The sequence below is a fragment of the Saccostrea echinata genome, unplaced genomic scaffold (assembly GCF_033153115.1).
Source record: "Saccostrea echinata isolate AGI-Se365-2 ecotype Australia unplaced genomic scaffold, CSIRO_AGI_Sech_v1 ptg000025l, whole genome shotgun sequence".
NCBI classification, from domain to species: Eukaryota; Metazoa; Mollusca; class Bivalvia; order Ostreida; family Ostreidae; genus Saccostrea; species Saccostrea echinata.
In genome coordinates, this window is record NW_026889774.1 from 13,362,958 (window position 1) to 13,423,905 (window position 60,948).

The window sequence follows — 60,948 nt, forward strand, 5'->3', positions numbered from 1 at the left end:
ATTTTGTCCAGAATTTTTCTCGACAACGGCTAAAGATATGAAGTTGAAACTAAATGAATAAATAGAACATCAAATTCCAATATGGGGAACGACCTTTATTTTTCGTCGTCGCCACTTCCGGTCGCAAACGGAAGTGAATTCAAAAAGTCCAATTTTCCAACTTTTTTGTTTTTCAATATTTTTCTTTAGGATTTACAGGGTTTATAGAGTGTTTTACAAAAATTCTAAATATGTATTCAATATTTTGATGCGTGCATTTATTGCAAAGATATGACCGATCCAAACTTTGTCCCACTGTCTGGGGTTCGAATCCTGCTGGAGGTAGTTAATTTTTTTTTCTTTGTTTTTCTCTTTTTTTTCAGTTGCTAATGACTTCTCTCTCTTTAAAAACATGTATGGTAGTTTTTGCTGATTTTTAAAAGCTTTTTTGTCAGAGATTCTGTAGAAAACCTTTCGACATATACTGAATATCTTTGCATCTATAATATTGTCCTTCTGAAACTATTTTAAGGATTTCATTCTTGTCCCCAAAGCTTGACCCATTCAAAAGTTGTCACCCCTTTTGCAATAAAACCTTGTTATCGCTACTCCTCCGAAACCGTAAAACGTAGAGATTCCAAGCCTTCAGCAGTGTCTTCGACTCATTTAATACTCTCTTCATTCTATCATTGCAAAAGCATTCTTTGGTCCCTTGTATGAGTTACTGCCCCTGAAAGTTTATGCTGCTTACATTTAATGAACTTTTTTTAAAACGGTGTATCCTAGAGACATGGGACCAACTGCATCGGCATGTTTGACTTTGACCTTAAAATATAGGTCAAGGTCAAAGTCATTTAAAAACATAAGAAATTCCTTATATATTTGTAAAATATAGCAATTCACCAAATGACCTTGAACTTTGACCTTGACCTTTGGCCTTGACATTGGGTCAAATGAAAAGTAAGGACATGCATCCAGCTCCAGTATCAGGTAAAAACATAGAAAGTAAAGATTTCCTTGTTTTGTTTTGTTTTGTTTTGTTTTGTTTTGTTTTTTTTTTTGGAAATGATCTTGACCCAAAGGTCACAATCAGGCTTAAAGTTGTGAAAGTAGTTACAATTCTTAGTTTATAAGAGGCATAAAATAAATAATTCATTCCCCCCCCCCTTCTTAAAAAAATCACATCAACAACCACGTAGAATATTTCTGTAAAATTCAAACCAGACCTCGGATCGACAACATATTTGGTACATATGTAGCATAGACCTCAGAGAAACTTTCTTGAGAGTTTTACGGTGAGTCTTATAAGTTTATAGAAGTCATGAAGTTTCACGGCAAGAACTACAAGTTCTGTTGTGTTTGAAATTAAAGTGCAGGTGGACGAAGAAATGATCTAAACCTTTTATCGGCTATTTCTTCAGATGTCGTTAGTAGCATTCGATTTTCCTGATATGATACGACATTTTAATACCAAGCATTCTCTCTTTCTTTTACATTTGGAATTTATTTGATTTTTATTTAGAATTAATCAGTTTCCAGAAATAGCGATTTTCTGTATGTTAAAAACAATTTTCGCTTTCATTGTCGTGTTTCCCTTCTAAAAATGCATGTTGGGAGTTTAATTTGTGCTACACATATTTAATTTAACCCAAAGAAATGCTTATTTAAATGTTTCATATTTATTTCAGGATATTCAGTCAGAAATGTTAAAATCCGAACCCGATCTTTTAAGCTTACAACAAAGCTATTTTCAAAAAATTCAGCATGCTCACAATATCGATGAATCGGGCTACAGTTCATTAATACATTTTCATTAGGGAACAGTGTTAACGTTTTCTCACGCAGCCCGTCCCTTTTTATTAAGGTCTTCCGACTTCCTTCGGAAGACCTTATTGTTTTCCGTCTGTTTTCTATTATTATTATTATTATTATTCTTTTTTCATAGTTATGGCGATATCTCAGCTGTGAGTGAGCAGATTTCAGAGATTTGTTCGCGGAAGATGCATCATGTAAATATCTCCAGACGTGTTTTTCATTTTTTCAAAATTCACTTCCATTCGCGATTTTTGGGGAAATTTGTATTTTTTAAATGGCATTTTGTCCAGAATTTTTCTCGACAACGGCTAAAGATATGAAGTTGAAACTAAATGAATAAATAGAACATCAAATTCCAATATGGGGAACGACCTTTATTTTTCGTCGTCGCCACTTCCGGTCGCAAACGGAAGTGAATTCAAAAAGTCCAATTTTCCAACTTTTTTGTTTTTCAATATTTTTCTTTAGGATTTACAGGGTTTATAGAGTGTTTTACAAAAATTCTAAATATGTATTCAATATTTTGATGCGTGCATTTATTGCAAAGATATGACCGATCCAAACTTTGTCCCACTGTCTGGGGTTCGAATCCTGCTGGAGGTAGTTAATTTTTTTTTCTTTGTTTTTCTCTTTTTTTTCAGTTGCTAATGACTTCTCTCTCTTTAAAAACATGTATGGTAGTTTTTGCTGATTTTTAAAAGCTTTTTTGTCAGAGATTCTGTAGAAAACCTTTCGACATATACTGAATATCTTTGCATCTATAATATTGTCCTTCTGAAACTATTTTAAGGATTTCATTCTTGTCCCCAAAGCTTGACCCATTCAAAAGTTGTCACCCCTTTTGCAATAAAACCTTGTTATCGCTACTCCTCCGAAACCGTAAAACGTAGAGATTCCAAGCCTTCAGCAGTGTCTTCGACTCATTTAATACTCTCTTCATTCTATCATTGCAAAAGCATTCTTTGGTCCCTTGTATGAGTTACTGCCCCTGAAAGTTTATGCTGCTTACATTTAATGAACTTTTTTTAAAACGGTGTATCCTAGAGACATGGGACCAACTGCATCGGCATGTTTGACTTTGACCTTAAAATATAGGTCAAGGTCAAAGTCATTTAAAAACATAAGAAATTCCTTATATATTTGTAAAATATAGCAATTCACCAAATGACCTTGAACTTTGACCTTGACCTTTGGCCTTGACATTGGGTCAAATGAAAAGTAAGGACATGCATCCAGCTCCAGTATCAGGTAAAAACATAGAAAGTAAAGATTTCCTTGTTTTGTTTTGTTTTGTTTTGTTTTGTTTTGTTTTTTTTTTTGGAAATGATCTTGACCCAAAGGTCACAATCAGGCTTAAAGTTGTGAAAGTAGTTACAATTCTTAGTTTATAAGAGGCATAAAATAAATAATTCATTCCCCCCCCCTTCTTAAAAAAATCACATCAACAACCACGTAGAATATTTCTGTAAAATTCAAACCAGACCTCGGATCGACAACATATTTGGTACATATGTAGCATAGACCTCAGAGAAACTTTCTTGAGAGTTTTACGGTGAGTCTTATAAGTTTATAGAAGTCATGAAGTTTCACGGCAAGAACTACAAGTTCTGTTGTGTTTGAAATTAAAGTGCAGGTGGACGAAGAAATGATCTAAACCTTTTATCGGCTATTTCTTCAGATGTCGTTAGTAGCATTCGATTTTCCTGATATGATACGACATTTTAATACCAAGCATTCTCTCTTTCTTTTACATTTGGAATTTATTTGATTTTTATTTAGAATTAATCAGTTTCCAGAAATAGCGATTTTCTGTATGTTAAAAACAATTTTCGCTTTCATTGTCGTGTTTCCCTTCTAAAAATGCATGTTGGGAGTTTAATTTGTGCTACACATATTTAATTTAACCCAAAGAAATGCTTATTTAAATGTTTCATATTTATTTCAGGATATTCAGTCAGAAATGTTAAAATCCGAACCCGATCTTTTAAGCTTACAACAAAGCTATTTTCAAAAAATTCAGCATGCTCACAATATCGATGAATCGGGCTACAGTTCATTAATACATTTTCATTAGGGAACAGTGTTAACGTTTTCTCACGCAGCCCGTCCCTTTTTATTAAGGTCTTCCGACTTCCTTCGGAAGACCTTATTGTTTTCCGTCTGTTTTCTATTATTATTATTATTATTATTCTTTTTTCATAGTTATGGCGATATCTCAGCTGTGAGTGAGCAGATTTCAGAGATTTGTTCGCGGAAGATGCATCATGTAAATATCTCCAGACGTGTTTTTCATTTTTTCAAAATTCACTTCCATTCGCGATTTTTGGGGAAATTTGTATTTTTTAAATGGCATTTTGTCCAGAATTTTTCTCGACAACGGCTAAAGATATGAAGTTGAAACTAAATGAATAAATAGAACATCAAATTCCAATATGGGGAACGACCTTTATTTTTCGTCGTCGCCACTTCCGGTCGCAAACGGAAGTGAATTCAAAAAGTCCAATTTTCCAACTTTTTTGTTTTTCAATATTTTTCTTTAGGATTTACAGGGTTTATAGAGTGTTTTACAAAAATTCTAAATATGTATTCAATATTTTGATGCGTGCATTTATTGCAAAGATATGACCGATCCAAACTTTGTCCCACTGTCTGGGGTTCGAATCCTGCTGGAGGTAGTTAATTTTTTTTTCTTTGTTTTTCTCTTTTTTTTCAGTTGCTAATGACTTCTCTCTCTTTAAAAACATGTATGGTAGTTTTTGCTGATTTTTAAAAGCTTTTTTGTCAGAGATTCTGTAGAAAACCTTTCGACATATACTGAATATCTTTGCATCTATAATATTGTCCTTCTGAAACTATTTTAAGGATTTCATTCTTGTCCCCAAAGCTTGACCCATTCAAAAGTTGTCACCCCTTTTGCAATAAAACCTTGTTATCGCTACTCCTCCGAAACCGTAAAACGTAGAGATTCCAAGCCTTCAGCAGTGTCTTCGACTCATTTAATACTCTCTTCATTCTATCATTGCAAAAGCATTCTTTGGTCCCTTGTATGAGTTACTGCCCCTGAAAGTTTATGCTGCTTACATTTAATGAACTTTTTTTAAAACGGTGTATCCTAGAGACATGGGACCAACTGCATCGGCATGTTTGACTTTGACCTTAAAATATAGGTCAAGGTCAAAGTCATTTAAAAACATAAGAAATTCCTTATATATTTGTAAAATATAGCAATTCACCAAATGACCTTGAACTTTGACCTTGACCTTTGGCCTTGACATTGGGTCAAATGAAAAGTAAGGACATGCATCCAGCTCCAGTATCAGGTAAAAACATAGAAAGTAAAGATTTCCTTGTTTTGTTTTGTTTTGTTTTGTTTTTTTTTTGGAAATGATCTTGACCCAAAGGTCACAATCAGGCTTAAAGTTGTGAAAGTAGTTACAATTCTTAGTTTATAAGAGGCATAAAATAAATAATTCATTCCCCCCCCCCTTCTTAAAAAAATCACATCAACAACCACGTAGAATATTTCTGTAAAATTCAAACCAGACCTCGGATCGACAACATATTTGGTACATATGTAGCATAGACCTCAGAGAAACTTTCTTGAGAGTTTTACGGTGAGTCTTATAAGTTTATAGAAGTCATGAAGTTTCACGGCAAGAACTACAAGTTCTGTTGTGTTTGAAATTAAAGTGCAGGTGGACGAAGAAATGATCTAAACCTTTTATCGGCTATTTCTTCAGATGTCGTTAGTAGCATTCGATTTTCCTGATATGATACGACATTTTAATACCAAGCATTCTCTCTTTCTTTTACATTTGGAATTTATTTGATTTTTATTTAGAATTAATCAGTTTCCAGAAATAGCGATTTTCTGTATGTTAAAAACAATTTTCGCTTTCATTGTCGTGTTTCCCTTCTAAAAATGCATGTTGGGAGTTTAATTTGTGCTACACATATTTAATTTAACCCAAAGAAATGCTTATTTAAATGTTTCATATTTATTTCAGGATATTCAGTCAGAAATGTTAAAATCCGAACCCGATCTTTTAAGCTTACAACAAAGCTATTTTCAAAAAATTCAGCATGCTCACAATATCGATGAATCGGGCTAGAGTTCATTAATACATTTTCATTAGGGAACAGTGTTAACGTTTTCTCACGCAGCCCGTCCCTTTTTATAAAGGTCTTCCGACTTCCTTCGGAAGACCTTATTGTTTTCCGTCTGTTTTCTATTATTATTATTATTATTATTCTTTTTTTCATAGTTATGGCGATATCTCAGCTGTGAGTGAGCAGATTTCAGAGATTTGTTCGCGGAAGATGCATCATGTAAATATCTCCAGACGTGTTTTTCATTTTTTCAAAATTCACTTCCATTCGCGATTTTTGGGGAAATTTGTATTTTTTAAATGGCATTTTGTCCAGAATTTTTCTCGACAACGGCTAAAGATATGAAGTTGAAACTAAATGAATAAATAGAACATCAAATTCCAATATGGGGAACGACCTTTATTTTTCGTCGTCGCCACTTCCGGTCGCAAACGGAAGTGAATTCAAAAAGTCCAATTTTCCAACTTTTTTGTTTTTCAATATTTTTCTTTAGGATTTACAGGGTTTATAGAGTGTTTTACAAAAATTCTAAATATGTATTCAATATTTTGATGCGTGCATTTATTGCAAAGATATGACCGATCCAAACTTTGTCCCACTGTCTGGGGTTCGAATCCTGCTGGAGGTAGTTAATTTTTTTTTCTTTGTTTTTCTCTTTTTTTTCAGTTGCTAATGACTTCTCTCTCTTTAAAAACATGTATGGTAGTTTTTGCTGATTTTTAAAAGCTTTTTTGTCAGAGATTCTGTAGAAAACCTTTCGACATATACTGAATATCTTTGCATCTATAATATTGTCCTTCTGAAACTATTTTAAGGATTTCATTCTTGTCCCCAAAGCTTGACCCATTCAAAAGTTGTCACCCCTTTTGCAATAAAACCTTGTTATCGCTACTCCTCCGAAACCGTAAAACGTAGAGATTCCAAGCCTTCAGCAGTGTCTTCGACTCATTTAATACTCTCTTCATTCTATCATTGCAAAAGCATTCTTTGGTCCCTTGTATGAGTTACTGCCCCTGAAAGTTTATGCTGCTTACATTTAATGAACTTTTTTTAAAACGGTGTATCCTAGAGACATGGGACCAACTGCATCGGCATGTTTGACTTTGACCTTAAAATATAGGTCAAGGTCAAAGTCATTTAAAAACATAAGAAATTCCTTATATATTTGTAAAATATAGCAATTCACCAAATGACCTTGAACTTTGACCTTGACCTTTGGCCTTGACATTGGGTCAAATGAAAAGTAAGGACATGCATCCAGCTCCAGTATCAGGTAAAAACATAGAAAGTAAAGATTTCCTTGTTTTGTTTTGTTTTGTTTTGTTTTGTTTTTTTTTTTTTTTTTTTGGAAATGATCTTGACCCAAAGGTCACAATCAGGCTTAAAGTTGTGAAAGTAGTTACAATTCTTAGTTTATAAGAGGCATAAAATAAATAATTCATTCCCCCCCCCCCCTTCTTAAAAAAATCACATCAACAACCACGTAGAATATTTCTGTAAAATTCAAACCAGACCTCGGATCGACAACATATTTGGTACATATGTAGCATAGACCTCAGAGAAACTTTCTTGAGAGTTTTACGGTGAGTCTTATAAGTTTATAGAAGTCATGAAGTTTCACGGCAAGAACTACAAGTTCTGTTGTGTTTGAAATTAAAGTGCAGGTGGACGAAGAAATGATCTAAACCTTTTATCGGCTATTTCTTCAGATGTCGTTAGTAGCATTCGATTTTCCTGATATGATACGACATTTTAATACCAAGCATTCTCTCTTTCTTTTACATTTGGAATTTATTTGATTTTTATTTAGAATTAATCAGTTTCCAGAAATAGCGATTTTCTGTATGTTAAAAACAATTTTCGCTTTCATTGTCGTGTTTCCCTTCTAAAAATGCATGTTGGGAGTTTAATTTGTGCTACACATATTTAATTTAACCCAAAGAAATGCTTATTTAAATGTTTCATATTTATTTCAGGATATTCAGTCAGAAATGTTAAAATCCGAACCCGATCTTTTAAGCTTACAACAAAGCTATTTTCAAAAAATTCAGCATGCTCACAATATCGATGAATCGGGCTACAGTTCATTAATACATTTTCATTAGGGAACAGTGTTAACGTTTTCTCACGCAGCCCGTCCCTTTTTATTAAGGTCTTCCGACTTCCTTCGGAAGACGTTATTGTTTTCCGTCTGTTTTCTATTATTATTATTATTATTATTATTCTTTTTTTCATAGTTATGGCGATATCTCAGCTGTGAGTGAGCAGATTTCAGAGATTTGTTCGCGGAAGATGCATCATGTAAATATCTCCAGACGTGTTTTTCATTTTTTCAAAATTCACTTCCATTCGCGATTTTTGGGGAAATTTGTATTTTTTAAATGGCATTTTGTCCAGAATTTTTCTCGACAACGGCTAAAGATATGAAGTTGAAACTAAATGAATAAATAGAACATCAAATTCCAATATGGGGAACGACCTTTATTTTTCGTCGTCGCCACTTCCGGTCGCAAACGGAAGTGAATTCAAAAAGTCCAATTTTCCAACTTTTTTGTTTTTCAATATTTTTCTTTAGGATTTACAGGGTTTATAGAGTGTTTTACAAAAATTCTAAATATGTATTCAATATTTTGATGCGTGCATTTATTGCAAAGATATGACCGATCCAAACTTTGTCCCACTGTCTGGGGTTCGAATCCTGCTGGAGGTAGTTAATTTTTTTTTCTTTGTTTTTCTCTTTTTTTTCAGTTGCTAATGACTTCTCTCTCTTTAAAAACATGTATGGTAGTTTTTGCTGATTTTTAAAAGCTTTTTTGTCAGAGATTCTGTAGAAAACCTTTCGACATATACTGAATATCTTTGCATCTATAATATTGTCCTTCTGAAACTATTTTAAGGATTTCATTCTTGTCCCCAAAGCTTGACCCATTCAAAAGTTGTCACCCCTTTTGCAATAAAACCTTGTTATCGCTACTCCTCCGAAACCGTAAAACGTAGAGATTCCAAGCCTTCAGCAGTGTCTTCGACTCATTTAATACTCTCTTCATTCTATCATTGCAAAAGCATTCTTTGGTCCCTTGTATGAGTTACTGCCCCTGAAAGTTTATGCTGCTTACATTTAATGAACTTTTTTTTAAAACGGTGTATCCTAGAGACATGGGACCAACTGCATCGGCATGTTTGACTTTGACCTTAAAATATAGGTCAAGGTCAAAGTCATTTAAAAACATAAGAAATTCCTTATATATTTGTAAAATATAGCAATTCACCAAATGACCTTGAACTTTGACCTTGACCTTTGGCCTTGACATTGGGTCAAATGAAAAGTAAGGACATGCATCCAGCTCCAGTATCAGGTAAAAACATAGAAAGTAAAGATTTCCTTGTTTTGTTTTGTTTTGTTTTGTTTTGTTTTTTTTTTTTTTTTGGAAATGATCTTGACCCAAAGGTCACAATCAGGCTTAAAGTTGTGAAAGTAGTTACAATTCTTAGTTTATAAGAGGCATAAAATAAATAATTCATTCCCCCCCCCCTTCTTAAAAAAATCACATCAACAACCACGTAGAATATTTCTGTAAAATTCAAACCAGACCTCGGATCGACAACATATTTGGTACATATGTAGCATAGACCTCAGAAAAACTTTCTTGAGAGTTTTACGGTGAGTCTTATAAGTTTATAGAAGTCATGAAGTTTCACGGCAAGAACTACAAGTTCTGTTGTGTTTGAAATTAAAGTGCAGGTGGACGAAGAAATGATCTAAACCTTTTATCGGCTATTTCTTCAGATGTCGTTAGTAGCATTCGATTTTCCTGATATGATACGACATTTTAATACCAAGCATTCTCTCTTTCTTTTACATTTGGAATTTATTTGATTTTTATTTAGAATTAATCAGTTTCCAGAAATAGCGATTTTCTGTATGTTAAAAACAATTTTCGCTTTCATTGTCGTGTTTCCCTTCTAAAAATGCATGTTGGGAGTTTAATTTGTGCTACACATATTTAATTTAACCCAAAGAAATGCTTATTTAAATGTTTCATATTTATTTCAGGATATTCAGTCAGAAATGTTAAAATCCGAACCCGATCTTTTAAGCTTACAACAAAGCTATTTTCAAAAAATTCAGCATGCTCACAATATCGATGAATCGGGCTACAGTTCATTAATACATTTTCATTAGGGAACAGTGTTAACGTTTTCTCACGCAGCCCGTCCCTTTTTATTAAGGTCTTCCGACTTCCTTCGGAAGACCTTATTGTTTTCCGTCTGTTTTCTATTATTATTATTATTATTATTCTTTTTTTCATAGTTATGGCGATATCTCAGCTGTGAGTGAGCAGATTTCAGAGATTTGTTCGCGGAAGATGCATCATGTAAATATCTCCAGACGTGTTTTTCATTTTTTCAAAATTCACTTCCATTCGCGATTTTTGGGGAAATTTGTATTTTTTAAATGGCATTTTGTCCAGAATTTTTCTCGACAACGGCTAAAGATATGAAGTTGAAACTAAATGAATAAATAGAACATCAAATTCCAATATGGGGAACGACCTTTATTTTTCGTCGTCGCCACTTCCGGTCGCAAACGGAAGTGAATTCAAAAAGTCCAATTTTCCAACTTTTTTGTTTTTCAATATTTTTCTTTAGGATTTACAGGGTTTATAGAGTGTTTTACAAAAATTCTAAATATGTATTCAATATTTTGATGCGTGCATTTATTGCAAAGATATGACCGATCCAAACTTTGTCCCACTGTCTGGGGTTCGAATCCTGCTGGAGGTAGTTAATTTTTTTTTCTTTGTTTTTCTCTTTTTTTTCAGTTGCTAATGACTTCTCTCTCTTTAAAAACATGTATGGTAGTTTTTGCTGATTTTTAAAAGCTTTTTTGTCAGAGATTCTGTAGAAAACCTTTCGACATATACTGAATATCTTTGCATCTATAATATTGTCCTTCTGAAACTATTTTAAGGATTTCATTCTTGTCCCCAAAGCTTGACCCATTCAAAAGTTGTCACCCCTTTTGCAATAAAACCTTGTTATCGCTACTCCTCCGAAACCGTAAAACGTAGAGATTCCAAGCCTTCAGCAGTGTCTTCGACTCATTTAATACTCTCTTCATTCTATCATTGCAAAAGCATTCTTTGGTCCCTTGTATGAGTTACTGCCCCTGAAAGTTTATGCTGCTTACATTTAATGAACTTTTTTTAAAACGGTGTATCCTAGAGACATGGGACCAACTGCATCGGCATGTTTGACTTTGACCTTAAAATATAGGTCAAGGTCAAAGTCATTTAAAAACATAAGAAATTCCTTATATATTTGTAAAATATAGCAATTCACCAAATGACCTTGAACTTTGACCTTGACCTTTGGCCTTGACATTGGGTCAAATGAAAAGTAAGGACATGCATCCAGCTCCAGTATCAGGTAAAAACATAGAAAGTAAAGATTTCCTTGTTTTGTTTTGTTTTGTTTTGTTTTGTTTTTTTTTTTTTTGGAAATGATCTTGACCCAAAGGTCACAATCAGGCTTAAAGTTGTGAAAGTAGTTACAATTCTTAGTTTATAAGAGGCATAAAATAAATAATTCATTCCCCCCCCCCCTTCTTAAAAAAATCACATCAACAACCACGTAGAATATTTCTGTAAAATTCAAACCAGACCTCGGATCGACAACATATTTGGTACATATGTAGCATAGACCTCAGAGAAACTTTCTTGAGAGTTTTACGGTGAGTCTTATAAGTTTATAGAAGTCATGAAGTTTCACGGCAAGAACTACAAGTTCTGTTGTGTTTGAAATTAAAGTGCAGGTGGACGAAGAAATGATCTAAACCTTTTATCGGCTATTTCTTCAGATGTCGTTAGTAGCATTCGATTTTCCTGATATGATACGACATTTTAATACCAAGCATTCTCTCTTTCTTTTACATTTGGAATTTATTTGATTTTTATTTAGAATTAATCAGTTTCCAGAAATAGCGATTTTCTGTATGTTAAAAACAATTTTCGCTTTCATTGTCGTGTTTCCCTTCTAAAAATGCATGTTGGGAATTTAATTTGTGCTACACATATTTAATTTAACCCAAAGAAATGCTTATTTAAATGTTTCATATTTATTTCAGGATATTCAGTCAGAAATGTTAAAATCCGAACCCGATCTTTTAAGCTTACAACAAAGCTATTTTCAAAAAATTCAGCATGCTCACAATATCGATGAATCGGGCTACAGTCCATTAATACATTTTCATTAGGGAACAAGGGAACAGTGTTAACGTTTTCTCACGCACACCCGTCCCTTGTTATTTTATATAATGCTTGCAAGTTCAGGAACTATTTCCTTTTACGGAACTTCTTTCTTCCCCTACCGATTCTAAAAATACGCTTGTATTTATTCTATAGTCTTAAACAATTAACTTACTCAATTTTATCGGAATGTGTAGCGCAGTGGTTAGAACACCTGCCTTTCAAACCAAGGGTTTTGATTTCGATCCCAGGTGGAGGAGGTTTTTTTTTTTTTTTTTTTTTTTTTTTTGCTTTTTTGGCATTTTTCCTTTTTTCGGCCTAAACGACACGAAAACACTTAAAAATGGTGGAAAGGCCTCTAATTGTTCTCTGAACAATTAGTTTACTTGTTATTATTAAGGTCTTTCGATATATATGATAAGATATGAATATGAAACTTGCTGAGGTGATAGAACATCAAATGTAGATATGTTGATCGACCATTATTTACCGTCGTTCGAAGTTCCTGTCGCAAACGGAAGTGAATTCAAAAATGTTAAATTTGTAACTTTTTTGTTTTTCAATATTTTTCTCTGGGATTTACAGGGTTAATAGAAAGTCTTCGAAGAGTTCTAAGTTTGTTTTTATCATTTTGATTGATGCATTTGTTGCAAAGATATGTAATACAAAGATAGATTACATGATCAGTACGTACTGGTCCCTGCTGACAAAGCAGGTAACAACATTGTCTTTGTTTGTAAGACTCATTATATTAAATGTATTTTAGAGGAACTTGGATTTAATTCTACAAGTGGTAATCCAACTTATACTCATAGTTCCCTTTCTAAGGAAGAACTTCTTCAAAATCATATGTCAGTTTTGAATATTTTTAATATTCCAAACAACCAAAATGAATTCGAATTACCATATTTATATTGGATTCCGAAACTTCATAAAAACCCTTACAAACAAAGATTCATAGCGGGTTCCAGTATATGTTCAACCAAGCCTCTATCTTTACTCCTCACTAAGATATTAACAGTGGTAAAGGAGAAACTTCAAGAGTACTGTGCAACAATATATTCGAGAAGTGGTGTAAATCAGATGTGGATACTTAAAAATTCCAAGGAACTTTTGGAAAATTTGAAATCAAAAGATTTTACCAAAATCAACAGCTTTAAAACTTACGACTTTTCAACTTTAAACACAACCATTCCCCACGATAAATTAAAGTCCAGGCTTTTTGATATCATTGACAGCTGCTTTTTCAATAAAAATGGAACTCGTAAATATACTTACCTTGTCATTGGTCATTTGCAAAATTATTTTGTTAAAAAACATTCTGATTGTACACACAAGTACTCTGAAGTTGACATTAAAAAGATGCTTGAGTTTCTGATTGACAATATCTATGTGGTTTTTGGAGACCAGGTCTTCCAACAATCTATTGGAATTCCCATGGGTACCAATTGCGCCCCGTTATTAGCAGACCTTTTTTTTTGTATTCATATGAAGCAGAATTTGTCCAAAATCTTGTACGTGAAAAGAAGAAAACACTTGCTGTGGTCTTCAACTCGACATTTAGATATATCGACGACGTATTGTCAATTAACAATGGCTATTTCCATTCTTATGTCGATACGATATATCCTGGTGAACTTGAGATAAAAGATACCACAGAGTCTGAAACATCTGTTTCATATTTGGATATTTTACTTGAAAAAGATGTTAATGGTAATCTAACAACCAAGCTTTATGATAAACGTGATGACTTTAACTTTTCAATCGTCAACTTCCCTTACTTATGCAGCAATATACCTTCATCACCTGCATACGGGGTATATATCTCTCAGTTGATTCGATACGCAAGAGCATGCTCTACGTATCTACAATTTCTAAAACGAGGAAAAATTATTGACAAATAAGTTGATGAAACAAGAATATCAGCTGTCTCATTTAAAGTCATCATTTCGTAAGTTCTATGGTCGATACAATGACCTTGTCAGCAAATACAATTTATCATTGAGTCAAATGCTAACTGACGTTTTTCATACTAATTGTTAGACCATTATTTACACACTGAATTGTCGACGGATTTTTCCGTGATTTCCCTATCATGACAAGGAGCACACGGCGGAAGTGACCGGTCGGCAGGGGATGCTCACTCCTCCATGGCACCTGATCCCACCTCTGATGTTTGGAGGTCCGTGTTTGCTCTGCTCCTATTTTGTATTGTTTAATGGACTTTTGAGCTTGAATACTGTTCGTTATCTCCATATCTTTCATATGACCGCATTTATTGCAAAGATATGACCGATCCAAACTTTCTCGTATTGTTGCGGGTTCGAATCCTGCTGGGGCGGGAGATTGTTTCTCTCTTTTTTCAGTTGTAAATGATATTTTTCTCTGTGAATACATGTGTGATAGTTTTTGCTTATTTTTTAAAGCTTTTTTAACAGAGATTCTACAGAAATCCTTTAATAATCATGATCTATGTTGAAAGACTGTGTTACATAAACGCAAACAAAAAATACCTTCAATAAAGTATTAAATGAAGTGAGGTAGCACAGCGATCTGGAGAAAAGTTCGGTCGGAAGACCACTTGTTGCCCTAGCAACAAGAAACGCATCTAGTTATTATTATTTTTCTTCCTGGGTACTTTTTTGTCCGTGAGTGATCTCCGAAACTACACATCCGATTGAGGTGAAACCTTTTTAGGGTTAATAGGAATGTTATGTAGATTTGCGGAACGAAGGTCATTTTGCGCGCACGCGCATGCACGTGCGTGCGCGTGCAATGCGTAAAATGACCAATATACTTGATACAGCTGTAACTTTTATATTTTTTGATGAAATGCTTTGATACTCAGAATATAAGGATATATTAATAGTGTAGACAAGATGACATGGTCAGAATGCGCATGCATGCACGTGCGCGCATGCGCATTGATTGAAATAACCAATACAATTGATATAGACTTAACTTGTACATTTTTTGATGAATTGCATTGAAACTCAGAATATAAATATATAGTAGAAGTGTACACAAGAAGACTTGATCAACTCACGCATGCATGTACGTGCGTGCACGTGCGCGCGCGTGCAATGAGTAAAATGACAGATAAACTTGATATAGCTATAACTTTCAGGTCTTTTGATGAAATGCTTTGATACTCAGGATATCAAGATATATTAAAAGTGTACACAAGATGACATGGTCAGAATGCACATGCATGCACGTGTGCGCATGCGCAATGATTGAAATAACCAATACAAATGATATAGACTTAACTCGTACATTTTTTGATGAATTGCTTTGAAACTCAGAATATGAATATATATTAAAAGTGTGCACAAGATGACAGGATTGGCGCACACATGCATGCACTTGCAAGCACGTGCGTGCGCGTGCAATGAGTAGAATGACCAATATACTTCATTTAGCCAAAACTTTCATATCTTTTGATAAAATACTTTAATACTCAGGATATAAGGATATATTAATAATGTAGACAAGATGACATGGTCAGCGCACAGATGCATGCACGTGCGTACGCGTGCAATGAGTAAAATTACCAATATGCTTGATATAGCCATAACTTTTACGTTTTTTGATGTAATGCTTTGATACTCAGAATATATAGACATATTATAAATGTAGACAAGACGAGATTGTCAGCATGCACATGCATGCACATGCGCGCGCATGCAATGCTAAAATGACCAATATACTTGATATAGCTGTAACTTTTATACTTTTTGATGAAATGCTTTAATACTCAAAATATGTAGATATATATATACTGTTGACAAGATGATAGGTCATCATGGACATGCATGCACGTGCGCGCGCTTGCAATGCGTAAAATGACAGATATACTTAATATAGCCGATTTTTTTTCATCTTTTGATGAAATTTGAATATAAAGATATATTAAAAGTGTAGACAAGTTGACATGGTCATTTTGTACATGGATGTCCGTGCGCGCGCGTGTAATGCGTAAAAAACCAATATACTTAATTGCCTTATTTAATGAAGCTTACAGGGAATAAGACACCGAAACGAAGTTGGGGAGCGTTTGGGGAACATCTGTAACGGTCCCCGTTACAATTAATACTAGTTATTATTATTATTATTTTTCTTCCTGGGTACTTTTTTGTCCGTGAGTGATCTCAGAAACTACACATCCGATTGAGGTGAAACCTTTTTAGGGTTAATAGGAATGTTATGTAGATTTGCGGAACGAAGGTCATTTTGCGCGCACGTGCATGCACGTGCGTGCGCGTGCAATGCGTAAAATGACCAATTTACTTGATATAGCTGTAACTTTTATATTTTTTGATGAAATGCTTTGAAACTCAGAATATAAGGATATATTAATAGTGTAAACACCATGACATGGTCAGAATGCGCATGCATGCATGTGCGCGCATGCGCATTGATTGAAATAACCAATACAATTGATATAGACTTTACTTGTACATTTTTTGATGAATTGCTTTGAAACGAAGAATAAAAATATATATATTAGAAGTGTAGACAAGAAGACTTGATCAGCGCACACATGCATGCACGTGCGTGCACGTGCGTGCGCGTGCAATGAGTAAAATGACAAATATACATGATATAGCCATAACTTTCATATCTTTTGATGAAATGCTTTGATACTCAGGATATCAGGATATATTAATAGTGTAGACAAGATGACATGGTCAGAATGCACATTCATGCACGTGTGCGCATGCGCAATGATTATAATAACCTATACAAATGATATAGACTTAACTTGTATATTTTTTGATAAATTGCTTTGAAACTCAGAATATAAATATATATTAGAAGTATAGACAAGATGACATGATCAGCGCGCACATGCATGCATTTGCATGCACGTGCGTGCGCGTGCAATGAGTAAAATGACCATTATACTTGATATAGCCAGAACTTTTACATTTTTTGATGTAATGCTTTGATACTCAGAATATGTAGACATATTATAAATGTAGACAAGATGACATTGTCAACATGCACATGCATGCACGTGCGCGCGCATGCAATGCTAAAATGACCAATATACTTGATATAGCTGTAACTTTTATACTTTTTGTTGAAATGCTTTGACACTCAAAATATGTAGACATATTAATAGTGTGGACAAGATGACATGGTCTTCATGGACATGCATGCACGTGCGCGCGCTTGCAATCCGTTAAATGACAGATATACTTAATATAGCCGATTTTTTTTTTATCTTTTGATGAATTTGAATATAAAGATGTATTAAAAGTGTAGACAAGTTGACATGGTCATTTTGTACATGCATGTCCGTGCGCGCGCGTGTAATGCGTAAAAAAACCCAATATACTTGATTGCCTTATTTAATGAAGCTTACAGGGAATAAGAGACCAAAAGGAAGTTGGGGAGCGTTTGGGGAACATCTGTAACGGTCCCCGTTACAATTAATACTAGTTTTGATTGATCGTGTCACAAATCATTTAGAGAACTCGACAGGTTCTGTATCGTAGATACAAATTTGGGGGCGGAGACTCGTGCTACGCACTCGTCCACCCCCAAATTTGTATCTACGATACAGAACCCGTCTCGTTCTCTAAATAATACCTGTAGCATTCTTAGTTGGCGAACAAAACAAGGCCTTAACAAACACGGGCAAATTAACAGATTCACAATACATGTAGCTCAAAATTCTTTATTATACAAACACAAAGTATCGTTTTTGAAAGGGGGCAGTCAGAAAAAAATGACAACTTGAAAACTAAAAAACTTGAACCAAAAAATTAAAGACAAGAAAAAAGAAAGAGGTAAAGTGTCCAATCTCAACCTATTTCGTGGTGGTGGGGGTGGGAGGTTCACACTTTTTCACGACCAAATTTTATAAATGAATTACTCAGATTTTACTATACTGTGCACAAACAGAAGGGGGAACAACATGTCAATGAACACTTTCAACAGTAAGTGATTATGTTTAGAAGAAAGTGGGGGGAGCCCCCCCCCCCCCCAATACTACGTGCATACTATAAGATTATGACTGTACCATTGACTATTATATTGCTTCAACTGTACTACCAATGCCATAAAAACCCTTTCGTTATGTTTGAAGTAAAAATTAGATTAGAATCCCTCTTTTTGTTGTTTTTTTAAAACTAATTTGCCCTGAATATTTTTACCTTTTTCTTGTAACACTACTGTGTACATTTCCAACATAACTTAATCGGGATCCCAAATTCAGCAATTACTTTAAACATGAGATTTATTCCTCTCTGGTGCATGTATTGCATTCAGTGTTATCAATGCTACATGCATTTCTGTTATGAGAAATGACCAATCTGTCAGGTCGCCCTCAGTCAAGAACCATGTTGATTTGCGTTGCCTTTTTGTTGGTTTTATGTAAGTTATTTTTCAATCACATTCAGTTTCGAAATTTTCATTCAAAAGTAGTACTGTTCGAATATTCGTTGACATCCCTATAATCAAAACCTGTTTAGCGGAAAGTTAAAACAAAATAGGTTTCACATAGCTAGAGGTTCAAATTGGTGATCGTTAAGAATGTTAACGAGGGATACATTGTAATTAATGTTATTTTCTTTAAAGAAAAAGTCACTTGCATCAGTTTCAGGACAAACTTGGAGCACATTTTGTCACAATAAGGATTCTTGCAAACATTCTGGGATGACATGTAGCCATGGCTTTCACTCTGACTGTGTCGAGCATCAATGCACGTGTGTCCAGAGTTCCCGTAAGAGGAAAACTTTCAATTTGTAAAACAGATATTGTAGGCCTATTTATATTGATTTCATTACATGCTAACGATGGATCACAGACCCCCCCCCCCCTTAAAAAAAAAATAAATAAATAAATAAAGATCATTGAGATTATCAAAAATAATATAAAAGACTGAATCTTTTTTTCCTCCATCAAGGTTCCCACTAGTAATATAGGTATTAATTCCGTAAATGGTTAACAAAACTTTCGTATATTATAATCAACCAATGAATTCCTGTAAATGTTATTATTAGAGTTCAAGAAAGTAACAAGATTTCATTCCTGGTCTTATAAGATGAATGCTCTTGAATCCCGATAATTACGAGTATATTTAGTTATCGACATTTCAGGCATGTTTCACACTCTATTTCACCTAACAATCAAGTTAGTTCAACATAAGTAACAGTAGTTCTATTATGAATATTTTTTATTATTCATTGAAGGGGACAATAGATACACATCATATACGATGAAATGCTACATAAATCATGTATTTTCCCAGATAATCTAGACGTTCACAAATGCAATAAGAGTAAAGTACTAGAGGCGATAGTGATTGGTCATCCTTTACATACCCCCAATATAGCCTGCACCTCCCACCAGCTGACCACCCACTCACTGGTCTATAATTACTGTGGGAACAACATAACAACTTCGTGGAAGAAAGGACAGCGAGTAAGAAGACTTATTTATCTGTTAGAGTATTTTGTCTTTTCATTGAATATCTTTTGCTTTTCCCTCACCTTTGAAAAAATAATGGAGACTCGATTTGTGAAACAATATTACAGACAAACATTTAACTGTGTTGTTGAATATTTGTCCTCAGACCAAAAATAGTTGCATCATTTTTTTTAATTATAATTTTCTTAATTGTACAGATCAGATGCTGCTGCCGTATGCATTTTTTTGGCGGGGGGAGGGTTTAGTCCGAAATATCTGACGTTTTCGGGGCTTTTTTCACGATATTGATATTTGACGTTTTCCTGGCACGTCAAATATCAAAATCGTTAAAAAAGCCCGGAAAACGTCAGATATTTCGGACTAGGGGTTGGTCTAACCAATCAAAGCCTTGTGTTAAGTGGCAGAGGATAGTTTCGGATTAAGTACCGTCAAAATTATTTTAAAAAATAGAGAATCCTAAGGTTTGAATGCTTATTATATGTGACTTTATTGCTAAAATATTTTCTGTGTGCATTTGGAGGGAATTGGTGGCTTTGTATATTTTATTGATATATGACACTTTAGTGTCACTACTAACTATTCATAGGATATGGACTAGAATTACGAAACTAAACTCAAAAATCACTCATCCGGGATTTCCTCAGAAAAGCGGGATGGGTTCATAGGATGAATTGTAGCTTGAAAATGAGGTGGTTGAGCCAGTATCTCTTGCTGTTCAGTGGTATGTACAGGCGTTTGTCTGGATTTTGCGTGGTAGCGTAGGGCATTAGCGCGGTCCTGGAAGCTGTTGCGGACTTGGTGAAATAATAAAAATAGGCTTAATTTTCATGAAATTTTGAGATTGTCCCTGTGCCATCATTTTGGCTCAATGTGTAAGTTGTACATGTTTTATTCCTAAAAGCTTCAAATTCCCCAAGGGACTAGACCATACTATTGTTACATGTAGAGAGAATTTAAAATTTTCCATTGCACATTTTACAAGCAGCTCAATCTTAAAGCTGAACACGATTCGTAAAAGGAATTTGTCCGCCATATTCGATTATTCACTCGCTATAGCTGAGAACCTCTATATAAGCCGCTTACTTAGTCACTGTTCAGTGTAATCAGTTGTCACCGGTGTAGACGTATGCTACACAGTACTCGGTAGCGACAAAAAATAACTGTGTACTTCTACGCCAAGAGAGTAAGATACCAAAGAAACTTACAACAGTTACACAGGTCAGTGCAGTGTACAAACACAAATACACATAACTGCAATAAACTGCAATAAAATAAATAAACAAAGGCAATGCAAGATAACCAGCACGAACACGTGTCGCCATTCCACGCCGATATCGATACCCGTGACAATAAAGCAGTCAGGTGTAACGAATGCGAAGAGTATATCCCGGTGCTGATATGGCAGATAGTATAATTGAATATGGCGTATGCCTATTTACGAGTCGTTGTTCAGCTTTAAGGAAAATGTCAGCCAAACGTTTTGATTGCCAAAAAAACTGTCCTCTGCCACCTTCTTTCTTTCGCTCAGGTTGAGGACTTCTGTCGTGCGCATCCGGATTCCAGAGATGAGTATAAACCTATTTCCACGTTTCATCGTCACGACTTCAACAGAGAATTCGAGGTAACGGGAATATTTTTGAGCTGTGAGCAGAACGGAATTCAGGTATAAAGTTTTAGGAAGGTTTTTTTTTTAAGTTTAACAATTTGAAGTTACCGGTTGTTTTTCAGACTAGCTGTACAAAATTGAAAAGCAAACGACTTGTTCTTAACAAAATCAGCGGGGAGAAAACGTTAGATAAGGACCTGTACACACCGTAAGGCTTGCCTTATAAGTCTTAAAACTTGTTTTTGCAAGCCGTACGGCTGTCATGTACACAAAATAAAGCAAACCTTAACGATAAAAATTAACAATAGCATAAATTTCACGTTTAATTCCAAAACAATTTGTTCGGTTCTCAAAATAGAAGAGGAGGTAACTAGTACAGATACTTTTTTTCCTCCCACTAAATGACGAGTTTCTATACTGCCTCGTTTATATAGACGGTCATTACCAATCTACCCACGTGTAAAAATAAATTGACGCTTGGTGACTAATTTTCATTGGCTAACAATAAAAGCTCACCTAAGGGCCGGTACACACGGTAAGGCTTGCCTTATAAGTCTAAAACCTTACGTTTTGCAGGCCGTGCGGCTTTCATGTCAACAAGCTTAGGCAAAACTTACAGGATTATTAACATTTCCATAAATTCCACGTGTTTTTTCAGCCATAAACAGTGCATTCGGTCATTAAAATAGAGGAAAAGATTACTAGGGCTTTGTAACAATTTTACCGACAAGTGCATTCATACTTCTTAAAAAGAGGAGGAGGTTTGTGGATATATTCATTTATATCTTTTTCGAAAATACTTTGTGTTCACTTCAATCTACCCACGTGTATGGTTTGATAAAAAAATAGACTGACACTTGGGCGAATCGTTTTCATTGGTTGAGAAGAAATGTCAGCTAAGTCTTGTATTAAGAAATAGAGCAGTGCTCTATTCGTAAGTCAGACATAAGTCTCGAAAAAAAACTTAAGTTTCATGACTTATAAAGCAAGCCTTACCGTGTTATCGGCCCTGAGTCTTGTATTACGAAATAAAGCAATGCTCTATTCGTAAATCAGACTTGCAATGCCCGAGATAACGTGTATTAAGGGTGTACACAAGGTAAGGCCATGAACTTAAGTTTCATGACTTATAAGGCAAGCCTTATCGTGTGTACAGCAGTTTCACTTTCATTTCTGAAGAGAAAAAGTTGTAGTTTATTGACAGGTTAAATACAGCATTCTAGCAGTTTAAAATGCTCGAAGAATCTTCTTAATTCAATAAAATCTTTCATCCAATTTTATTCTTTTTCAATGATATCTTTACTTATCCTGTTATCGATCTTTTATTAAGAAAAAAAAATCTTCTTCTTAATGCTCCTTCCTGTTTTATTCTGTGTAGATTTTTTTTCAGATTGCCACAGAGCTCTGTAATGACAATCCATTAATATATTCCTTAGGAGCAGCTCCTCTGGCTAACCGTCTTCCAGCTGCTCATGATTTTTATTTCATTACTTGGTAACGATCCAAACAATAAATGAAATGAATGAATACTTTGTTTATTTTTTTCATGTAACAAAATAGTAAAAAAAAAAAAATAATAAAAGTGATACATAAATAATAGGATTTCATAAACTGTAATAAATACAATTTTGTCATTATGCTTATCGATATAATTTACAATTTTATTTAAAATGAATTAAACATTTTTAGGAATTGCTTTGTAGGATAGGGTTTTGGAGGGTACATAATCAAAGTTTGATATTGTGTCAGTTTTCATGTTACTTGAAGAAACAATTGGTTCTATAAGAACTGCTCCACTTTTGAAATCTGGCAGAATAACAAAATCGTTACCTATTTTAGCCACTCGTTCAGAAAAAATATTTTTCTGTGGTTCTGAAATGATATTTTTCTGAGAGCCAGGCGGCGTGAAAAACACAGTGGGTTTTGGAGGACTGGTGCTAATGACGTCATTTCTTCCTCTCTGGTTAGCGTCATCGAGTTGTCCTGATATTGTTTTTTCTAAGACAATCCTTTGTCCTTTTTGTGAATTTACTTGTAGTTTATTATTTAAGGACTGAATCACTACGTCGGATGGAATGTTTCCAATATTTCCTGATGTAATGTCTACCGGGTTATCCTTAGAGATCGATAGTGAATTAGTGTTGATATTTATTTTAGAAGCACTTCCAGTAAATAAGGACGCATCTATGATTCCACTACCACCAGAAGATTGGGTGGTTGTCGGTATATTTTGCGATGTCGTCTTTCGGAAATTCGGCAGATCACCTCTGGTGGGACCTTGATCAATATAATCATTGTATTCTTCTATTATTTTACTAAGATCGTCTGTCGAATTTAAATCAGTCTTGTTAATTTTATCGTCATTGGATAGTTCTCCCTCTATAAATGTATCTGTTGTAATGTAGTATGTAGTAGTCGGAGGAGCAGCGGTGGTGGAACCAGCTGCCTCTGTTCTGATGTCTTCACGTGAAGATGTCGTCTGCATGGTCGATGACGTTGTGATTCCATCTGTGCTTTTTTCTGTTCCTTCTTTTAATGGAATTGTTGTTGTCATTATTGTTGATGCTGTTTGATTTTCATCAGTAGTTGTTGTCTCTTGAGTAGGGCTCACTTCATTCTCTTCTTCTGACGTCGCTGTTGTAGTAGTGGATGGATTCGATGTCTTTTCATCTAAAGCCATCATTGTTGTTGTCATTGTTATTTGTGTTGTCTCTGGGATTGTGCTGACCTCATTTTTTTCCTCTGATGTCGCTTCTGTAGCTATGGCTGGTTTTTCAGTAGTTGTTGAATTATTTGCCTCGTCAGTATCTTCAATATCGTCTTCAGTGGCGGACTGGGAATAGGAAGACGTGGTCGTTTCGAAATCGGTTGAAGTATCGTAATCATCAATAAATCGATGTAAAATGTGGAGACCCCCCTCTTCAGAACTACTCGAGCCACCATCATCATACCAGTACGTGACGTCCATGTTGTTTGAATCTATAGAATTTACTGTAGGTGTACCTTTAGTTAAAAGATAAAAAGACCTATCAATATTGTCGGATATACGGTTTAAAATAATAAAACAGTAAATTTGAAATGAACTTAACCTTCATTTGAAATTGTAAATGCTTACCTCTATTTCGAAAATGAGTCCTCGATCGAGAATTCATGATGTCTTTTAATAGACGAAGAATACCGAAACTGGCAACATTGGATACGCAGAAAAGAAGTATGCTTGCTTGTATTATTTTCATTTTTATCTGAAAAAGAAAATGCCTTAACATATTAACATTATTAAATTGAAAGGTGTTGCCGTTTGCATGTATATCTTTTATTTGCAGTGAATGAATTTGATCTCAGGTTTCAACTTACGATTTTCTGTCCGACTCAGTCGATGGTTAATGCTGTTCCCGACAGATCGAAACTAATATATACCATTTGGTTCTGGGGTCGGCACATCCCGAAAAATTCCGCAGAGGAATAATTTTAGAGCTTGACGTAAAGATTTGTTTATTTTCTGCATTGGTCGTAGGAAGAAAGAAATATGATTAAGATAATATAAATACTGATGTACTTGAAGGGAGAAAACCACATTATCTGCCCTGATGTCACGGACCATTTGTTCTGTACAACCGTGACGGTAGTGGTCACCTGACAGGTGAGGTATAGGTATGGCTCGGCTTTGTCATGCCATCTTTCATTAGTCAAATTAATATTATCAAGAGGTGACAATTTAAACGGAGGACTGTTGCATTAAATAGCGGCCCTGTCTCCGATAGTGTAAGAGTACATTTCACACAGAGACAATAAATAATGTATATTAACTAATAGTATCATCAAATCTTAATGCAGACAATTTTAGTATACTTTTGAGACAAGATTTACAAAGAATTAAGATATTTGTGTAATAGAAAGTAGTTTATATAACAGATTCATAGGGTCGAGTTTATTTATTGTATTTTACTCATTAAACATTATACGAACTCATTTTCTTTAATTGAGTGCTTTAAAAAGGAATTTTTATTTCATTACTATATACAGTTTTTATTGACTTTCGTGCAATAGATTCATAAAAGATTATCAAATATTTCATTGGTCGATTTTAGACCCAGTGCTTACAATGTAGTGGGTACATATTTAGTGACGTATGCATGGTCAAACTAGCACTTCCGATAGGTCATTATCGGGGAATGTATGTTTTGTTGACCTGCAAGTTAATTAGGCGATCGTGATCGCCTTTGTCGTACATATAAAAAAGTTTTTTTTCCTTCCCTTATGTCATCTGTAAACAATGTGTTTATTTCCATGTAAGGTTTGTCTTGGGGATTTTTTTGTATCTTGTAGAAAATCATTATAGAATCGTAGATCTTCAGGACAAATTGGACAAGCTAAGTATCAGATTAATTGATTTTACCTATCACATCTATTGATTATAATCTCTGCTATAGATTTTAAATACTTGAGTGTATCTGTTTAGTTTTTGTCTTTTTGTTGCTACTTCTATTTTTATTTTTTACAGTAAAAGACATAATTTGTTGCGCATAAAGACATCACTGCTACCTTTTCTTGTTCAATTAGACCTACATTCACCTGTATAAAGCATTGTATAGTGAATACATACATAAGCTAGCATACTGCAAATGAGTTTGTCTTGACATCTGTACATGTATAAATTAACAGGCGTGCAGCTGCCATACGCAGGGCATATACATCATTTTTCAAATAATAAGCAGGCGCGGATCCAGGAATTTTTTCCGGGGGGGGGGGGGCGGTTCAACCTCGGTCAAAAAAAAATTCCAATCCAAAAGCAAAAAAAAATCAAACCAAAAAAACAAAACAAAAACAAAACAAAAACACACACACACACACAACGTAAAATCCATCTCCAAAACGTGAACAAACCTATTTCGTGTTGGTGATGGTGGGGTCCACGTTTTCTAGGGAGGTCCAAAGTCATTTTTTATTTGCTTCAGTACATACTTTTAGTAACTCTGAAAATTCGAGGGGGGGGGGGGGGGTCCGGATCCCCCCCGACCCCCCTCTAGGTCCGCGCATGATAAGTCGGGTTGTAAAACAATAGCATTATAACAACGACACAAGTCTTAAACTTATTGGAACTCGACACTCTTACTAGAGCCTTTGGTGCATTCCCTACTTACTAGAATCGCATACCACGTTTTTGGCTTTTTTTTTTATATTACTACTTTGAAACTATTTCTACAAATAAATAGGATGGATCTCCCCCCCCCCCCCCCCCCAAAAAAAAAAAAAACAACAACAACAACAAAAAAACAAGCAAAGTGGAAAAAATGGCACATTGCTCATTGAAGAGTTCTAATTCCATGGTAGTTTTATGCAGTCAGATGATCTGCTCTGATGTAATATAGAACTAGCTTAATTTTGAAAAAAAGATAAGTGAGCTATCGCTGTAGCCATCATAAAACACAGAAGTAGATATCTGAAACATTGGTTTAATTTGCTGAATCGAATAATTATTAATAGGAAGACGCAGTAGTAAATTGGGGTTGGTGTTGGGGGATTTCAATTCAGAATGGAGTGGGCTTCTCTTGGTAATGGCATATAACTAATTAATTGTGCTTTAAGCACTCTGTAGTTTACTGTAATTTCAGTGTGAGGTGAAAAATACATTTAGCACCTTGTTTATTATATTCCTGTGTTGTACTGTTTTGTAGCAATATCGCATCTTCTCGGGTCTTTCCAGCCAGCTCAGAAGACATATCACAGGTTTTTTTTCCTAGCCTGTCGGAAAGATTCGGGAAAAGCAAGGTTTTATCTGCTCATACCCCCGACCATTTGGTGGTGGAGTTCCCCATTTCTGCAGCATCATTGATGCTTTTGTGCTGGGGAACTTGTGGCGTGAATAAGCGACACTGGTGACCAGAGACTACTGTATATTTTTATTATATTAAAAGACATGTAAGCTTTGACCTTTGAACCTCCCCGGTCAATGGGAAATACTTGACTGCTGTACCTCTCAGAGTCAAGGTATTACACATTTATTCTTAAACTTTGACTTTGAATTTTGTGAATTTTGTGAACTTTGCTTGAACTTTAAATTGTGTGAATTTTTAACTCATTGAATTTCATGTCATTTGTGTTTTGGACTTATCCTTTGTCATGTATTGCGGCCCATTACCCTTCAAACAGCCATGCTCAATTATCCCCAGGTTCGTTTAATAAAATCGAAAAATTTCAATTTGTGTTTTGTCATGCACTTTTCTGAGATAAAAGAAGAGTAAAATTGGGAGGCCAGTTACACCAGGTGTAGCTTCTAGCTGGTTTTCCAAGTCTTTCAGAATCGACTGCAGAAACGTTATGCTAAACTTCTGACGCATATTCAAATAGAGGTCTAATAATTGTAATATACATTTTAACTTCAATTATAAGATTCGGCAGCAATTTTAATTTATGGAGTACTGCAATTTTTATGGAATCCTAGCTTTTCTAAAAAAATTATCAATATGATTTGTCCATTTTCCGAATTTGTTTGTCCAATATGAAAATGACTAAGAGAAGCGTAAGTTAAATTACTGCCACATATTAATATATTAAAGTTTTGTTAGAATTGAATTTCACATAACATTTAGGGCATTAGTTATTTTTTATTAGTACATGTATATCCGTATTTCTTAGTCCTACAAGTTTTGGAGGTGTTTAACACGAATGTATATGAATATCCAATATCTCTTAAACTCTTACAAGTGTTTTGTGTAAAAGAACGGAAAAAATATTGTTTAAACATTTACATAATTTTATGAGCGATTTATCTTTTGCGATATCATAAAGGCATTTGATAAAGTCTGGTATAAAGGCCTTTTATTTAAACTAAAAAAATAGACAACAGAAAGTTGTAATCGATGGTTTTACATCAAACTCTGAAACGGTAAATGCTGGTGTTCCTCGGGGTCCTGTTCTGGGACCGTTTTTATTTCTTTTGTACATTAGTGATATCTGTGATGATCTATCTAATAATATAAGACTTTTTGCCGATGACAATTCCATACATGCTATTGTAGAAAGTGGAAACATAAATGTAGCACTGATGATCTAGAACTTAAAGAAATAATCCATACAAAACTGTTAATGTAAAGTTTAGTAGAAAAAAAAACATTGCATATTCTCCTGTCAAATTTGGAGAATATGATCCAGACTTTATTCAGAAAAATTATCATACTCATCTAGGTCTCCATTTTCAAAGAGACATCACACATACAAATAATTCATGAAAAGGCCACAAAAAGATTAAACATTCTTAGTCTGAAGTATAAGGTTGCAGGTAAAACACTTGTTAAGATATAGTTCGCATTTATTCTACCTGTGTTGCAATATTCTGATGTTGTTTGGGACAACTGATCTGAAAAAGATTCTAAACTTTTTAGAAGACATACAAGTTGAAGCAGGCAGAATTATCACCGGATTAAGATCAACTTTTCTCGCTCAAAATTGTATGATGAATTAGGATGGGATCTCTTTAAAACAAGGAGAAAAATTCATGTTAATATTGTTTTATAAAATTATTAATGGTTATTCACCTCAATATTTGTATGATTTGACAGAACCTTATCGCCCATCAAGTCATTCCTACAATCTCAGAACCAATGATGTGCAATTCAAAATTCTTAACATTACAACATCTCATATGGAAAGTTTTCTTCCTTCAACAGCCAAAAAAATGGAATATATGTATCTTGCCAGATTATATATAAAATGCTCATGAAACATCTTTATTCAAAAGTCTTTTGAAATCCTACTTTTTAGAAAAAGTAGTGAACTTTTTCGTTTTGGAATAAGAAAATACAATATAATACATTGTCATATAAGGAATAATGCAAGTATATTGATGGCAGGTTTATATAACCAATGTTTATCAGAAACTCTAATGTTTTAACATTGTACTGGCTCTGTTAGGATGCCTACCATTACTTTTTTGTATGTCCAAAATGTACAATTCCAAGAGATGTACGTTTTCAATCAATATATACTATTATAAATTGTGACCATCTCTCTGAATATGAATTATTATTAAATGGTAATCCTAATCATCATCATGGACTTAATATCAATATCTAAATATTTGAAGCTGCGTACATTTATAGAAACAACAAAACGATTTATATAAACACATTAATACATACATGTTTGTTATTGTAACATTTTTGAATATTTACAAACCGGTACTTTATTGTAATTTTGCCTAATTTTCTCTATAATTTTGCTTGTTTTTCTCTATAATTTTGATTACTTTTTTATTCTCTTTTTTTCTTCTTCGGTACATTATTACTTTTTGCTTTGTTATTAAATGTCAAAATCTATGTATTCACCTTGACCAAGATGTAGGGAGAGGGATAAAATAGGTCGAGCCTGCTGCCCAATCCCATTCATTGCTATGAAAAAAAAATATTTGCATTTAACACGGATAAATACTCTTCAAATTATCTATCAAGACCTAATAGACCGCATGGTAGACATTTTATAAAGTCTAAGAAAAGTAGAGCCCCAGAACAGAGCCCTGGGGAACTCCTGCTTTCGTTCTTCCCACTGGAAATATTGAAAGATGGTCAACCAAGCAAGAACCCACAAATTCGGGTTTTTTTTTCCAATTTATAAATTAAACCTTTCGACCAAAGCATTGCTTACTTCACGAAAGGCGAAACAAGTGACTTGTATTTTGTCTAAACCAACACAAATAGGAAAAATTTTTATGAACTGGGTGACTGTTGGATAATTTTGCATAAATTCAGCTTGTAATTTGTACAACAGTTTTTGACACACTAACTGATTATATATATTTAAACAAATACTCTTCCAATGTTTTTTCCCATGCAAACTAATGAGATTGGCCTGTAATTGGTCGAGTTTATTTTATCGCCCTTTTGAAAAACAGAAATCATATTTGCATGTTTCTAAACACAAGGACATTTGCCTATTGTCTACAAAAGTTTTATTTAATAGGAGTTCAATTAAAACTGCAACTTCATTATTATCAGAGGGCATTTCAGACGAGTTATGAAAATAACATAATCAGAATGACTTAATTATTGTGTATTTATTCAACACACATTGTGAGCAAACATGGAACACTTATTTTCCCTATTAACAACGTATAAGCCTAATTATTTATTGTAAAATGTTTTCATCAAATGAGAGTATATGATATCATGTTGTCAGAGATTAACACTTTTTTAAACATTCACGTGTGCTTCATTTATATACATGAGTTACAATGTATCTGTGCAAGGTAACTTGAATATGTTCAATTTAAACTAATTTCGACGATTTGGGTGACGTAAAATTGCAACAGTTGCCTCGGGTGTTCTGATAAACATTTTCTGTCCTTTCCTAGAAATATTTGACTTTCTCCATTTGACAAAGAAATGAACCATGGTATTAGACCTGGCCTCGGGTAGAGAAATGACTGCTCCGCCATTGTTTCTGATCTGGGAGATAATTCTTCTCATGTCCCCTCTTTGATAACCTGGACTGGAACTAGATTGACTAGATGTTTGTAAATTAAGGTTTCCATTTTCACTTCGTCTGCTTGAAGATCTGGAGCCACCATTCATCCAAAAATCATTCATATCCTCAAAGTAATCGAAATCATCTTCCATAGAGTCACTGCTGCTGGAGTCTGACCCGCTGTCGTCCCCGTCACTGTCACTGCTTTCGTCACTGGAATCAGAGCCTCGGCTTGAACTTCCACTATCCGCGCTAGAATCAGAACCCCTTCCACCTCGTCTCCACCATCTTCCTCGTCTGCTACCCCGGCGTCTTCCACTTCTCTCTTCACTATCACTGTCTCCATCACCATTTGAATCTTCACCAGAATCTGATGATCTTCGGCGACTGTAGTATGATCTTCCTCCTCGTTCTTCACTGTCGCTGTCGCCGTCGCCGTTTGAATCTTCTCCAGAATTAGAATCTATTTCCTCGCTGTCGCTATTTCCGTCACCATTTGAATCTTCACCCGAGTCTCCGCTAATACGCAGACGACCAGAAGCTCCAATTTCTCGACTTTTGCTGTCTCTGAGAGAAGTTTCCATCTCTAACTCTTTATCATCAACTTCCCCAATGTCTAATGTATTATCTGTGTCACCTCTTCCTGACAAGAGCGGATTGGGTAAACCATCGTCAATGACTTCTTTTACACCCTCTACGACATTTTCAGCACCCTCTGCAATCATTTCTGCTCCTTTCTCCATACCTTCTGCAACATTTTCCACAGCGTTTGCTCCGACTTCAGCAATGTTTTCTCCAACATTACCAACGGCCTCGACTACATTTTCAGCCCCCTCTTGCACGTTTTCAACAACATTTCCTGCCATTTCCTGTGCACCCTCAACAACGTTACCAGCAACCTCTGCTGCACCCTCTACAAGATTTGTGTCTCCCTCTGTAGCTATACTTGCAGCAACCATATTCTGTGTATATATTAAAAGAAAATTAAGGAGTTTAAATCATTGAACCTACTTAACAGGACAACCGAAAAAAAAATATTTACGAAATAAAGCTTCTGGATTATTGATATAAGACAAAAATGTTAAGTTATTTAAACATCCCCAAACATTTTAAATTTTTACAATAGATCCATGTATCATAGAAACCATGCTCTACCTATTATGACAAAAAATGGTATGTAGAATTATGGTCTGTAAAGACCATAAAGAAAAAGAAAGAATCAGAATTTTACTCAAACCAAGAAATATGTATATGCCATGTCTTGATTAGGGGAAATTTTAGAGATATTTGCAAGAAATAAGTATTTTACACTACTGGACTTCGAGTTAAGATAAGACATTAGGTAAATATTTAAGGTGTCATCTTTGATGCCCCGCCCCTTCCCCAAGATTTATGATTGGCAACAGCGATCTTCACACCTCCGTATTTACCTCAACCATATTGTTCGAAGCTGATGCTTGAACGGATCCTCCTGCTGTCACGGGCATTAATTCAGGGGAGGCAATTGTTGCTTCATTCTAAATTTAAAAGACGAAATATTCTATTCAATAATTGGTAAACATCATAACAAAAGTAAAAATTTGATTTTTTGAAAATAATTTGCAATAATCATAAAGTTAATAAGTACAAGACGAAAACAGTTTTTAAATGTGCAATGTTTTATGCAAGTTCAGAGATCAATACATATTTTGGAATAGACATCATTCTGGTCAAAATCTAAACATAATGAACATTCAGGGTAAAGGGTTGATGGGAAACGTTAGTTGGTCACTCAAAGGTGCAGTTATAATTCCACCCAAAACAAGACGATGTGCTAACAATTACTTCAGGACTCTTCCTCGAACAGTGTACCTCCGAAAAAAAAACATGAATTTATATTGGCCTCCAACCAGTGCAGAAGATCATCTGAAACGGTACACACTAACATGTATATGTTATCAAATGTGTAGAGGTTATATATATATAATCCGTATATTGAGACAAACTGGCAAGGTCCTCCTGACTGAGGATTCTACACATTTATATGGAAAGTCTCACCAATGATTTTGAAGAACGAGCGGAGCTGGACATGGAAGAAGTAACAAATGTAGGGGAAGATGACAGGGACCCACTGTTTTTTTCAAAACTATTGAATTTTTTTGTTGTTTTCCTCATCGATGATCCGCTTGATGATTGCTCGACATAAGTGGGTGCTGGCGCCCGTTCTCGCACTCTTATCACCGTAAAGTCTGATGCTCCAGAACGCGGCAAAAGTTCTTTGGCAGATGAAAATCTTGAGGAAAACTCAGACATAGAAATACGTTTTGATGTCGGGATCTCAATACCAGTATTTTTAGACGATGACAACTCTGGCAGTTGTTTAGCAGGCGTTGATGTCTCTAGAAATGGGGTAAACCGTCTTGTAGTTGATGCGGTCCTGAATGGTTGTGGGTCACTATTTAATCTTTTTGTTGCCATGTTTCTGCGAGATGATGATGATGATGATGATTGGGATGAAAACGACTCCGAGATGGAGGACCGAACAGGGTTTGTCCCCGATGACGTGACTACAGGTCTGCTTTGCATTGAAGTTGTTTTCGTTGCAAATTTACTTAAAGAAGAGAATAGTGGAATGGTTTCTGCTGTATTAGTGCTTGTTACAACTCTTCGTGATGTTGAGGTTATTTTAGGGGGTATTTTAACAGAAGAGGTACGGGTTGTTATGGTCCTAGATGTGATTTCTGGACTGGTCTTGGAGGTGACTACTCTGCGGGTAGTGAGGGACCTTGAAGGGAGGGATCTGACTGTAATTTGTCTATCGGAGACCAATGCTTGTGGTGCCGATTCTACTGTACGGGATGTTAGTTTACCTGTCATTCCTCCTGGTAACGTCCGGAACGTCAAATTGTCGGTACTTTTCGCTGTATTCATGGCTATCCGATTACCGAGTTTCCCGCTCCCCTTTAAAGACTTCCCAAAATCATCTATAGAATGTGTACTAGTGTATGTTTTCTGGACAACTGTTCTTGTGTAGGTGCCATCTTTACTGGAGGTAGATGAAGTCTTTGCGAGTCCAGGGATTTCGTTCATTATATCCATTGATAATGCATTGTTTAGAGAACCAGAAACGCCATTATATTCCTTTGTTTTTGATGCAATCTAAGGTTTAATGAAATTATAAGAAAATAGATAATGAAATTGTCTTGTTAAATCGTAATTGACGATTCTGTGTTGACAAAATTTGAATTGTGTTTAGTTTTGGAACATCCGTTAAATCCCCCTCTTTTTGATGGATCAAAGGCAAAATTATGTAAAAAAAAAATACCAACATTATAAAATCATATTTTTTTTTTTTTTTGGATAAAATGGTACCTTTAACTTGTATTTATTGTCTGGCATATTGGGTTTCCATATTGTCATACCAGACGCCGTTGCTAGGAACAGACAAACAAACAATGCTGTTGAATGCATGGTGGATTAAGAACTGAAATAAAATGTTGTGTGAATAAGTATTCTCATTTATAATTATTTCCTTATTATTGACTACATCTAACGATATGAATACATTGTGGCTTTGATACGTCAGAAAGTCCGGATACAAATAGTGTCTTACACGGTCTTGGTGTTTTCTAGATCGGCACTGAATTCGTCTAGGAACATAAAATATTAGCATGCAAGGCTAGCCTACTATACAGGGACATGCTTTTGGTCTAATACCACCATTAAACACCGTTAACGACTTCGTGCTTCTGAGGACTATAAATGTCAAAATGTTTGCAGGCATTTTTGCTAAGTAAAATGATTCACTGGTTACAGTGTCGGTCTCGGTGACCAATATTGACTCTGAATTTTTATCATGAGAATTTAATTAAAAGCAGTCATTTCACTTGATAGGATTTTACAAAAATTAAAAAAAAAATTTATTTGGCACATTCTCATAATTTAACATTGCACTTGATTAAAAAGCATCAAAGCTGAAGACATTTCTATGCCTTGTTTCCCTAACTAAGTTCTCTAGCCAAAAAAAAGTTTCAAAGAAAGTTTTTAATATAGAAGATAAAAAATATCAGAGAGTGTTACATATCTTTATTTTAGAAGCATATTTACACTCTGCAAGGTTAACTGGATGTTTAATTTAGTGTGAATCTATTATATTTGTGAATATTTAGAAGCATATTTACACTCTGCAAGGTTAACTGGATGTTTAATTTATTGTGCATTTTTGTTTTAAGGTTGAGCAACAGATACTTAAAAACAGCGAGCTTTTTGATAAAAAAAAACTTTTCGTAAAAAAGGTCTGTTGGTTAACTTTATAAAAATGATTAGAACTTTATCGATTACTGTATTTGAAATGAGAGGTAAGTACATTTTCTCTATACTTTATCCATACATTATTCAAGTTTTGAAAAGAAAGGATATATGCATGTTCATAAAAAAAAGTTGTACGATGAGTGGCCGGTCAAACTGTCTAGTCTTTCTCCCTAACCCACTTAAAGGTCAGCGCCGGCACGAACTCTGATTGATGACAAGTAGATACATATTGTATTATTGTCAGAGGTTGGACATTTGTGGTCAAATTTATTACAGAAACAGATTTGGGTATACTTTGATTATTATAGTTACAACAATTCCAGTTCTGGAGATAATACACGTAAATATTTATTTCCCTGAACTGACTGACCATAAAAGGTGATCTGCATGCATGAAAATGATAAGGTCATAAGGGTTATTCCATAGTAGTGGTAATGCTCATAAGTACCTAACGTGAAAATGGCAGAAAGGTGTCAATGGTGCCGAGACAGAAGTGCCGACATGAATTACATGTACCAGAACTTATACCTCAAATATAAGATCAAGTCTGAAACGTACAGTATCATAGAAGATTAATGAACCAAAAAATCGATGCCTTTTTTTCAGGAAAAAGTAAGAGGTTACGTCGTAGCGAAAGGACACACGATATTGGCTAATTTAATGATTTTAGGAGACAAAGTGGTCATGAGCTCCAATGGTGTTTCCATGACAACTTCACTCACTAGACCACAAAGACTGATTTAGACGTTCTTAGCATAATGGCAGTATTCAGAGAAGGGAAGCATAGGTAATGGGGTTTTATAAAACAGTTAAAGCTCCCTTCTTATTTCAATAAAAACTTAAAACTGTTATATAGAATAAAGAGTTATTTTTCGCAAAACGATAGATTAGAAATATTTAGTGTGCTGCTGTTTTGATTTGTTCCTTCTTTTCAAATAGTGTGACTGGATAAGATAAGTAAAAAAAAAGCTGAGATTCTTCCAGATTTAGTGGACTGGTTAATTTGATTCCATCAGGCAGTGTGTGTGTGGGGGGGGGGGTGTAACTGAGAGGAAAGAGAAGGGGAAATAAAGGGAGTACAAAAAGTGATATGTTCCTTCTTAACACAATATTTGATCACAATACTGCATTAAAAAATTTTGCATTCTTTGGCTGTCTATTTCTATACAGGAGGTACTGTCAATTTTATGCCTTTTATTAAATATTTAATTGGAACAAAGATTTAGCTGTGATTAAAATTACAGATGTAGTCCTTTTTCCAGGTGGACAAATAATTTATAAGTTCTTTCTCAACTACACTTTTAATTACTTATGAAATATGAAGATAACGAACAGTATTTAATCTCGAAAGTCCAATGAAACGATACAAATTTGAAGCAGAGAAAACACGGACTTCAAAATTTAGAGTTGGGATCAAAGAATCTGAAAAATTCGTAGAAAACTCAGTAACTATGTCCATTTTAATACATCCTCGTGCAATAATCGCAGTATCTTTAATTCTATTTCCCATTCTTTTTGTTGTATCATTCATATAAATTATTAAAAAGTACATGATCAATATTTCAACTTTAAATTCGTAAACGAAAACAAACAAACAAACAAACAAAATGAAATAAATCACGTCTCCTTTTGGACATGCATGCATATCAAATTCGTTGTATAGGTCAGTCTTCCACAATAGAGTGGGGAGAGTTTGTTATAATTATAGATTTAAGCCACATTGGGAATGTATAAAAGTCACTAAGGAATATGGTTATTTGCTAAAGAGGTTCGATTCTCAGCTTTAAGACGAATTTTGTCTGAACCTCTAGTCTCATCATATATCAGTTTTAACGACATATATTAAACTCTAAAATGCCAATTAAACTATATCTAATTAAAAACTAATTACTTAATTCCATAAAAAGAAAAGTGATTGAGGAACTGTATTTTGTGGAGGAAGGTTTTCTAGAAGAAAATAATTTGACGTTTTCTATTTCAAAATGTTTGCAGTACTGTTAAGCTTGGCTTCCAAGAATCCCTATACTTATTTTGTGCAGCAATATATTTTTTGTTAGTCCCGAATTACATAAATTGATTTTATCGTTTTTGTGACAAACATTAGAGCAGATATTTTGTAAAAGTCCGGAGAAAAATTGTCCCAATTGAACATAAAATTTACAAATTCTTTGAATTACCTGAAAATTATAAACATTGACACCACTTTTAAATTTCCTTTTTGGATTTATATGATAATTTTAATCTGTATCGTTTTATCTTCAGTAATCTTATTTAAGCTTTTATATACATGTAATGTTATTGCTTGTTAAATTTTCAATGTAAGAAAATGCACTACGTGAGTGCAAAAAAGCCTCATAATTGATTATGCGAATTAATTTTGAACTGTTTTTCTTTCTCTCAATTTTCGATGTATCTATCTTTGCATAGGATAAGACTGTATTTGCTGCCGTTGAATTGGATAGAAAATATTGGAGGAAAAACTTTTTAGGACTTTATTGCAGGATCCAACATTCTAAAAGCTGATTTTAAGATGTTTTTCGAGAAAAAAAGAATTCCATTATGTGAAGTAACAGCTTTTTTAAAAAATTGGTAAAATTTAGTGTTTGAATATTTAACTTTTTCACATACCTTGTCAGCTAAAGTGAAGAAAAGGGTCCCAAATAAACTAGCATCGCCTTCTCTGCGGTCCCTGTTTATGTTTCTCGGTAGTTATGGGTTTATCTAACCTATTACGCCTCTACTAATTTGCCCATGTATCTGTCAATTTGGCCATACCACAACAATAAAAGATAAGTAACATATTGAATACACGACTATAGACGACAATCTGCCATTGACAGGAATAGCTTGATCGTAATTTTATGTAAATAACTATAAATTTTCCCGGGATTTTTTGAGTCATTTCCTATTTTTATTAAAGAAATAACTATTACAAAAAAAGAATTGTCCTCAAATGGTATGTTAATGTACACTTTATGTAAATAAATACTTCACAATATGACGAGGCGTTGTGAATAGTGTTGTGGGAATTTAGTATTACATCATAATAAAACGAACTTAGAGGATGATATTTCTTGTATAAAGGCAATGACCAATTCCTTTAAATCAACAAAAAAAAATTATTTCTAAGGAAACATTGTTAATTCATTAAAGTAATAGATCTAGATTGAATTAGCAGTCAATGACATCGCTTAAGATGGCAAAATAAATATATGAATTATTTACACATACAACATATGTTTATACGGAGACTTATTCCATCAGGGCCGTCAGCAAATTTCCACTTTAAAGGAGGAGTAGAGTCCAACAGCTCATCACTCAAACCGGGGGGAGGGGGGCATAAATGCGTTAGAAATGAAAGGGGCAGGTATAACGGTGAAATCTTTGACCATTAGTAATGCTCAAGTGGACAACGTGACAGTGGTTACTTGTCTGAACAAAAAGGAAATGGGGATCCCACATTCTCAATACAACACCAAGGCAATGTAGGAGCACTGCATGTTGAAAAAGATCATATCTTATATGGGCGGCGGAAAGGGTAAAAAGACGTTCATGCAAAACGAACAATTAATTTGCAAAATTATACTGAAATACAAAACAAACAGCTTAAATTAAAATCAACAGACTCAATTGCAAAATCAACATTCGTTGCAAAACGAACGATCACCGACGCAAAACCAACGGTCAATAACTGAGTTGACGCCTGCAGATGGCGTGCCAAAAAAAAAAAAAAAATCAAAAAAAAAAAAAAAAAAAAAAAAAAAAAAAAAAAAAAAACCCACCAAAACCAGTCATAATCTTTTGATATAGTATACGGAAGCGTATTAGTGACACATAATTTTTTTAAGTTGGTAATTCCAACTTTGAAGTTGGCTTTTCCAATTTTAAAGTTGGTAATTCCAACTTAAAGTTGGCTTTTCCAACTTTAAAGTTGATAATTCCAACTTTAAACTTGCAATGCTTTTCCAGCTTTAAAGTTGGTCATTCCAGCTATAAAGTTGGTAATTCCAACTTTAATCTTGGCTTTCCCAACTTTAAAGTGGGTAATTCCAACCTTAATCTTGGCTTTTCCAACTTTAAACTTTAATTTGACTTTTCTACCACTTTTCCTTAGCTTTTTTTTTTCCTTTATTTTAAATTATTACCAACTTTATTCATGCAAAATTAATACACTGAAATAGATTGGTGAGCAATTAATCTGTGTCAATTATATTTTAACTTGAATTTCTTAATGACCTTACATATAACTTCCAAATTGAAAAAAAAAACCTTATAATTTTTTTGGTCCATCTTATATAATTATACAGAAAATGACTTCATACAACTCCGTATACATGACAATATTTCATCCAAACCTATTTAAGAGATCTGATATTTATTTTGTTTTGTATGAGAAAATAACCTTAAAAAATATTATTTGGTGTTTAATATATGGGATGAATCAACATTATATTACATGCTACAAATACAACTGAACTAAATGTATCAATTCTGTATGTACATGTGAAAAAAATATGAAATAATTCCTACTTTCATCAAAGTTTCTTTCCATTGTAATTACATGTATAAAACAGCAACACGAGTCCAGCTGAATATAACGTATAAAGCCGTACAAAGATAGAAAAGCCAAGATTAAAGCTGGAAGAACTGCGAACGATAGTATTGTTCTGCCGCCTACCATTAAGTCAAATTTCAAAAACTAACATTTTTGAATGAATTTTTATATTTATATAGATATTTATGTAAATTTCATAAAACATAACTTATTTGGGAAAACAAAGAAAGATAACTCTTTAATTTTGGTAAAAATTGCGGTTTTCACTGTAGAAATCAACGGAAAACGGAAAATATTTTTAACCCCCCCCCCCCTTGAAACAAAAAATCCTTTTTATGGGATTTATGAATTGTTATTTCACAAATTCCTACCAAAGCTTTTGTCGTTTCACGGGGGGAACATATGTTTACAGACCAAAAAAAAATGCAAAAATGGTCATTTTATTACCAATTTCAAATTCAAAATTGCTGAATTTTACATATGATAAACATACGGAAAGATTTAAGGGTCATTTATCCATTTCCATGCGTTTTTGAAAATCTAGCAATTTTTAAGCCTGATTTCAATGGATAAAATTTTTAAACCCCCTTTTGAAAAGAGTCGTAAATAAGAGCAATTAAGTTTTTGATACTGGTTTTTAAAATTGTTAATCAATTAATAATAAACTCTTCTTTGCATTCAATCGAGTTTTAATGGCCAAACTGCCATTTATATTGAATAAAATGGGTGCAAAATGTAGGCGGGAATCGAGAGTTAGCGTGCGTGGTTCTTACCAACTTTTAAGTTGGAAAAGCCAAGATTAAAGTTGGAATTACCAACTTCAAAGTTGGGAAAGCGAACTTTAAAGTTAGAAAAGCCAAGATTTAAGTTGGAATTACATGTGCCAACTTTAAAGTTGGAAAAAGCTAACTTTAAAGTTGGAAAAAGCCAACTTTAAAGTTGGAAAAGCCAACTTTAAAGTTGGAAATGCCAAGATTAAAGTTGGAATTACCAACTTTAAAATGGAATTACCAACTTTAAAGTTGGAAAAACCAACTTTTAAGTTGGAAAAGCCAAGATTAAAGTTTGAATTATCAACTTTAAAGTTGGAAAATCCAAGATTAAAGTTGGAAAAGCCAAGTTTAAAGTTGGAATTACCAACTTTATAGTTGGAAAACTCAACTTTAAAGTTGGAAACATTGAAGTTGGAAAAGCCAAGATTAAAGTTGGAATTATCAATTTAAAAGTTGGAAAAGCCAACTTTAAAGTTGGCTTTTCCAACTTTAAGGTTAGTAATTCCAACTTTAATTTTGGCTTTTTCCAATTTTAAAGTTGGTAATTCCAACTTTAATCTTGTTGTTTTTCAACTTCAAAGTTGGTTTTTCCAACTCTGGCGCAGCTTCCGCTACCTCTGGACATGCGCAGACTGTGACGTCACTTCTGCAACCTTTGGGCATGCCACAGGTACACCGTACTTCGAGCATGCGTTAACTTGTGACATTACTTTCGCTTGCTCTGTGCATGCACAAGGGACGAAATGTTTGGAGCATGCATGGACTCTGGCGTCACTTCCGCTACCTCTGGGCGTGCTCGCCATGGTTCGAGCATGCGCGGACTGTGACGTCATTTCCGCTTGCTCTGGGCATGCGCAAGGAACGCCAACGTTCGAGCATGCGGGAACCGTTACGTCACTTCCGCAACGTTTGGACATGCGCAAGGGACGCCATGGTTCGAGCATGCACGGACTTATTTATACGGGAAAATGTTCTATTTAATTAACCTTTCTCTACAATTGTGATAATTTGCTTTTTGTGTATCTTATTTTCTATGATTTTATTTTTGTGCAAAATGTTTGACGATTTTTTTCTCTTTAACAGAAAAGAATAGTAGTGGAATCGAACATTCTTTCACTTTAACCAAAACCAACCAGCACTCCATACATGCGTTCATGCAAATTGGTAAAAAAAAAAAAAATGATTCCAAAAGTTACATTTAAACATTAATTACATGTAACAACATTTTGCACATTTTTTAAAATGCATATTCATCAATGACACGAGTCCTGTCGCAATCTTATTTTTATGGCTAAATTTGACGAACTGATACTGTATGCTTTTGACTCAGATCATATACGGTATTTTTTAAAAGTATTTTATTTATGCTGCTGTTGATGTCCACTCCTTTGTTGTTCTTGTTGATACGGCTAATTTCTTTGACTTGATTTTTTTTATCTCAGGTGGTGTCCTTATGGTGAAATACAATTAATGGCTCCTGTTTTTGTTCCGTTTCTGCAATTCTTTCTTCTTAGTAGAGTGTTACGTGATTTAATTCAAATGTCATAATTAGAGGATTTCCTTCTTTAATAAAAAATTGTCTTAAATTTCATTTTTTTTTTCAATGTATTTATATTTTTAAAATAATTTTCTGTTGACTCGAAAGATGGTTAGACGTATAATTTTCCGTGAACAATTAATTAACTAGTGAGTAATTCTTCATATTTTATTGACATACATTTCAGATTACTGCAGTTATCAATCTTCTCTCGTCCGTTCCTTCAAATAAAAGGGGGGCTGCTTTCAATTTTCATCAAAAGTTCAGAAGTTAAATAGTATTATCTGTTATCGCATACATGTATATACCTTATTTTCTATTATTATAAATTAATAATAAAATGGTTTCTTAATACAACATACGATTGTTGTTTGGACATGACAATCTTCGTTATACCATTTTTAATTAAATGGACGCATATGTAAAAATATTTATTTTGTTGATGTGTGAAGTTTCATACCATGTGATTTGATAGAAGTCATGTTACTTAATACATAAATCAACATGTTTTGTAAGCACGAAGCACACTTAACAACAATGTAACGTCAAAAACATAGCATTTCCGCCAGTTGGTATTTCATCGGACTAAAATTCATTTGGACTAAAATAAAAGTTTGTAATAACCAGGTATTTGCTTTAAGCACGTTCACTATAAACAATTGCATGTTCTACTGTAAATGACATTTCAAATTTGATGCTGAAGATGATTGTATACAGTTATGTATGTTCTATTCTTTTTATTTCAGAAAATTTTTGATCTCATTTGATTGTACTATTTGATTGTACATTGAACTATTCTCCTTATTCCAGTATATTTTTAATACTAGTACTATTTTTTTCGTTGTTTGCATGTTTTACCTTTTTTGTTGTCGCAATGTCCTTTATATTCCATAAATATTCCATAAGTTTCATTACTTGTGTCTGAAAAGGTTTTTAAAAAATGATAATGAATAGAATTAGTCAAAAATTAAAAGCATGCATTTTCGAACAGCCTGTGATAATTTTCAAAGCTGTTCAGACCGAACCAGCCATTAACGGAAGTTAAATTTATCCAGTCCAGAATTTGTTCAAGCATTGGGCTGGCTTATGTTCCATCAATATGGATTCCAGTCAATTTTGGATGGTAAAAGGAAACACAACACAGGTATAAATAGACGTGTTTCTTTTATTATATGATAAAGTTGAACTCATGATATGAAATAATTAACAAATTCTTAATTTAACTTTTGTCTGCGAATGTTTCTGGAATAATCTGGGATATTATTTTATCTGATCCCAAGAAAACGTTTAATCCTCCTGCAGATACCCTTTCTGGTGTTTGTCTGAAAAGAAAATGGAAGAGACACTTAAAATTTGCACAATTGTTTTTATTTTTATCTTTATCTTTAGGATACTATAATTCCATCAACTTACCACTGCAGTTTCAGATTTATATGTAGAGGAGAAAGCATCCTTTGGTGGTTTGAGAACATCGGGTTGTACTGTATTTTTGTTCAACTGTTCCCAGTCACTCTGCTTAAGTAAAAAAAATGGAAACTGTTAAAAATATTTTTAATTGATGGTCACATTTGTAGTCGATTAAGGTTCATAGATACTCTGTTAGGAGAGGTAACTTTCACTGGGTTAAGTCACTTAAGTGACTATTATTCTCTAAAGCATGTCAGGTAAAATTAAGGTGTTTTCTGTCATATTTTGCACCACAAGGTATGCTAAAATTGTTTCCGTTTCAATAAATTATAATTAATTTTTTTTTTTGAAAATTATTTTCATTAATTCAAAATTTCAGAACAGAGGGATAATGAACCTAAATAATAAATATTAACTTTAAAAAAAAACCCAGATCCCCATGTTTAACATGAGTGCCAAAGTGATTAAAATCAGAAGGTAAATACAATTTCTAGACGTCGATTTGGATATTAAGGTTGACAAGAAATGATCAGCTTATATAATGTTGACTGATGAAGGGTTGAACCTGGAATCATTATAAGAAAGTATAACTCAGAACTATAAAAAACTATCACCCCCCCCCCCCCAAAAAAAAAAATAATTGAAAGAAAAAAAATAAAATGATTTTACTAATTTATAACACTAATAATTTGGTTTTGAATTATTTGATACGTTTATACAATACCTTGAATTCTGCAACTACAAAGAGAAAAAGCTTTCTTGGAATAAAGCAATCATCATTCTCATTTTCCTCTTCACATAGAGACTATAAAAAGACAAAAAATACGAAATATTATTCCAATGAAAAGTTTAAAAAATAAAAAAAAATTAAAGGCCAAATTTTACAGCAAAGAGCAGTGTCTTTGACAACTCTAGATTTCATTACCTGTGACTTTATCTGCTGTGTTCCTAACTTGCTAACTTCTAAAGCTTTGATTTTTGCGTCAGCCTCAGCTTTCAAATCATGATGCAACTCTGGAATTTTGCTGTTTAATATACAAAACTTTACAAATAAGGGATATTGAAGAATTAACTTAAGAATATTCCAAAACATATTCACGCCAATCCGTCTTTCAGATCAGTTCACATCTTATCTATAAGCATAAATACATGTATAATTACACTCACAGACCTACTGATAACCATTAAAAGGAGAGTACCTGCTATTGTCGAGAGGAATCTTTTGCTTTGATTCGCCCTCCTCAGCCACTTTCTGGTGAATTGGGTCTTCTTGTAAAATTTGGTTCAGAATAGAAAATCCCTGTAAAACATAACAGTAAAAAATGGATAGTTTTGACAATCTGTTATTTTCAACAAAATATGTACATGCAGCTACTAGTGGTTATATTGTAGTGTTACATGTATACTCATTTACCTACATGTATTTCATAAATCAGAAGTATACCCTCAGTTTCAATTCAGTCTTTTTCATAGAAGACATGTACCTAGACCAAACGGTATTCTCTATTTGGTCCATTTAATTGACAAAATTCATATTCATGTAGCAAATTATTTGTGAGATTTTTTTTTCAATGCACAGACTTGAATATTGGTCTACGGGTGTATAATGTATGAAATTAAGAAGCAAACGAAATGAATTTTTACCTTGGTTCCTTTCTCTTCCTCTTCTACTTTCTCCGCCCAACTATACGGAAACTTGAGTATTTCTAATTTTGCGTCCTAAAATAATAACATCCAAAGTTAAATTGGGTAAAATTTGTAAAAACTACTCGGTCGGGTAGAATTCGATAATCAGATCTATTTGTTCAGTGCAATAAGTTTAATCAAAAGCTTCAAAAGTTAAATCCGATTAAACAGTCAATTTGTATAAAACTACTCGGTTGGATACAATATTCGATAATTTTATCCAACTTTTGTTCAGTATAAGAAATTAAAAGAAATATTTTCAATTATGAAACGTGGTTGACCCATATCATTATAAAAATATAATCTATGGAGAGAAAACAAACACATTTTCAGTATATTTCACTAAATCACATGAATTATAAAACAACAAAACACAGCAGATGGTCTACTTACCAAATTTGGCACCGGTCCATCGCCAAAATCCAAGAGTGGCTCTCTGAAATAAGAAACAGCTGGAACAGGTTATCAAATTCGTAAACTGAATTTCCTAGATGTTGCTAAGTGTACGTAAAATTATTAATCATATGACATACTCCAGATGAAGAAAAACATATACAGTGAAACCTGTCTAATTTGCACAGGAGGACAAGATCTGTGTTGGAATAGATAGGGTGAAGTCGGACTGCACAATGTAAATAACTTTGAAAATCAGTAAAATTGAAATCTGAATAAGGGTCGGAATTCACATTGAAACGGTTTGCATAGGAGTCGGATTAGACAGTTTTCACTGTATTACATGTATTCTTATCAACACTCTGTTAGTGTTACCTTGGTACTTCCTTCCATTCTTTGGTGAATGTCTTCACTTTGGATTCGTTCTTTCTATCTTCTAAAGCTGGTTCTATGACTTCCTAGAAAAGGGACCAAGAAATTACTTTCTAACGTCACCACTAAGAGAAATTTATTTATTCACTGTTTTGACATTAAAACGCTTATACAGGGTGTTTCACAATATATGTCACACATCTAAAGGGAGAAAGAAAAATTACAACAAAAGCTACATATACATTTTATATATCATTGTAATCAGCAGATATTCAATATTATTATTTTAAGTCAAAGTATCCAATATTCTCCATTTCAATTTCTATGGCAACGATTTCCTAAAATGTTATACTCCACGTGTTTTCCTTACCATTGTCCTAAATAACTTAAGAGATTCGTGTTCAGAAATTTCTGACCACTGCTTCGTACGTTTCACAGGATACTTGACAGATTTCTTGTTTTATATATAAAACTAAAAAAAAAAATATATTTCTAGCTTTTTAGAACCCCCCGAAAGTGCACATTCATTTTCTTATTTAAAGATGCATTTAAATAAATGTGTCATTTCAGAACTACCGGTATGTGCTGGCGTCCATTTCTTTTGCTCTTTCAATCAATTTTGCAAACTTGACCAACTCCGATTGTCATTTGGCTTTAAATGCTGTAATGCTGAAATCTTGTATGCAGACACACTCAATTCAAATAGAAAATTTCTAAATACTCTTGATACACTTGCATTGTCCCAATCCATTTCCCTAAATTCAGATCTAACTGACTTTCTAAAGGTTTTCTCAATGATTGACTTCAATTTGACAATGTCAATGGTGGGGGGGGGGGGTTAATATTGTCTTCATCTTTACATTACGTTTTCTTCAAACTTTTTAATTTACCTTAATAAATGAAAACTAGACAGGGCTCTCTGGTCTGGATATTTTTCTTCATCACACCCTGTAGAATATTAAGGATATCGTGCTTATAATAAAAGTTTACAAATCTCAAATTTTTGTTGCTACGCAGGTATGTTAAGGCAGTACCCAGATCATATTTCGGCGAATTTAGACTTTTTTCGTAAAATGTAACATTGATAAATCGGAAAAACCATAGATAAAACATTCACTATTATTATCCATTGTATAGACGTCATTGAGTCTTAGGCTAAAAGAAGGTTGAGGCTAGAAGCACTCCACTACGACGTCATCACGTGATGTCTATAAATAGAAAAATTGCCTTTATGAAAAAGTGAAAAGTTCAACACTACCCCGGAGATAATTCATTTCTTTTAGTGAAAATAATTATGTAAAAACATCACTGGGCCATGAAAAGTGCTGCTAGAATCCTACTCTCCTGACACAGAAAAAAATATTCCAAAGTTTCGCATGAAACCTTACCAAAATTTTTACATTTTATACATTTTATCAATTCATGTTAACCACACGATTCTAGCAGCACTCTCCAAGTACTATAGAATACAAGCTTTCGATACAAACAAAAATTATATTTCAAAGTATGCGGCGTAGTGTTGAACTTTTGCATCTTTGTTGTTATGGAACGACAGAGGAACGGCTGATCGGGATTTCAAAGCACTGACTATGTTCATTATAAGAAAACATGACAAGAATATATCAGCGTACCTGATTCTTAATCTTTAATTCCTTATGAATCACGCATAACATTCATGGTATATGCCTTAAAACTCCCATTTCATATATTTGTTTACATGAATTCTCATTTCACTCGGCAAATATTTGATCAATAGTTAATACGTCATGGGTTTGGTATTTAACCCCCGTGCTAAATAATTAGCTATTTATACCACCCAAAAACGACAAGATTTAGTTTATGTTATGTTTTGAATGATTCCATTCTTTTCTTGGACCTGAAATTAAACTTTAAAGATAGAAATTAAGAAATCACTATGACATCACTGATTACATCATTAGTTTACTTCATGGTATTATAAATTTCCTGATATTTTTGCAATATCATAATTTTAGATTAATATGATTGTCTGTGGTATTTTGGTATTTTTGGTATCATGCTTGATATTCTGATTATGCCCATTTAGATGTATGACATATATTATGAAACACCCTGTACTATGTTTATGTAATGAAATGCATTTGATCAAAAGGAAACTCGCGTGTGAGTTTCTTAGAGTTAAAGCCTGTGTTATTGTATTATTATTACACAACCATACTAAGATAAAGGATCCATAATTGAAAGAGCCATGATATAAGCATGTACCTTCCTCAGTCTTTCTTGTTTTTCTACTTCATCCGCCCAATTATAGCTAAATTTTAAGATTTCCAGTTTCGTATCCTATAAAACACAACATCAAGAATGTAATTTTTAGGAAACCTTAAAAATATAAATCAAAGATCAAAAATAAAAATTCATAAAATTCTTAAAAATTCATTTTTGGAGAAACCCTTTTTATAATGTCAATCCTATTTGATACTCTTCCAACATTATGTTTTAGTTATTCAATGAATCTGTATACAAGAGAAAGATGAAAGAAAGAAAGAAAGAAAAAGAAAGAAAGAAAAAAAAGATGTGTGCTTGAAAACAATTCCTCGATGTTTAAACGCAAGATGTATAACTTATGCCGAACTTCTTACCACGTCTTTGGCCACTTCGTCCCCGAAATCTAACACAAAATCCATGATTTTCTACAAACAAAAAGACAAATCAATAAACATGTTGCACTTATAGTAGAGAAAAACATGCAAGAAAAGCGAAAAAGAACAAGGTACGGTTTCAATACAAATCTTGCCCTGTGTTTTTCTTAAAAATAAAAGTGATGTAAAAAATTAAAACGCATGCTTTTTGAATTATTGAAATTCCATGCAGAAAGATCATACAAATCATTTTTCTCACATGACCTTCCAAATGCTAATTATGACGTCATAAACTTGTGCATTTTCCCGTATTTTCTTAAAAAGTTGCAGAAGACATCAATTTTCAATGGAATTTTCTTTCAGATAATATTGTCCACAGGCATCGCCCACAAAGATTTTGAGATATGTGATTTTTCGAAGAATTTTACACAACATATCTAAAAATTAACGTGGGCGACGGCTGTGGACACTATTTTTTTTTAAGGAAAATAACCCTTGAAATGGGTAATTTTGAGGCTTTTTCTGTTTAAAATAGAGAAATGCATCAAATTAACGACGTCATATATCCAGAATGGTACTCCATCATGCTATATTCTTTCCTGATTTATTACAGTCATATACTCAACTAATATTTAAGCCAGTTTCAAAACTTTTTGAAAACACTAAATTTTTAGGGCACAATAAAGCTAAAACCATACCTTCTTCTTTTTAAAAGTGAGTTTTACCGCTAATATGTGTTGTAGTGATAATTGTTACGTCACATTGATTATTACGTTCAAGTTGTGTGTGTTTTTATGACGTCATACACAATTTTTGTGCAAATATTTTTCACGCTCGTTGAAATCATGAAATAAAGCAAATATTTATTGATACTGTATTTTTAATTGATATCGACTCCTTCGTATGTAAATAGTGTCATTTTGAAATCTGAAAAGGGCAACAGAGGACATTTTACATGTGCGGCTTCTTTTTAAGCATCGAGAAAAAAAAAACAATTACATTAATCGCTAAAAAATCTAAAGATAACCAGCAGTAAATGATTTTTAAAAACACGACACAGATTTTTACTGAGATGACAATGGACCTCCAAAAACGTACTGCTAAAAGTAGATCCAAAAAAAGTGTGCCAATTTCTGTCATCCTTAGCCAAACTGGAGACTTTATGTTGACTGATTGACGAAAATATATGTCCAAGGTTACAGAAATTCAAATATGAATAGAATAGATGCAGACATAATTCATAGAATCGCTCATAACTGTAATTAGTTTGATAGAAGAGAGTAAACATATACCCTTCTGAAGTCATACTGAAATCTCGATAGGGGTTATATAAGTAGACGAGATAATTTCTATACAGGTATATGTCACTGGAAGGATAAGCTTTCGTTTAATTGTCAAATACCCTGTTTCCTTTTTGGTCGTGAATTTAATTCAGTAGATCAATGCATGAGTGAAATTCAGTACATTAATTCTTCACACACTCAGAGAAAAGTTATTTTGAATGTCAATAAAATCATAAGTCCACATTGATATCAATATTCCATTTTTTTTTATATGGGAATGTATGTGATATATATGAGCTAAGAACGACTGCTAATTTGATGAATGAATGCATGAATGCTACTTATTAGTGTTTGAAGGAGGATACGTTTCTTAAATCAGCTGCAAAATATTTCTAAATAGCTTTTTTAATGTTTTTCCCCGTTTCTGAGGCGCAATGAGCAATCGATTTGTGAGGTATTCTGATAGACACAATTGTTAAAGAGAGGAACAAGCAAACCGGAAATACATCTCATTAAATTTTTTTTCTGTAAAAAATAACAATTCTTCGTAATTTTTAACTTTAAAGATACAAAGAAATTTTATATACTCACTCTTTACACTGCCCTTTTGTTTGGTTGATCTTTGTTTGGTTGATAAGATAATGTAATTGTTTCGTTGTATGTCATGACGTCACAATGCTAGACTATTTATTACAAATCAATTTTTTTAACAAATTTGAATTAAAGGATGCAATTGTACAACATTCAATTTAAAAACTGCTTATAAAGAAACAAGATTTATGGGGGACTATTTCTTTTGTTGGTAGGATGTTTAGAAGAAAATTCTTCAAATCTACACATTTGTTTTTGATATCTTGGAACTTTAGCCCTACGTATTTTTGTTCAGAGAATTTTTTCCCCTATTATATGTTAGGAATATTAATAGGTTTCAATAAATATTTTTGGAACCGATTTCACTCAACAGACTTTGCCAAGAAATGCAATCCTCTCATTTCCAGTCCCTAGGGGTTCATGGCAAATTCCACATTTAATAACTGCACCTTTAACTTCAAAACAGTAACTCGACCTTTCCACATGTAAACAACAACATGGCTACTAGACCTATAGTTTCTAGATCCCCTCACTTCAGTTGCTACAATTGTTTTTTTGTTCATTTGTTTGTTGTTTAATGTCCCTCTCGAAAATTTTCACTCATATGGGGACGCCACCACTTGCCGGGGGAGGGCTGCAAATTTATACCTATACTCGGCACTTAGGGCCATTGAGCAGTGAGGGATCTTTTTCGTGCCAACACCTACTGCGACACGGGACCTCGGTTTATACGGTCTCATCCGAAGGACTGGTCTGCACGTCCCGCAGTGGATTCGAACTCGCGACTTAAGGATCAGCTCTTTAATCCGCGGCTCTAACCACTGCGCCACGCGGGCGACGCTACAGTTGTATTATTGAGCGGCATAATTTGAAATAATAAAAATCAATAAATTGTTTAATGATTTTAAAATTAAATTATAAGAAATTACTCTAATTCTTGGCCAAGTTATTCGAGTATAACCTGGTTTGGGTCAGTTTACGCTGTTTTATAATCCACTTCGAGTATAACCTGGTTTGGGTCAGTGGCTTCGCGGATTATAGAACAGCGTAAACAGACCCAAACCAGGTTATACTCGAATAACTTGGCCAAGAATTAGAGTCATTCCTAAATTGCCAGAGAATCGCATACCGGATATTTTGACCAATATCTCAAAATTTACATCACTGGTCCCAACTTTTTCTTTCATTATTTAAACTTCACGATACTTTCAACCAATCAGCACTAAAGTCCTAAAAAGTTTGATACAAGAAAATATTTTATTTCCTATTTAGATTTTGTTATACCCCAAATATGCAAAAAGTCACACAATAATTTATGCGCATTAATTTGCATGATTTGTTCAATGGTAAATACACTGAAAGGAAAACGAAACGCAGGGTAATATAATATTCGATTATAATTTTACTATTTGATCGAAAATTATGAAAATTTGTGTGAGTAGGTATTTTGGTTACTTTGCACCTAAATTGGTGTTCAAAATTACTCAACCATAAAAGATATGACGTCACATAGGAAAAATGGTTTTAAAAAAACAAAAACAAAAAGCACGTGCAGATTGACGATCGATGACAGGTTTGTCAACAAATTTTGTTACACAAGTTGTAATTCCGGAGGTACACACATTGTTTTTCGCTATTTAAAGTCAATTTGAATTTCTTGCATAAATGGTACGGCTGACAGAAGTTCAATGTTGTCTCGCAATTGCATTGCCTGAAAACGAAAAAAAAAGCAACAATAGGTTGTTGTAAAATTTGTTGTGGATTTTCTACCATAAGACGTATTATCAGTCCCCAGAGAAAGAGTGGAAGGGATTACTACCAACCGCAACGGAAATGTCAGCGCGTAACGAGGCCATATCAAGACGGGGCTATCCATCCTACCACCTGTGTAATCCCGACGTCACTACCACCAAAAACTCTAAAAAATACAGTAGGCAATCACATCTTCACTTCCACTCCAAAACTGGAAGAAATCGATTGCGCGATTTTGGTCTGCGAGTTTGTTGACTGTACGCAGTGTTCGTCTCCACGGCCAGGAACACGTTAAGTTCCTTTACAGTACCGTTGTCAGACACATTTAAAGTTAAGCACTAAAATTGGTTCGTTGTCATGACCTCACAGGTGAGGTTATGATGATATCTGTCCGGTGTCATAACTTCAGAGAACTAATAATTTGTTTAATTTCATTTTCCAAGTGAGTTAATTGATTAAAATCCCTCAAATTGCAATGGGGAACAGAACTGACAATATATTTGTTGGTGCATCAATATGGTCAGGTATTAACAGGTTATATTACAGTAGTTTGCGTTGGCGATATACCACCCTGCTTAAAACATATTTTGATTTGTTTAAATTTTCTTTGAAATTAACATATTTTTCTTTTATATAATCAACAATACCCAACACTATGACAAGAAATATTATGAGGTATTGTTAGCTCCTGAAATAAAAATCAAAGCAAAGGAAAACTGAAAATTTTTGCTATAATTCAAATTATGTCCGTTGTCATGACAAGTTACGAAAATTCAGTCCGTTGTCATCGGTCCGTTGTCAGAATTGGACAGTATACAACATTGGTAAACTACTGTTTAATGCATTCTATTTATCAATTATAGATAGTTTTCGTCTGACCTTATTTTCCTTGCGAGTTGCTTCCCTTGGCCGCCATCTTGGAGGTCCAACTAGCCATTTTTCCTCTTTAAGCAACCAATTTTAAAATTGTATAGCAGAAATATAAGGGCAAAAATCTTAAAAACGCTAAAATAACGAGTTATTTGTTTGTTTGTTTATTGTTTAACGTCCCTCTCGAGAATTTTTCACTCATATGGAGACGCTACCACTTGCCGGTGGAGAGCTACAAATTTTGACCTATACTCGGCACTCAGGGCCATTGAGCAGTGAGGGATCTTTTTCGTGCCAACTCCTCGGGACCTCGGTGTATACGGTCTCATCCGAAGGACCGGTCTCCACGTCCCACAGTGGGATTCGAACCCGCGCATAAGGATCAACTCCTTACTCCGCGACTCTAGAGCGTACGCTCTAACCACTGCGCCACGCGGGCGACAAATTACGCATTAAAGAAAGCTTGTGTTAACATAAATTCGTAAGAAAAATTGTGTTATTTTTACCAAATTGCCAAGTATGACAAGTTTATTGGTTGAATAATGAAGGAATTCGGGCTTGTATACCTCCAACATGGCGACCATCAGGAAATAAACCTTGCTAAAATCGTGTCTACGAAAACTATCCATACCTGAAAATAGAGGGAAAAGATGTTGGAAAGGAAAAACGGTCATACATGTATGTATCATTTCGCCGAACGAATATGTAATTTGTCCAAACAAATTTCTAATTTGTCCGAACAAATATCTAATTTGTACGAATGAATATCTAATTTGTCCGAACAAATATCTAAATCGTTCGAACAAATAAATATTTTTTTTATCTGGCCCTCCAACGGCGCCGTAGATTTCGTACAAGTGCTATTAATAGAAAATTTAAAAGCATGTTTCATCGATAACATGACACTGATTCTTCTATAATTGTTTCTATGAGAAAACCTTAATAATTTAATTTAAATTCAAAGGACCAATCTCATTCTAAAACAAAAATAATTGAATATATCAATGGGTGAACGATTTAATGACAAAGGAATTTAAGATTTACTGAGCTTCAAAGTTAGACTTTTAAGGATGAACACCTTAGCAGCACGAAGCGCATGCAGGTTTTAGAGCATTTCACTCTAGTGTGGAGGAGCAAGAGAATTGATCCTTACGTCACTGGTTCGAATTTCAACGCGGAATTCGAGACCGGTATAAGTCCCGTATCATGGTAGTCAGATGTTGGTACGAAATAAATCTTTTTCTGTTCTATGTCCTCAAGTGCCAAGTACAGATCTAAAGCATCCCTCAATAGGCAGCCAGTAGTGTTTAAGGGACATGAAGCAAGCAAGCAGCCAACCAACAAACTTTGGTATCGTGTATAGCTGACAATATTTCACTTTATAACTCATGAAATAATCTTCATTTTTTACGAATAGTAAAATAAAACGCATACTATTTAGTATGCCTATTATGTTTTTTTTTTTTTTTTTTTTTTTTTTTTGGTACTGCTGATATGCAAACCAAAATGCATGCACGTACCTAGTAGACTTGGAATTGAAATTACTCTATTCTATTGCATTTTCTTTAATTTGAAATTGTCAAACTTTGAGCTGCTTTCAGACAACGAACAAAATTTAAAACTTTTACTACAATCATCATGATATTTGCTTAAATCCGTTATCTCTTCATGCATAAAGCATCGCTTTTGAAAGGTGGGGAAGGGGCCTAGGACAGTAATTGGCAATTTACCTGAAATTTCTTTGACAAACTACATAGAGAGAAGAAATTCCTATTTAGGGGGTGGCTTAATTTCCAACTTCTTGAACGAGAGAATTGATTCTACTGAAACAAAAAGCGGGGGGAGGGGGGTTGGGCAACTGACCTTTCAAAGAATACTTTCATACTAATTAAATAAACGGTATAAGTTTAAGTTAGAGACCACCCCCTCTCCCGATATTATGTGCCTTAAGAATAAATAAATCTGATCATTTCCTCATCATTTCATAGACAGACTTACATGTTAAGACAAGTGACACCGGACCATATCAACTTAACATGTACTGACAACGGACATTTTGCTTATAAATGTCAAGTTTTCATATAGTATGCGTTCTGCAGAAGGCTGTAATATGTCTAATGAAATGAAAATAGAGCTACTTTTCAAACTACGGAATATTTAAGTGCTTTTTAAATAAATTGAAGACGAAATATATATATTTTTCACCGCACATTCATGCTTTTACACCATGGTATGTATTCGCCAATCAAAACTACTCGGAATATATTAAGGATAACAGAGACATTACTTTTTGTCATGAGTACTGAATGCGTATCTGTTTCCCAATACTTAATTGTATTCCTGGAATTGAACAAAAACATGATTTTTTATGCATTCAGTAAAAATTCTTGTATATTTTGAATGACACCGGACGGACATTATCTTAACCTCACCTGTGAGGTCATGACAACGAACCAGTTTTAGTGCTTAACTTTAAAGGTCTCTGACAACGGTACTGTAAAGGAACTTAACGTGTTCCTGGCCGTGGTCTCAAACGCGCAGTGAGCTCTGTATGCCTATTTCTTTTTTTTTTCAGCATGTTAACTCCCACCCAATGTGCCATGGTATATCAAAACTTTTTAGCAAAGATTCACATTAACCTATCGACTGTGTCCGCACAATCCACCTTTGTCTCCAATCGAACACTGGACCGTAGAGTAAGAAGGCGTCGGAATATCCCAGCTCCTCTTGACCAGCTAAGGGCTACCTTGTTGGAAGAGGTGGATACTCCTATGAGAAAGATAAATGCACCGAAAACCTTCAAGCACAGGAGTATTAAGGCTGTGACCGATGCATAAGAGAGGCATAGGAGGTAATGACTACATTTTCGATTTCACTTGGGGGGGGGGGGGGGATTTCTCTTGAATTGTTCGTCAAAATCAGATGAGATTTTCATAACTTGTTGATCTCGTTCACATAATTTACCCTACCAAATTAACAAAAAACAAAAAAAAAAACAAAAAAAAAAAACAAAAAAAAAAAAAATTAATAAATAAACCCATTATATAACACCTCTATAAATTTTAGTAAGAAACAAATTCAGCTCCCTCTCATCGAGGCATTACATTTAGTTGTTCTTTTACTTTTTACATTGATTTGGATGCAATATTTTTATACAACATGTAATAGTCACAGTTTATTATCGACCGCAGAGCGGCCGATCTATTTGTGGTTGTGTTAGAATGTGCGCATGGGGAAATGAGAATTTATTTTTCGATTGTTTCGATGGATAAATTCCTTATTGATATATATATATATATATATATATATATATATATATAAAATTGATAAAAGTTTTAGGAACTTGCTAAGTGTTATGGGTTGTTATTACCCGATATGTTTCAATTTGTTTTTCATTTCTTATCGGATGTTTATTGATTTTATGAAGAATTTATACAAGAACTTCTCCTCAACATGGACGTGTGTAAGATATGAAAACAGAACTAATTGGGTTTCCGGATATTAGTTACAGTGCCTAAAATAAAAAAAAAGTTTAACAAGTGAATTTTGTCTTGAATACACTATAGCAAATGACACAATGATATTTTTTCCGCACTTCACAATTACTGTGGTGCAAATCTTAACACTGATTGGCATTATCAGGTATCAAATACTTTTTCTATTTTGAATTTGTTTAATTTCGACCCTGTCTTGTGGAAATACTTTTAAATGCTAAGTATATACTTTTGCGGCCGATTTGTATGGCATGTCAAACGTTGCAATATTCGATCTTTTCCATTTGTATTGTATAATTTCTTATTTGTATTGTAAAATTTCTTATTTGTATTATCGCATACAAATAAAATTTATACAATACAAATGGAAAAGATCGAATATTGCAACGTTTGACATGCCATAGATTTGATGCTTTGCATCAATAAAACTTGTTATGTTTAAGGTAATGACGTAGTGTTGCAACACCATCTCACGATTCACGAATGAGCTTTTTAAGGGAGAGTGTTTTAAAGTCTGACTTTATGAGTTTTATAAGCATGCAAATAATGATAATAAGTTTGTTATAGTAGCACTTAATAATTATCGGATCGGGTGCAATGCTTTGCTATGGCAATGCAAACCCCAAATATCTGTCCGATCAAAAAAAAAAAAAAAAAAAAAAGAAGGTGCACAATGGCACTATGTAATATATATTCAATGAAATTCTCATTAAATTTTATTGAGTGGTATAGGAGGAATTGCGAAAGAGAAATGGGTAGCTCCCACCGTGTGTTATAGAAAGAATGACAGTGTCCATGTTTTGCTATGGTAAACCCCAATGGCACCATGTAATAAAGATTCCGTGAAAGTTTATTAAATTTTATTGAGTGGTATAGGAGGAGTTCCGGATATGAAATGGGCAACCCCCCCCCCCCAGTGTTGCGAAAGGACGGACACCCCCATCACTATACATCCTCCGCTTTTCAAGGGGTGGGGGGGGGGTTATAACGCACTGATTAGACAGAAAGAGCTTTCAAATATTCCTGTAATGTACATGCCAACGACACCATGTTTTTGTGGGGTTTGTTTGTTTTTTTTTGTTTTATAAAAGACTGAGCTTTACTCATATACAGTATTCATAAAACTAAAGTCATAAAACAGTCAGGAGAATTATATATGATTTACCCTGCTTTGCTCTTTAAACAGTAGCAATGTTTACTCGCTCTTCGGGTAAAAAGAATCATGCCAAAATAATTGTATAACAATTGTTTTATATTTAAATTCAGGCTTCATTGCTTTATGAATTAAATTAAATATCCAAAAATTAGAACTGTATCACCTACTCTGTTCCACAAAAACCAAATATTTATGATTCACATAAAAACGGACAAATATCTATGATACACATAACTAAGTATTCTCTCAGTAGTAAAAATTTATTTGCACTATTTTTCGCGTAAGAAAAACTTGGACAATAGTGTTTTGAAAAAATTGTTCTCAAACTATAGTAGGCCGCAGTTGCATCGCAATTTCTTTGATTTGAAAAACGGGTCCTTTTTAATTTTTGTGCAAGATAAGTGGTAGAGTTGCCAAAATAGAAATTGAGCCTACCACTATAGACATTCCCCATCAAATAATATACAAAACTTGACTCCTTTAGTGTACCAAATGATTGGGAGTACTTATGCATGTTGCCTCGCAAAATATTGAAACAATGTTTTTTTAGGATTCAGTTGCATTTATTAACAATAGTAACATAAGTGCTTTAAAAGTAAACATTCTCCAAATCTGAAATAAAACTCACGCCTAACGAAATGTTTGTATTACTCTAACGCCTGCGTCCTTGAAGAAAGGCAAATGGGTCCTGATCGGGACTTGGTGCAGACAGGTAGTTGGCGTCACTGACCTTGTATCCCGTGAATGTGGCATATATTTCATCCTGCCGCCCAAACAGCGAAAATTCTTGTCCTTGTCGAGCTTTCACATAAACAGTGTCTCCGCGATTTAGGTGCACGAGTACTGTATTTCCGGCGGTAGAATGGCTGTCGTACCCGGATATTGACACAAGCAGCTCATTATTTTTCTTCAGTTCTAACCACATAGCTTTGTCCTGGTAAAAATTAAAAATTCACTAATTAGACATCAGAATTAGTTTCATTTAATATTAGTCCCTGCATCTTGAAATAACAATTAGCATCTTCATCTTAAGTCCAAAGTGATGTCAACGCCATATAAAGACATTCCAATAGGACAATAATGAACTTGATCCTAGAATTTATACTATGGCACCATTATGAGAAAGTAAACGTGAAGTAAAGAAACAAATCTAGTGCGAAAAGCGCTAAAATAAAATTACTATTATACCGCTATTATGTATATACAGTAGAGTATGCTTATAGCGAACACGCTTATAATGAATTGACGCTTACAGCAAAGTGATTTTCATTCTCCTTGGCATTATGAACTTAACGGATATAACGAATTAACGCTTATAACGAAGCAAATTTGTCCGCCCCTGACACTTTTTTATAAGCATGTTTTGTATTTTTTAGCTGTGCGTCCATACTTCTATATATGCCGAAAAGTTGATCGACCTCCAAAAATTATTACTTATCACTAACTTTTCTATTTCTTTTTTTTTTTTTTTATACAAAAGAACACCTTAAGAGTACTGAAGTAAGTGAATCGTTGTCTCGTTTGATGAATTATGTGACCCCTCACCTTATTCATATCATAGGCGTGAAGATGAAACACGTACATTCCGCTGTGGGGACACTTAAATATCCCCGTGTGATCTGAGTAAGCACTTCCCAGGTTTGAGAATACCTTGTTGAACAACACCGTCTCGGCGTTCATGATGTGCATGGTTTGAGAGAGTCCCACCGAGAATGCTACCGCGCCATGACCACGGTCACTTAACGAGGATCCTGCGGGCCCATCTTGTGCTGTCAAGGGAGAAGTACATGTACACATGGGTGACCAATTTAGCAACAAGTATGATGCAGTTAGCAGAATTCAACTGCTATTCGTATTTGTATATTAAAGCACTTGCAAAAATGTTTATCATTAATCTCATGACATTTACATTTATTGATTAACCTATAAATTAAGTGAGAAAGAAAAATCTCAGACTTCTTTTCCAACTATCATGTTGTAAATTTTGAATTTACTAGAAATTCAAAATTAACAACATGATACTACCACACGTCATCGACTCTCATGAAAACATAATATACATGTATTATTACACTAAGGATATTTTTCTTTCATCAAGAGTAAAATTTATATTTCATCGCAGCCTTTGATGTAAGAAATAATCCCATCTTTTTAAATGAAGGGTTGACAGGGCATTTTTTAACAATAAGGGTTTAAAGAATTTTTTTTTCAAAACCGTTATAACTTTGTTGTCAAAAATTTTTGGTAAACATTTTTTTCCCCTATTTTTCGAACCTTGTAAAACAAATGTGCTCGTATCATAACTACAAATTTTTCTACTAGGAAATACGAAAAACAAACAAACAAATCAATTATTAAAAAGTATAAAATTTGTTTTTAAAAAAAATAATTAAATTGCATTGTTTGGCAGATTTAATCTTGAATTAAGTACTTTATTTAATCTTGGCTTTTTTCTCCACTATAAGAGTATAATCTAATCAAACTGGAGAAAAGATAATTAGGTCTACTGTGGATGTCTCGCAAAATTATATAAACCATAAATTAATAAATATAGATTACCATATATCGTTGAAATAAATGCAAGGCTTAGAAATGCGAATACTTTCCACATATTTGCAGTTTTGATCTGAAAGACAAACAAATTTCATATATTTGCGTGGTATATATATGAAAAGAAAAGAAAAAAAAAATCATATCATATAAGGAAAAATGATTTTGACGTTGGTTAAAATTCAGAATGTATATGTATACATTGCATGAAAAACAGGACTGAAAAGTTCAAAAGTAATTAAACCAAATGTATTATTTTTATTTTACAAATGACAAGATTTAATTTTTAAAAAACTCTACATAGATTTATACAAAATAAACAAATTTATACATTTATTTGTAATGTGAAAAATATACTGACTTACTGGTATTTTGAAAAGGAAATAAAAATAACAATTACACCAACCAATTAAGTACAAAATACACCGATCATTTTGGTACAATATTTCAATAGTGATTATCAGAACAGGATTAACAGAATTACTGACAAGATTAAGTTAAGTTCCATTTTTTTAAGTATCTTTTGTAAATCTTTATCTGATGTCATATTTGACAAAAAATTGACAGTTTCCTTACCCCGCTGTTGTTCTTGCTTGCTCTGTGGTTCTAAGCAAACCCTTGGCGGGCTATATATATAACAACAGCGGTCATTTTTTATTCTGAAGTGGGTGTATATCTTTGAATTCCTTTGTTTCGTTGACAACATGAAAACATCTCAATATGAAATGAAAACTCTAAGGTTCATAATCTGTTATCTTACAATAACCAAATTAATTTTTGGGAATCTATTTGCATAGGATTTATTAAATCTGATGTTTTGACATATTTGGTGATTGAGATTTTGATTTGAATAGTTAGATATGTCAAGAGTTAAGTTTAAGAGTGAAGAATTACAGAAATCAAAATATCACAGATCCATTTAAGATAAACAAACAATTTGAAAACTTGTTTAAAAGTTCTTAAA

At 33.8% G+C, this 60,948-nt stretch overlaps 4 protein-coding genes across 4 annotated transcripts; 1 reads left to right on the forward strand and 3 right to left on the reverse strand.

The window, feature by feature from the left end:
* Positions 1-18,793: 18,793 nt before the first annotated feature.
* On the forward strand, positions 18,794-22,725 carry LOC133192640 (uncharacterized). Its single transcript, XM_061328639.1, has 4 exons — positions 18,794-18,885; positions 19,414-19,586; positions 21,121-21,255; positions 22,589-22,725. The coding sequence occupies exons 1-4, from the start codon at positions 18,819-18,821 to the stop codon at positions 22,694-22,696; spliced, it is 483 nt and encodes a 160-aa protein (XP_061184623.1). The 5' UTR covers positions 18,794-18,818; the 3' UTR covers positions 22,697-22,725.
* Positions 22,726-22,873: 148 nt separating this feature from the next.
* Positions 22,874-24,756, reverse strand: LOC133192907 (mucin-2-like). Its single transcript, XM_061328914.1, has 3 exons — positions 24,553-24,756; positions 24,314-24,440; positions 22,874-24,201 (listed from the first exon to the last, which is right to left on the reverse strand). Exons 2-3 carry the CDS (start codon positions 24,432-24,434, stop codon positions 22,874-22,876), a joined length of 1,449 nt encoding a protein of 482 aa, XP_061184898.1. The 5' UTR covers positions 24,435-24,440; positions 24,553-24,756.
* A 5,539-nt stretch (positions 24,757-30,295) lies between these two features.
* On the reverse strand, positions 30,296-37,750 carry LOC133192641 (surface protein-like). Its single transcript, XM_061328640.1, has 4 exons — positions 37,576-37,750; positions 34,009-34,120; positions 32,088-32,174; positions 30,296-31,619 (listed from the first exon to the last, which is right to left on the reverse strand). The coding sequence occupies exons 2-4, from the start codon at positions 34,105-34,107 to the stop codon at positions 30,465-30,467; spliced, it is 1,341 nt and encodes a 446-aa protein (XP_061184624.1). The 5' UTR covers positions 34,108-34,120; positions 37,576-37,750; the 3' UTR covers positions 30,296-30,464.
* A 20,274-nt stretch (positions 37,751-58,024) lies between these two features.
* On the reverse strand, positions 58,025-60,056 carry LOC133192642 (complement C1q-like protein 4). Its single transcript, XM_061328641.1, has 3 exons — positions 59,994-60,056; positions 58,980-59,203; positions 58,025-58,368 (listed from the first exon to the last, which is right to left on the reverse strand). Exons 1-3 carry the CDS (start codon positions 60,043-60,045, stop codon positions 58,087-58,089), a joined length of 558 nt encoding a protein of 185 aa, XP_061184625.1. The 5' UTR covers positions 60,046-60,056; the 3' UTR covers positions 58,025-58,086.
* Between the last annotated feature and the right edge of the window lie 892 nt (positions 60,057-60,948).

What these genes read in the sequence shown, in the direction of transcription:
- LOC133192640 (XM_061328639.1), top strand. Translation starts at nt 18,819, where the DNA reads ATGACATGTAGCCATGGCTTTCACTCTGACTGTGTCGAGCATCAATGC. An exon ending in CGTGGAAGAAAGGACAGCGA is followed by an intron (nt 19,587 to 21,120) that starts GTAAGAAGACTT and finishes TCTTTCGCTCAG; the next exon opens with GTTGAGGACTTCTGTCGTGC. An exon ending in GTGAGCAGAACGGAATTCAG is followed by an intron (nt 21,256 to 22,588) that starts GTATAAAGTTTT and finishes ATTTTTTTTCAG; the next exon opens with ATTGCCACAGAGCTCTGTAA.
- LOC133192907 (XM_061328914.1), bottom strand. Translation starts at nt 24,434, where the DNA reads ATGAAAATAATACAAGCAAGCATACTTCTTTTCTGCGTATCCAATGTT. An exon ending in GACTCATTTTCGAAATAGAG is followed by an intron (nt 24,202 to 24,313) that starts GTAAGCATTTAC and finishes TTTTAACTAAAG; the next exon opens with GTACACCTACAGTAAATTCT.
- LOC133192641 (XM_061328640.1), bottom strand. Translation starts at nt 34,107, where the DNA reads ATGCATTCAACAGCATTGTTTGTTTGTCTGTTCCTAGCAACGGCGTCT. An exon ending in ACAATAAATACAAGTTAAAG is followed by an intron (nt 32,175 to 34,008) that starts GTACCATTTTAT and finishes TTTTAAATTTAG; the next exon opens with AATGAAGCAACAATTGCCTC. An exon ending in CTTCGAACAATATGGTTGAG is followed by an intron (nt 31,620 to 32,087) that starts GTAAATACGGAG and finishes ATATATACACAG; the next exon opens with AATATGGTTGCTGCAAGTAT.
- LOC133192642 (XM_061328641.1), bottom strand. Translation starts at nt 60,045, where the DNA reads ATGTGGAAAGTATTCGCATTTCTAAGCCTTGCATTTATTTCAACGATA. An exon ending in ATTTATTTCAACGATATATG is followed by an intron (nt 59,204 to 59,993) that starts GTAATCTATATT and finishes CTCCCTTGACAG; the next exon opens with CACAAGATGGGCCCGCAGGA. An exon ending in ACGCCTATGATATGAATAAG is followed by an intron (nt 58,369 to 58,979) that starts GTGAGGGGTCAC and finishes AATTTTTACCAG; the next exon opens with GACAAAGCTATGTGGTTAGA.